The sequence below is a fragment of the Silene latifolia genome, chromosome Y (genome assembly GCF_048544455.1).
Source record: "Silene latifolia isolate original U9 population chromosome Y, ASM4854445v1, whole genome shotgun sequence".
Lineage (NCBI taxonomy): Eukaryota > Viridiplantae > Streptophyta > Magnoliopsida > Caryophyllales > Caryophyllaceae > Silene > Silene latifolia.
The window spans coordinates 296,731,301-296,803,389 of NC_133538.1; the positions used below are offsets into that span (position 1 = coordinate 296,731,301).

The window sequence follows — 72,089 nt, forward strand, 5'->3', positions numbered from 1 at the left end:
CATTATTAAATAATCGATCAAATATCCATTGATCAAAACATCTATTTCTTAAATATTTCTTTACATGTGCATTTCACATAAATAATCAATGTGAAATTTAACACAACTTCAATATTATATCCTATATGGGTGAATTACATCTCCTCCTTGAAAATTAGGTTACTTAAGGTACCATTTACGGGTCCCTTAGTTTCGCCCTATATCAATACACAATGCTATCGAACCACATATGTATACCCATATGTTACCTCTCAGTATCCACATTTTCGTATATTTCATACATTCAAGAGAGCTTATATAATATACTCATCCCACTCCACAGGACTCATTTCACACATTATACATCACCATATAACATATGAAAACAGTACAGGTATAATTATTAGCAAACAAACATAGTGAAAAACACTACAAACATCCATATGAAGATATTATCGATCATCAAATAAAAAATGTTACTCAACTAAAACATAGTCAACACACATCATAACTCATAATGAATTTTAACGCATGATTATTAAACATTATAAATAAACATTAAACACTCTAATATTCATGTGAGCATAAAGTTATTGCACATTAACCGCAACAAGAACCATGATTTTTTTTTCTTTTTCTTTTTTTTTTTTTTTAACCAAAAAGTCAAACAAACATACATGTCTACATACATATTCCACATGATATACATCGTCCTACATGAAAAAAAAAACAACTTTTTATAAAAGTTTGAAACTAATACCCATCTCAACGAACAATCTCGAAATAAATTACATGGACAACAACGATGAGATGAAAATCGACATAATATATGTCCCTTTGCATGGGTAATTCTCCAACATCTCCTTTTACCAACCTAGGGTGTCTCAAGTCACGATGAACCGGCACTTGACACAAACCAAGACCAATACACTTGCTAATGAGCCATACAATAACTGTATTATATCACTCTGTTTCGCATTACCATGTATCTTATCAAGGAGGATTCATTAGAGATATTCACACCCACTTTGTACATTCAATAGTACACCACTATTGTATAATCGATAGTACATTGTTACTATAACTTCATATGAATTGCAAAACAAACAAAGAGATTACCTCTTAATCATGTCATATATAATAAATAGACATAAAAAGACAACCACCTAATATTACACCATATTAAGATTTAAACCACTCATTAAACATGATCAATGTCTAAAATAATTATCTAATGATCAAGATATGAATTATTCAGACAAGATAATACTAGCATGTTAAAGTGAGTACATGGTCATATTATAAAATAACAATGTCATCATCAATACCATATACATGTGAAAATCTACCATGGGCAACACATGGACATGATACGGTATAATCATTCACCACATATTCTAACATGGTTAATGCAAATAATAATGTAATCAAATACTTTAATTTGTCTGGATTAGCAAAATTACCATCAAATTAATCATCATCTTTTGGTAAATCCATCACTGACCATTTAACCAAATAAACGTCATGTTGGCAATGGTATATACAACAACAAATAAGGTCAACAAAAGAAGTACACCCTCTTGTTATCCTTAGTGCTTGATAAAAATCATAGGAGTATTTAACAATGATTAGTGGTTAGCGAAAATGCACAAGAAAAAACAAAACCAATTAAAAAAAACCAAGTATGAAATTTCCCACATAATGTGTAACGGTTGGATTCATAGAATATCATTAGTATAACCCTTGCATGAGAATTCTTAACCCCATTAATCATAATGCAAATATTCTAAGCATGCTGTTCTAAGCACAACGACATGAATTGTTAATAGAAAACAATGATATTCCCAGTATCCAAAGTTTATGTGCAAATACCATGCTTCAGAACAAAAAGAACATGCCTATATCCAGGGGCGAGCCCAGACTTTTGTATTTGGTGTAGCAAAATTTCTAGTATAAGATCACAAAATATTTGAATAACAAAAAAATGGGATGACGTCATCGGTGGTTTCCGAATTTTGGTACGACTAAAATGACGTGTCGGCATAAGGACGTGCGAGATGGTGGTTTTGAAATTAAGTGTCAGTCGCTGGCAGTCTATCAATATTCAAAATAATTGCTTTAAAAATATGAAAAATTGATACGTTACATACTCCATACTTCCTCCATTCAACTATTCATAAGTGAACATTTAATTTCACTTTTCTCTCGATACATAAGTGGAAATATATTCATGTGCGATCTTGTTTGATTCGTCTTTACGAATATATTAAAAATATCTAATTTTAATAATTTTTGCAAATACATAACTAACGATATTTACCGCATAAAACACACGTTGACAGACGTGAAAAAGCAAAGTGCTAGAGTAGAGTTGAATGTAGAAAGTATTTAATAAGAGTGTCCATTAATTTTATGCACACACTCATATTTTTATGGAATAAGGAGTATATAACCAATAATGTGTACACATTTTTTTTATATGCACACATAATATTGCAACTCATAAATTTTCCAAGTTTAAAATTAGTCATCGGTTAAAGTAGTGTACAAAGATTGCACAAAGAGAAATACGGAGTACTAAGGTACAGTATCGATTATTTGGGAGATAAGAAAAGGAACAAACAGTTTAGCATTGTTTGGAAAGTTAATTAATAAGGAAAGAAATAGATTCAAGATTTTGGATAATAGAATCTGTGTTATTTGTTGTTTTTATTGGAAATAAAAGAGAGAGTAGTTAATAAAGGAAGACAATTAATTGTATTTATGGTGTAGCAAGACCAAAAAATTCTCAAACTTCTTCATTTATTTGGTGTAGCACGTGCCACACCTCCCTTGAACGTGGGTCCGCCCCTGCCTATATCAATATCAGTATCAAACATTGCACCATTTACGAATATACGTAAATTCCTAACAACTTAAAATGGCATATATCAAAATAAGGTCAGAGTGTACTTATCTCTTGTGGTATTTCCATTATTGATCTCGCAAATACATAAATGTCATCAAGCAAAACTGTCAATCGTTCCGCTCCACAAACCCATGCATTCAACAACACAAACCCATGTGTATAACAAACGAACATGTCGTCATCAAAGCGTATGAAAATCCAGATTTGGACACTGTCTCTAGTACCATTTCCGCCATTATCACATACGAAATTACTCAAATAATCCTTCATTGTCATTTCCTTAACATTCGCCAACTTGACATATTTCGAAATTATTCTATTAGATTGTTAGACAAATTGTATGTGCACGAATAAGGATTGACAATAATACCGCACCGAATCGACTCTTGCTTTCCTAATAGAATAATTCGACCCTTAACAGTGCCTGGGTATAATCGAATTTCCTATTGAGATAAGACGGCGCCCTCTGATTTTTGGCACTCAAAAAACAGAGACGTAATATAGAAGTATTTTGTTGTAGAATGTTACATGTTCCTTGATGCAGTAGAAGATTTTGTTTCACTGTAACTTTTCCTTCTCATCCCTTTGTCTATTTATAATAACAAAGGAAGGTATAAGGAGATGTATTTCTGAAGAGTCACAACTCTTCAGAAATTCCGGTTTCAATTAATTAAAACCCGAGTAATTTAATTACTACCAACCTCCGTCATAGTTATTTGAACCGAAAACTATACCGTAATTAAAGTAAATAATTATGCGAGTGTACACTCCGTACTTCCCAAACTCACATTATATTATTTAGAAATTACCCATCTACGAACCAATCTTAATTACGCTAAATGAACCGGTAATTACTCTTAAATCACCAACAACTTTAAATAAAACGAAGAGTCGAAGAAGCATCTTGATCTTAAGCTTAATCCTTATGAGCACATGCGACATGGCCACCAAGCTTACCATCCAGCATTCATGTTTAGGAGATTAGATTCATAACAATTGTAATGCTCACCCATTCTTTTAATCAAGTTCAGAAACTCTTTTATCATACAACGGTCCCAAGGAGCACGAGTGAGAAAATGAGTTTGTAATCAGTCATACACCAACGCCAAGCTTTTCATGCTCTATATAGTCGCAACCAAATTGATGTTTAACATTCTCATCATTTTTCGCATACAACATATACAAATATCATTGATCACACTTTCCCTTTAATAAAACCAAAGTTAAGTTCAGTAAAAGAAACAATAAGATGAATTGGGCAAATATTCAAAAGTAAAAAAGACCTCTAGAATTCTTGTAATTCTCTCTTATAAAAGAATCTAAATTGAGGGGAAAAAACCTATAAAATTGATTGGGAAAAACAGTCAGGTATGTCTTTGCACAAGATATGGGGACGAGAAGTTAAAATAACCACTAAATAGGCGACAATAGTTTGACCACTATCCATTACCCACTCAAATCCAGTTCCTTCACCTAAAAAACAAAACAAAATCAATAATCAATAATGTTGGCCTTAAGGGAGGAAAGGCGATGCTCAAAAGACGTCAACTAATGTTTGTTAAACTTAATTAAGAGATTTCTAAAGAAACTTTAATCCACGGAGGTATTGCCTTTTTACAAGTAACATAGATACACTACGAGTCCATTCTGGAACGAATAACATATGAAGTTATATGTATACCTTGCACTATCCATTGCTCAAACAAGTACTGAATATATAACAAGAATTCCAAGTGGTAAACATTGCTTACCGCGATTATTAGTAATTCATAATTCCTAATAGTCAAATGAGTTTGATTCTCATCAATATAATTGATTATCATAGATAATAGACCATGGTGATTATGGATGAGAGACGAAGTTATATGATGTATTTGGACTTCTCTTGTGAGTCAAATTGACATAGGTTGTTAATTAAGGAACTAAAAATGAGAAATTGAGACTAATCTATGTATCTCAAATGGACAACAAAATCTGGAACAATTTAATTAGCACACTCATGAACACTAAATAGCGATTTCTCAATTCAATCGCACAACAACGTTAATAATACCTCATCGTCAAATATCCCTAGAAATAAACATCAAATTCGAATTTCAATAAAAGACCCCCAAATTACATGAACCCTAATTCAAGATGCTTACAGTTCTACTCAATTAATCTACAAAAATTACCCAAGTGTCTAGAATAAGAGATGTATATTAATGTCAATTAACTAAAATAAATTCGTTTTAAAAATCTGAATCAACGAAGAGAAGACAGAACTATTGAAACTATAACAGATCGGGAAAGAAGTTACCTCGCATGGCGACAAAAGGAGATGAGTAGAGCGCACACAACGGTGTGGAAAATTCATCTAACGAACGTAATCGACAACGAGAGACGAGCCACAGGGCTTGGGATGAGTAAAGCACTTTGAATGAAGGATTGAAGGTCATGAAAGAGGGAGAAGGAGTCGGCTATTGTTAGTAACTGAAATGCTAAAATTACTACTCCGTAAACTTTTAATTATAATTTCTTGACTCGTAAATAAATATTACTCTCTCTGTTTCGATCAGTTGTCCTTTGATTTTTGGCAAAAAGACCAAAGAAAGAGCAGAAGGCCAATTAAAAGATGATAAGTGTGCAAAATTGAGTGTGAATGATCAAATTGTTCATCAAATTCAATCCTAAAATAGAAAGAACAACAATTGACTGAGAAACCCTAAAATAGAATAAGACAACAAATAACCGGGACAGAGAGAGTAATATTTTAATAATATGTAATCATTTATATTTTAATCAAACGTACCGTTGGGTCAGGTTTCAACTCTAAATTAACAGGTAATTTCAAATTTGGGTCAATCAAATCCTAGCTTAAACTTTACAAGTAATACTTTGTAAAAAAGATGGTCGTTAGGATCACGTCCAGTTTAAGATCGAGTATTTCAAATAAGTTCGTTAATATTTTTTCACTTTAAATGATAGGGTAACATATTATTTTCATATGTTAAACAACAGTCTAACGACAAAGGGATTTTATTTTCATTTTGAAATATTAAAAGTAGAGATCTACAAAACAATGTATGTGTCTACTAATCTAAAAAAATACAAAGAATTTTGGACAAATAATATTTCTAGGTTTGATAAAGTAACATTGTATACAAATGTTGCATATTGTATTAAACAATGCAACACTTGATAAAAAATGATGCATATTTCACTTAATGGTGCAACATTTTTTTTATGAGTGTTGCAATTGATTGTATTATGCAACATTTCTTGTAAAAGTGTTGCGAACATGGCAATTTGTGCCTAAAATGCAACAGTTTCATAAAGTGTTGCAAATGAAATGTTGCAATAAGTTCAATTTGTAGTAGTGAATCATTAAAAATAGCAAAAATAACTTCACAAGTCACCAAATTTTACGACAAATATTTTGAGATCAGTAGGTATGCATGCCCAAAAATTTTGATGCTAAAACCTCTTCTAACACAATTTTTAATTTTTCCAAATTATCTCATAATTTGTTTAATATGCTAAAAATCAACATGTAAATTACAAGCCTAGCTCTGATACCACTTGAAAGATCATAGATCCTAATTAAAATATGAGCACAATCTAGATCACAATCTAGATCATAGACTCTCTAATTAAAATAAATTATCTCATAATTTTATGTTTTGGTGATCTATGTAATATGCATGCAAATATAAAAGCATATTAATAAAAGATTAAGGAAATACAATTTGCTTACATTGATTTGATGGTAAATATGAGCACAATCTAGATCACCTATCTAGATTGTTCTTGTGCTAATTAAAGATGGACGATTGATGTGAATCGCAAGCGGAAGTCTTAACTTGTACTAGCAAATAGACGAAGGATCCGAATGCACTAGGTGCAACCCGATCAATCCGTATATTCGTAGCGAGATTTGAATGAAAAGAAGGGATATTTGTCGTAGCTAGACCTATAGCTACGCCAATGGGTGAATTGTTTGATACTCCTCAAACAATCCGACTTAAACTTAGGATCACGTCCCTCGTTCAAGAAAGGTGCGAAATCGCGTTTCGACCTCTTAAGCCAAACCACTCGTGTAACAACACAAGAAGACAAGACAAGTTTTAGAGAATACTCTCAAGTTTTTACTTCAAAATTGGATGATAAACAAATGAGGACTACAAGCCTTATATAGGCCGAAATCCTTGATGCCCAAGGCTAGTCTTTAATGTTTTGTTGTGAATTCTCGGCTATGTGGAAGAACTAGGCAAGACTAAACCAAAAACTAGGTAAGACCTTTGTAAAAACTAGGTGAGCTTATTCAATGCATTTGGTCTAGCCCATTTTCGAGGTTCATCCTTGCTCCACACGGTTCTACCCGTCCCATTGGCGGGTGATCATGCACTTTTCTCGACTCTTATTTGAACCGATCCATGCTTGGTGACTCGGGTTGTCTTGGTCGCTTGTTTCGAGAATTATTTCATCAAGGTGATTCGTATTCACATCAATCCCCCCCCCCCCTTTTGAAAGGAATTGTCCTCAATTCTGTAATCCCATTATCCTCGATGTAAGGAGAGAGGTCACCCACATTGAAAGTGGCGTGGACACCGTAGTCCCCTGGGAGTTCGACCTTGTAGGCATTGTCTCCATACTTCGAAATCACCTTGTAAGGACCTTCTGCGCGCGGCATGAGTTTGTTCTTTCGTTTGCCTGGGAATCGTTCTTTCCTTAGATGAACCCAAACCAAATCTCCTTCCCTGAAAACTCTTGGTGGGCGGGTTTTGTTGGCTCTTTGTTTGTATACCTCATTGACGGACTCAATTCTGGAGTGAACCTGCTCATGTAGTTTAATCATGGATTTTACCTTTTCTTCTGCACTTTTGTGGACTAGTTCGCCCTCGGGTAAGGGAATGAGATCGAGTGGTAGGTAGGGATTTACGCCATACACGATCTCAAAAGGAGAGTGCTTCGTCGCGTATGATGGAGACCTGTTGTAGGCAAACTCGGCATGAGCGAGTTTTAGATCCCAATCCTTCTGAGTTTTGTTCATGAGGCCACGTGGTAATACCCCAAGAATGCGGTTTGTCACTTCCGTTTTACCATCGGTTTGAGGATGGTGAGAGGTACTAAATAACAGTTTGGTACCCACCTTCTTCCACAGAGTGTTCCAAAAATAGCTTAAGAACCTTGAGTCACGATCGGAGACTATCGTCCTTGGGACTCCATGAAGGCGGAGTATTTCTCGAAAGTATAAGTCGGCTACGTTGTTAGCGTCATCTGTCTTGTGACATGCAATAAAATGGGCCATCTTGGAAAATCGATCCACTACGACCATGATTGCGTCCTTACCCCTTTGGGTTCGTGGTAGAGCAACAATAAAGTCCATGGACACGTCTTCCCATAGCCTGTTAGGGACCGGTAAGGGCGTGTACTCCCCTGGCTTGAAGGTACTCTTTGCAACGTGACAAGTGACACACTTACAAATCACATCTTGCACGCCCTTCAGCATTCGAGGCCAATAGACATGCTCTTTAAGGACCTCCATAGTCTTAGTGACACCAAAATGTCCACCAAGTCCTCCCCCATGAGCTTCTCGTACCAATAACTCCCGGACTTGATGCTTGGGTACACACAGCTGATTTCCTTTGAAAAGAATTCCATCTTGAATTATGAACTCGCCTCGGGGTCCTGTTTGGCTTATCCTAAACATTTCACCAAAGTCGGGATCAGTTTCGTAGTAATCTTTCAAGGTCTCGAATCCAAGTAGGCGAACATCAAGCACGTTCAGTAAAGAGTAGCGTCGGGAAAGAGCGTCGGCCACCACATTGCTTTTGCCATCCTTATATTTCGAAGAGAAATGAAAGGATTAAAGAAATTCAACCCATTTGGCATGTCTTAAGCTTAGCTTTTGCGGTCCATTAATGTATTTTAAGGATTCATGGTCCGAATGTAGAATGAAGTGATTTGGGCGAAGATAGTGGCTCCAATGGTTGAGTGCTCTCACTATGGCGTAGAACTCCTTGTCATATGTTCAATATTTGAGCCGAGCTCCACTTAGCTTCTCGTAAAAATAAGAAATGGGTCGCTTTCCTTGGACCAACACAGCTCCAATTCCAACACCGCTCGCATCACACTCTACCTCGAAGGGTTGAGTAAAATCGGGAAGTGCTAGTATTGGTGCTTCACAAAGCCGTTGGATAATCGCCTCGAAAGCCCTTTGAGCAGCCTCGGTCCATACAAATGTTCCCTTTTTTAAACACTCGGTGATGGGACTTGTGATGGTGCTGAAATCTTTTATGAATCTTCGGTAGAATGAAGCAAGTTCTTGGAAAGACCGAACCTCTGCGACGGACTTAGGCGTAGGCCATGACTTAATGGCCTCGATCTTTGATTGGTCCACCGAAACTTCATCTTTAGAAACCACATAGCCGAGAAATATGACACTCTCGACCAAGAATGAACATTTCTCCTTCTTTCCATATAGCTTTTGTTCCCGGAGAGTTTCGAACACTTTGCGAAGGTGTTTGAAGTGATCTTCTTTGCTTTGACTGTAAACCAATATATCATCTAAATAAACAACCACAAATTTTCCCAAGAATGGTTTGAGTACCTCGTTCATGAGCCGCATGAAAGTACTCGGAGCGTTGGTTAACCCGAATGGCATGACAATCCATTCGTACAACCCATGTTTGGTCTTGAATGCAGTTTTCCATTCGTCACCTTCCCGCATTCGTATCTGGTGATAGCCACTCCTCAGGTCGATCTTAGAAAAGATCTCGGAGCCATGCAACTCATCAAGCATGTCATCAAGTCTTGGAATCGGGAAACGGTACTTGATAGTTATGTTGTTCACGGCTCGACTATCGATGCACATCCGCCAACTCCCATCCTTTTTCGGGACAAGAAGAGTAGGAACGGCACATGGACTCATGCTTTCACGAACATAGCCTCGTTCCATTAGCTCCTCGATTTGGCACTGCAACTCCTTAGTCTCTGTTGGGTTGCATCGATAGGCTGCTTTGTTAGGTAACGCAGCTCCAGGAATGAGATCGATTTGATGTTCGATCCCGCGAATAGGCGGCAATCCCGGTCGTAAATCTTCAGGGAAAACGTCCTCGAATTCCTTTAAGAGCGCCGCTAGCTGGGCATCCTTGATCCCAACTTTTGGTGCCTCGTCGACCACCATAAGATAGACACAACAACCTTCCTTTAAGACTTCACCAACTTCTTGCTCACTTGCAAACATGGTCATGCTTGCGGTTTTCCTCTGTGGGGTGCCCAAAGAACGGACAGCACTAGGTGCCATCGGTCTTAGGACAAGCTTCTTGCCCTTGTTGACCAATTCATATTCGTTGCTTCGGCCATGGTGTATGACATTGCGATCGAATTGCCACGGATGCCCCAAGAGTATGTGGCATGCATCCATTGGCACTACGTCACACAAGATATTGTCGTCATAGGAGCCCATTGTTAATTCCACTTTGACTTGTTTGGTGACCTTCACCTTGTTCCCGTCATCAAGCCAATGTAACGCATATGGTTTGGGATGGGGTATGGTATCCAATCCCAACTTGTCCACCATCTTTGTAGAAGCAACGTTGGTACAACTCCCTCCATCGATGATTAGGCTACACCACTTGTCCTTCACTTGACATTTGGTGTGAAAAATCTGGTTCCTTTGTTCTGCCTCAATTGGTGTGGATTGAGTCTGCAAAGCACGAAGAACTAAAGAACAATCATAGTTAGGAGCATCATAAGTTTCGATATCTCTATCGTTCCCCTCCTCTTCTCTTTCTTCGAAGTTGAACACATCACCCAATCGTCTTCTTCATCATACAACTCGTCTCGAACGGCAATAGCTTCCCTTAGTGCAATGTTTCTCTTATTTGGGCATGCGTTCTGAAAATGCCCAAATCCTTGGCATTTGAAACACCGTACTCTAGATAAACTTGTCTCTTTAGGAACAGGTATCTTGGGAGCGGACTCAGGGGTGGAAATCGTCTTAGGTGTAGTCTCAACCGTACGACTACTCGGACTTCCCCTTGAGTGTCCTTCGCTCCTCCAGCTTCGACCACCCTCACCATGAGTTGGGGTGAGCTTGGCTTTCCCTTGGGCTTTGACCTTGAGACATAGATTACACAAGGAATCGAAGTCAGCGTAAGATTGTAATTCAACTGAATTGGCTATGTTACGATTTAGTCCACGAAGGAATCGAGCCATCTTCAAGTCTTCACTTTCCTCTATTCCCCCCATCAAAGTAAGATTTTCAAACTCATTTATGTAATCTGAGACACTGCTCCTCTCTTGAGTCAACTCAGCAATCTTGCGATACGTCGTGAGCCTATACGTGGCTGGGACGTATCTCTTGCGTAGCTTCCTTTTGAGAGATTCCCAAGAGGATATCTTTTCCTTTCCTGCCCGGACACGTTTTACCTTAAAGCCTTCATACCATAGGGAGGCTCCACGACTTAGTCGTAGAATGGCGTACTTGCAACACTTCTCGTCATCCAGGTCCATGAACTCAAACATCCGTTCAATTTTCCTCTCCCATTCGAGGTAATCCTCGGGATCCGTGCCTCCCACAAACTCGGGTAGTTCACTTACTTTGAATTCTTCTCGACTTTGTTCACCTCGACGTGGTGTTCCACGTGGACTAAGTTCCGAAAGATTTTGTAGTGCTTCTATAAGACTTTGAAGGAAATTAGGATTGTTGGGATCCATATTTTTTTTTTTGATGAATAGTACCGTGAACAGTAACTTTTTTTTTTTTTTTTTTTTTTTTTTTTTTTTTTTTTTTTTTTGCGAAGAAATCAAGACCCTTGGATCGTCTCGATTAATGGAAATCAAGAGCCGAAGCTCTGATACCACAATTGATGTGAATCGCAAGCGGAAGTCTTAACTTTTACTAGCAAATAGACGAAGGATCCGAATGCACTAGGTGCAACCCGATCAATCCGTATATTCGTTGCGAGATTTGAATGAAAAGAAGGGATATTTATCGTAGCTAGACCTATAGCTACGCCAATGGGTGAATTGTTTGATACTCGTCAAACAATCCGACTTAAACTTAGGATCACGTGCCTCGTTCAAGCAAGGTGCGAAATCGCGTTTCGACCTCTTAAGCCAAACCACTCGTGTAACAACACAAGAAGACAAGACAAGTTTTAGACAATACTCTCAAGTTTTTACTTCAAAATTGGATGATAAACAAATGAGGGCTACAAGCCTTATATAGGCCGAAATCCTTGATGCCCAAGGCTAGTCTTTAATGTTTTGTTGTGAATTCTAGGCTATGTGGAAGAACTAGGCAAGACTAAACCAAAAACTAGGTAAGACCTTTGTAAAAACTAGGTGAGCTTATTCAATGCATTTGGTCTAGCCCATTTTCGAGGTTCATCCTTGCTCCATACGGTTCTACCCGTCCCATTGGCGGGTGATCATGCACTTTTCTCGACTCTTATTTGAACCGATCCATGCTTGGTGACTCGGGTTGTCTTGGTCGCTTGTTTCGAGAATTATTTCATCAAGGTGATTCGTATTCACATCAATGATCCTCCTAGTACAAACCTCCAGAGAGAAGGTCTCCTTCAAGAAGCACCCAAGAACAAAACACCCAACAATCTAACAAATACTAACCTTATATTTGTTAAATATAATCCTTGATAATATGTAAATAATACAAATACTCTTAGTATTTTTAATCTTTTGTTACTAACGATCTTAGTAAAAATGATTTTATTATTTTAGAGAGATGAACCAACTTTTCATTCACATGCAAAATGCACAAGTGAGCAAGTCAGAAAAAATGAACAATTGTTGGTCTAAAAAGGAGGGAGTGGTCGGGTGGAATAGGTGGAGTGAGGGAGTGGATTTTCTCTTTTTTATGTCCAATCCTTTATCACATGGAATAGAACAAAAGATAATTTAGGGAAGAGCATAAAGCAAAGTGAAATGATTATGTATATAATCATCCATTTATACTCTACTTACACGGTCCAATGTCCCATTTACGGATCCATTTTGGTTCTTATATTTTTCGCACAAATACGTGTAATTTTACTTTAAACATCGTTTTATGTTTAAATGCTTCCCGATTAATTTTGTTCAAAACACTCCGTAAATATATGTGTACCGCAACACATATTATGTACGTGCTAATATTAATCACATTAATCAATTAGTTCAATTTTAATGAATTAACAATTAATTAACTAAAACCCGTCTCATAAAATTTATTATTCAATTATCTCATAATTAAATAATAACTGCCGCGCCTCGAGTTCGTAACTCGAAATCTCTCTAAAAAGGATCGACTGACCTTTTAATCGATAAATCAAGGGACTAAATAAATTGTATCTCATACAATTAATTAGTCGTCAATTGGGGTTTGATCCTTTAGGTGTGACTGAAAGGGGTCAGTTGATCACCGCCGTCACACAACAATAACATCAAACTCTAGTCAGCCACCCATTATCGATTTACGTTAATCAACTGATGAGGATCACAAAATAAATATCCTGGTGATATTCCTTTAATGAGATTTATGATGTAAACGCACTATTGTGGAGGACACTAACTCCAAAATAAGTCCATTTTATATAAATTTTGACCCCCTACTTTACCTCTAATATAATTATAGTTTGTATTAATCTAGTGGTTTTATGAGCTAATATTGTCTTCTAGATGTCTTTGCATATTTTGTCACATTTTGTAGGAAGTGGAGCTTTTAGGAGCTTATTTTTAACAAATTTGCAAGAGGTAGTATGCAAGGCTAAGTGTAGAGGATGAGTTGGACCAACCTTGAAGTATTACATGGATTTGCATGCATAAAGCTATGGATTAAAATGAAAATACAAAATAAAGTCTAATGCAAAGTCAAGCCCAAGAAATCAAGTCCAACTAGGTGGAAGCCTAGGATGCTAGAGTGCATTGGATGCCAAGCTTAAAGATCATTATCGGACGCTTAATAGGATGTTTATCGCTAAGTATTGGATTCCATAGGCATTAACTAGAGGAATTAAGGAGAACAAGCTGGAAAGCCACGACCCCGATCGGGGTTACCCCTCTCTTAATTGCTTACGTTTCTCCCTTCACCCCTATAAAAAGGGTTTTGATCCGGAACCTAAAGGGACCTCTTAGACACTTCTTACATACTTTTTACACCACTTTTATACTCTTATTTTAATTCTTTGTTTAGTTTAGATTAGGTTTCCCTTTATCATTTCCTTTATTTTATAAACAATTTCCTTAAGCATTTTAATTTATATTATAAATTCATTTACAATTTCCATTTCTAATATTTGTTCTTCTATATTCAAGTTCTACTTCCATTGTCAAGGTAATTTAATTTCTAGTGTTATTTTGTTATTTCTGAGTATGTTTATCTTTATCAATTCATATGTCATTAGATTAGTGTAATACTACGGTTTTATGAGTCTCTGGGTACTCTATCGAGTGGGGCTTACTCTGTCGAGTAAGCATGTTTTGATTTACGAATCAGTGTTCTGCCTGTAGGGTACTCGATCGAGTAGCCTTGGTACTCGATCGAGTAAGTGGCACTCGATCGAGTATGTTAGTTACTCGATTGAGTAAGTCGGTTAACGGGTTATATCTCAACGGGTTTTGTTAATAATGTGAATTAGTATCTATATTACACCGTCATCTTTCATAAACACTTTTTATAAACCTAATACACTCAAAAGAGATTGCAAACTACGTTGTTCTTCCTATTCGCATTATTGGCAAATCCCGGAGCTAGAGAGGTCGGATTTCATCGGTCTTTGTATCATTGTGATCCTTACGTCAAGGGTAAGTCCTACGTACCATTTTTTATAGCATTTAGTTAAGGTTGTTTAAACCCTAATTTTGGGATTGGGGGTTTTCTATGTTTATGTTGATATGGTAATGATTGTATGATTATGTGTATAGGAGGAGGGTTCGTAGAGGAAAGGTTGTGAGACAGCTGCTAGATCGTCTAATGTTTGTGTTGCATTCCAGGTAGGGTTTCCCTACTCAGTATTAGTTACATGATTGTGTTGTGATTGTTATTGTTATTAAGTAATTATCGTACTGGGATTGGTTGTTGGTAATTGTTGGTGTTATGACGGTTGTTGTTTATTGTCATTAACTGTTGTTGTCTCTATCTGTGTTCTTCGGGGTGCGTCCCTGGCTGAGTGGAGTCACTTGCGGGAGTGGCTTCACGCCCTTGATTCGCCTCCTGTGGAACCCGCCACAGGAGGGAAGTGCACATGAAGGAACATGGGTTTATCGCTCGATGAGATGAGCGGGGCTTAGGTGGGAACGGCTGCGGTCCCCCACTGGCGGTGTGGAGTACCTGTTGCGATGGGTACTCCGGCAGGGCTACACACTTTAGTGTGTAGTCAGTTATGTGGAGATTGATGATGGAGACTGGGGATTGATTTGTTGATTGAGCTGCTTGGTATTTTATTCATGTCGGTTTGTATCGTGTAATTAGTAATGACCCCGTTTAAATGTTTTAAAAACTGTGGTGATCCATTCGGGGGTGGTGAGCAGTTATTGAGCAGGTATGATATGACGCGTATAGGATAGCTGGGATGAGTCATCACGTGGCAGTTAGAAGTCTTCCGCTGTGTCAGACGATGTTTTATAGCTTTGATAGTTTTAGCAATAGACCGTCTGAGAATCTTGTATTTCAGTTTAAGAGTTTTGGTTTTGATCTTGTAATCACTTTAAACTATATTGTTATTTAAATTATGTTTCTTCATTATCATTTGATTATCATTGCCTCGGGTAACCGAGATGGTGACGTTCTTATACCTTAAGTGGTCCTGGTAAGGCACTTGAAGTATGGGGGGTCACAAAGTGGTATCAGAGCGACGATCCTGAAACTTGTAACCAATGAATCTAATGAACATAGGGAGTCAATTAAAATGAACCCGAGGTAGAAGTTGTAGGAGCTAATGCAAAGGCTTGGGAGACGTCCTAAAGTCGCGAACTCGCCTTACAATTTTGAACCGGTCACCATGGGATTTGAGTCGGGATCGCTATGTGTTTATCTTGTGAATTGTACATCTTTGTAGCAAAGTGTGGTATGAATCGGTGGATGTATGTATGTGGAGAATGGGAATGTGTAGAGAAAGATGATAATGAGGTGATGTTATACATTATTGATTGAAAGCATGATAGTTTTTTTACAATATGGCATTATAGAAATACGCAAAGAAAATTTATTTTATTTGAGTTATACATAGAGTTATGTATACATATATCTTCTTGGTAGTGTTGTACGAGTTTATATAGCTGAAAGTTTGAGTAAGAGCATGAATAATTGGTGGAAAAAGATGATAATTGTTGCATGATAATATGATTTTTGATAAAGCATGTTGTATGATGGAAGAGATTTTATAATGTTGTTATGGTAGTAACACGTGAATAGGAGACTTGATGTTATATATTTGTGATTTTGTTTACATAAAGTTATAGAATAAAATCATGTGGTTAGGGATACTGGTTTTATGAGCATCGAGTTGTTTTTGTTTACCTTGTTGTCGTTTAAGTTGTTTGGAAGTAAAATCAAGTAGTTGTGTTTTCGATTATAGATAGGTTGCCTTTAAACTGTTATAACTTCAGATGAATAAATGATTTAAATGTGATTCCAATTGGAGGTGATAGCTTGTTCTTTTACGATTCTAACGATAGGTCACACGCCCAAAACGACCAAGAAACGAGTGAGTTATGACCGTTTTATGAAAACTGGACAGTGCTGAGAAATGCGTAGGGTACGCGATGGAGTGGCCCTTACTCGATCGAGTGCACCTTGGTACTCGATCGAGTACCCCTTACTCGATCGAGTAGCCCTGGTAATTTGTTTTACATGCTTCTGACCTTCACCCACTCGATCGAGTAAGTCACTCACTCGATCGAGTCTAGTGACCCCTGTTTTGGGTCATATGCTTACTTTTGACTTCGTTGCATATTATGTTTAATCCAAAGGTGTTATTTTACTTCTTTATGCATTGTTTTACATGTATGTTGGTTTTGATGCGTAAGTTATCCAATCTTATGGTGTAGTGAGTGGCACCTGTGGTGAGTATGAATTCGGTGGGAGGACATGAGTTATGTGTGGTTGTGATGGATAGTGGAAAAAGCAAAGAAGGATTGGTAAGGCTTATTAAGGCATGGAGCATGTTTTGTGAGAAGATATGAGTGATATGATTTTGTGTTGAGTAATGTAAAAGTAAATAAATATGGGCAAGGGATGATGTGAGTCTAAGGTACGTGAGAATGAATAGATTGAAAGGAAGAATGTGGATAGTAGCAACTTGAAATGTGTAAAGAATTATGGAGGGAGATGGTTAGGAATTGTGTTGGTTAAGAATATATATAATGAAAGGTCGTTTTAGAGGGATTGAGAAGAGTGGTATATAGTGAACTTAATGGAGACATGTCGCGACGTGGATTTGCAGATAGTGACTGAGTTTGGGAATTAGTGTTATCAAGAGGTGAAACTAACGTGTGATTTCCTTGGGCAATTAACGGTATAAAATGAATTTTGATTTCTAGAGATGTAAAAAGGGAGATGCAATTGTTTGAACAAGTAAACGTTGATTCTATGGATGGATTGGTGGCAAGGGTGAGTGATAGCATAATAAGAGAATATTTATGGTAAGAAAGAGTTAGATGATATCGATATGAAATAATGAGATATGAGTTTTGGAGCAATGAGAAGGTAACCGGAGCATTAAAGAGTTAGGTAAGAGGTAATAAGGAGTTTAATGGTTAATTGGTTTTGTCGAGTGTAAATAGAAAAGAATGAGGGGAGTAAAACTAAGAAAATGTTCACCGGAGTTATGTGATATAAAAGTAAGGAATCGTCGAGATGTATGATACTATCATGAGGATTTGAGTTAATGGTTATATAGGAGTTTCAGAACAACATGATTAGTCAGGAGTTTCGAGGAATTAAGTAAAATAAAAGTTGGGTAGAGAATTTGCACGATATGAGATCTTGGTGGTGAGTCGGGTGACGATACAATTAAGGATGGAATTGGAAATAGTGTTGAGATGATTTTTGTTGATGTATTTGATGTTCGTTATTTGGGATGATAACCAAAGATAGGAAAGAAACTGTGATGTTTTGATGTACGAACGGTGGTAGTGTGGAGGTGTTGTCACTAGAGGTTAAGGGTGATGATAAATAGGAAAGATGGCAATTCTAAAGAGGTTGATTTTGTAGAGACCGAATTGAGATGTATGGTTATGAGAAAGTATAAGACGTAGTCTTAGGAGGCGGTTCCTCGTAATGAGGGTTAGCTGTATGGTTATGTATGACAGAAAGTGCTGGTTATACGAATGGGAGAATGTGTTATGAGGGGCATACGAGTTAAGCTCGGGTGAGAGGTAACCTTTGCCAGGTGGTAACTTACGTGATCAGGATTGACTAGTTGGATGTGATTACGGGTCTATGATGTGTATGAATGTTTGTGTGAGGTTTTGACCTCACAAGAAGTGGTATTGTGTGATAATTATAAAGTTGTTGTCTGAATTTTCTATATGTTGAGTACGGTAACCTGAATGAATGATGAAAAAAAATAAAAATAAAAATGGTAATAGTTTGATTGATCTGGCATGGTAAGTTATAATCGTATGTGTATTTATAATACATGTGTATTCCGTGAAATGGTAATGGTAAGGATGATGGTCATGAGGTGCTTATCCGTTTATTCATATAATATGTTGCGTTGTGATTTAGTAAAGTGGATTTAAGTAAGTTTTCTTGTCCGAGAAGTTATTTTTGAGTCAGTTTTTATGGGATTGTGTATGATACGATGTCTATATGTGTGGTTGTGGTGCCTCGGGTGGTGATCCGGGCATGGTACTTAGTGTTGTGATGCGGGTATTTTCGCACTATGGTGTGGCTGTTGGTGACGGTGTTGCGATGCCGTCACCTGTTGTGGTGGAGTAGGCGGGATGATTATGATTAGAGTTTCGAAAGTATATATCAGTTATACATAAATTGCTGTTTTGTTTGATGTTGCTTCCTGTGAGTTTCAGTTTGTACAGATAGACAGTTGTTTTGTTTATTGACGTTCCTTACTAGTTAAGTTTTGGAATGAGGGTAGAGTATGATATGAAAGAGAGTGTATTTGTTTCCGTGGTTGTCATGGCATCGGGATATTCTGTTGATGGGACACAGTTGTCAGAAGTTGGTACAGTACATTTGATCTTGTCGTAGATGAGGCATCGGTGCACATAGTCATGGCAAGTGATTCGTAAAACAAGTGTGGTAATGATCTGAAAGCTGCAGGTGGTTCATAATCTTTCGTTGATACAGTGAGTGTAGGGTGTTGGGAATTAGTGTCATGTTAAGTTATGTATGAGTTTTGCGGTAAAGGAAGAAAAGAACTTGAAGATCTAGTGTGAGTGTATGTAATAATTGTGGACCGTGAGTTATGAGTATGGAGATAGGTGCAGGTATAGAGGATTATGTCGTTTTGGTAGTAATAGGGAACAATTGAAGTTTTGGTTAAGCTAAAGATTTTGAGGTAGAGGTTAGGTGGTGTGACGAGTGAATTGAAGTATGGGAATTGTTTAAGTAAGAGAGCCTTAGATATATGCATAGCAAGTGTTTAGATTATAGGTGGTTATCTTTGACATGCGGTGGTGATGGGGATAATGAGAAGAAATAGCTAGAATTTAGTATTAGTGAGTTACGAGGACGTAACATTTATGTTAAGAGGAGTAGGATGCGATAAAAAATATTTTGATGGTTGTGCATATGGTAGTATAATTGGAAGTAGAGTGTTGGTGTAGCATAAAGGATGAATATTTGTTTTGATTGATTTTATTAAAGGTGATGACCGTGCTTGTAGTAGTTCGATGTTTAGGAATGGGAGAATATTTCAATAGTGTTGACAGTTGGATGATGATGTTATGAGTGTGAGTAAACTTCGAGGATGAAGTTCCGTTTAAGGGTGGTAGAATGTAACATTTCGTTTGATGTTTATGGGTGTCTTGGTTTTGTATTTGCTGGTGGATAATATGTTAGTGAAACGGAGCTAGCAGCGTTTGTGGATGGTAGTTGCTAGTGTATAGAGTTAGTTTCAAGAGAGGCTATAATGTGGTGGATACGATATCGTGAGTCATGTTGTGGAGGTAGACGTAGTTTTTTTTTTGGATGAAATGTAAGCATTTCCATTAAGACCATAAAAAAAGTTACAACTCAACCGTTTTGGTGACAAACAATTTTAAAACCCAACAAACTGGGTTTAAACAAACAAATTACAATTACTTAACCATAATCTATCATTATGGTCAATTCCAGGCTTCATGATTCCTTCATGATTACTTCTTTAAGGATTTCAGGCCTGAGAAGGATCCCTTCAATTCGAACTCTATTTCTCTGCATCCAAATATGATAGTAAAGAGCCATTGCAGCACACAAAAGTACACCGGTCTTCAGGTCTGAGAACTTCCTAGCAGCTATCCAAGACAAAAGATCATCTGGAGTAGTAGTGCCAGCCAAGCTATCAAACAGACTAAGAACTTTTCTGCTATATGGACAAGTCTGAAAGAGATGAGAGTGACTCTCAATCCCTGCACCACATAGCAAACAGAGATCATCAGCAGCAATCCCCAGGGCATAAAGTTTGTCTTTGAGCATCAAAGCCTCCCTAGCAATAAACCACCCCATAAACTGGTGTTTTGGGACACACCAACTATTCCAGACCAGCTTATGCCATTGTACAGTCTGAAACTTGTCCCTCAACAGATCATAACCACTTGCCATAGTATACCCTTTAGTGTCCAAAAGCCATTGCCCATTGTGAAAACCAGGTGCCAGTTTCTCTTTAACTTTACAGATAGACTTCCACCCCCAGCTCAAATCTCCACTTGGGGTGTACTCATCTCAATCTCTGCCTTTTATATACAACTGATTCACCCATTTGACCCATAGCCTGTCCGGACTACAATACACCCACCATACCAATTTCCCAATTGAAGCATGGTTCCAAATAATACTATCTTTGATACCCAAACCACCTTCACTCTTTGGAGCACAAACCTTAGCCCAGCTGACTCTAGGCACTCTAATGAAATCAGGACTGCCATCCCAAAGATAATTCCTACATATTGCATTGACTTTATTGAGGACTCCTTTTGGAATAACAAAAATGTTAATCCAATAGCTGTAGAGTGCAGTGAGAACAGAGTTCACAAGTACTAATCTGCCAGAGTATGAGAGCTTCTTAGTACCAAAACTCCTTATCCTCCTAACCAATTTTTCCACCAGAATATTACAGTCCCCCTTGGACATCCTACCACAAGTGATTGGGACCCCTAGATACCTAAAAGGTAACTGACTCTCAATGACCCCATAGATTTGGAGGATATCTTTCTTAACCCAGCCCAAGACTCTATTAAAGTAAGCACAAGTTTTTGTATTGTTCATCTGAAGTCCAGAGGCAACAGAAAAAGTTGCAAAAGATCTTAAGAGGACCATGATAGAAGAAACATCACCTTTACTGAGCAATAACAAATCATCAGCAAACATTAAGTGGGATAGTTTAAGCTGGCCATAAAGAGGATGATACTTGAAGTTCATATGCTCAGTAGTGTATGCCATGATCCTGCTTAAGTACTCCATGCCTATGGTAAACAAAAGAGGAGATAAAGGATCCCCTTGCCTAAGCCCCTTTGCCCCATTAAAGAATCCAAAAGTTTCTCCATTGAGCACAAGAGAATAAGAAGCAGTCTGAACACACTCCATAACCAAATCAATAATTTTTTGTGGAAAATTTAAGTAGATCAGCATCTGATGTAAAAAATTCCAGTTGACTGAGTCATAAGCTTTTTTCAGATCAACTTTGAGCATGAATCTAGGAGACACTGACTTCCTATTATAACACCTCACCACATCTTGACAAATTAATATATTTTCAACTATGCTCCTTCCTTTAATGAAACCTCCCTGGCTATCACTGATTATATGAGGGAGCACTTCAGAAATTCTGTTGCACAAAAGCTTGGAAATACACTTGTAGACCACATTACAACAAGATATAGGTCTAAATTGAGTTACATTCTGAGGAATGTCACACTTGGGAATCAGGGTCACTAATGTATAGTTTAATTGTTTCAAAAGCTTACCAGTGTGAAAAAAATATTTGATAGCCTCACACTGTCCCCCCCACAGTATCCCAAGTATCCCTGAAAAAAAGCACTAGAAAACCCATCTGGACCAGGTGCTTTGTGGGTAGGAATAGAAAAGATTACCTGTTTGATCTCTTCATTGGTTATTGGAGTAAGAAGTGAAGCATGATGTTCAGCTGTACAAATCTTCCCATTTGAATCACATTTTGAGAGACCTTCACAGTTGGACTGGTAGTTCCCAGCAATCCAATATAGAAGTCAGTAAATGCATTCTGAATATCCTCAACATCCTCACACATAACACCCTGGAGGTTTTCAATCTTCATAACTTTAGTCTTGTTCTGCTTACCCTTAATAACAGTATGAAAATACTTAGAGTTGGTATCCCCTTTTTCCACCCAAATAGCTTTAGATTTCTGTAAGAGGAAATCATGGCAGGCACTATGCAAAAATCTCACACTGTTGGCTGCTTCCAGTTCCTTTAAAATTAGATCAGTGTTAAGAGGATCCTTCCTAATTTCATTTTGTAGGAACTCCAAATTCATGCTAGCCCTAGAAGCATTGTTTTCAATATCATCAAAGTCATCATTATTAAGTTGTTTGAGAGGACACTTCAAAGATTTAAGTTTTTTGATCAACACATACATCTTAGTCCCTATCCAATTCCTATTCCAATGGAGTTTCACACAATCCTGGAACCCCTCAGAGGAGCTCCACATGTTAAAATATTTGAAACTTCTTCTTTTCTGACTCCCAACTATCTTTGCTTGAACAACACATGGAATATGATCAAATATTCCTTCACAGTAAAAATGAGCATAAGCTTGAGGACGTTGAGTTAACCAATCCTGATTCACCAAGACTCTATCTAACCTGCTATAAACCCTAGAACTGGGCTCATGTTTATTACACCAAGTGAATAAAGACCCAATGGCAGGACTGTCAAGAACACCACATTCATCCACACAAGCCTTAAACTCTTCAATTTCTTCCATAGTACTATTACCCCCTAACCGTTCAGCAGGGCTTAGCACAGTATTAAAGTCCCCACAAATAGCCCAAGGCTCCCTCATAAGGTGACTGAAGTGAACAAGTCTTTCCCATAATGGTCTTCTATTAGATGCCCCATTAAAGGCATAGCCCATGGTGATAGCAAAACTTCTTCCCAGTACCCATATCAGTGACCTCTAGATGAATAAATTGGGGATTATATTAGCTATATGTACCTGGAACATGGCTGGATTCCACAGTACCCAAATTCTACCTCCTTTATGGTAATTTGTATTAGTAGTGATGCACCAAGTACTACAGAGGTTATTTCTCACACTATTTAGAGACAAAGGTTTAAGGTAGACGTAGTTGGTGGAGTTGGTGTTGAGAGTTCATGTTTAATAGGTTGGGTTATCGTTTGAGTTAGTAGCTATGTTGTTGTGTCTTGGTCGAGTTTGTGTGTTTGTTTTGAGTATGGGTTGAACTTCGGGGACGAAGTTCTTTTTAAGGAGGGAAGACTGTAATACTACGGTTTTATGAGTCTCTGGGTACTCTATCGAGTGGGGCTTACTCTGTCGAGTAAGCATGTTTTGATTTACGAATCAGTGTTCTGCCTGTAGGGTAATCGATTGAGTAGCCTTGGTACTCGATCGAGTAAGTGGCACTCGATCGAGTAAGTCGGTTAACGGGTTATATCTCAACGGGTTTTGTTAATAATGTGAATTAGTATCTATATTACGCCGTCATCTTTCATAAACACTTTTTATAAACCTAATACACTTAAAAGAGATTGCAAACTACGTTGTTCTTCCTATTCGCATTATTGGCAAATCCCGGAGCTAGAGAGGTCGGATTTCATCGTTCTTTGTATCATTGTGATCCTTGCGTCAAGGGTAAGTCCTATGTACCATTTTTATAGCATTTGGTTAAGGTTGTTTAAACGCTAATTTTGGGATTGGGGCTTTTTTATGTTTATGTTGATGTGGTAGTGATTGTATGATTATGTGTATATGAGCAGGGTTCGTAGAGGAAAGGTTTTGAGACAGCTGCTAGATCGTCTGCTGTTTGTGTTGCATTCCAGGTAGGGTTTTCCTACTCAGTATTAGTTACATGATTGTGTGGTGATTGTTATTATTATTGAGTAATTATCGTACTGGAATTGGTTGTTGGTAATTGTTGGTGTTGTGACGGTTGTTGTTTATTATCGTTGACTGTTGTTGTCTCTATCTGTGTTCTTCGGGGGTACGTCCCTGGCTGAGTGGAGTCACTTCCGGGAGTGGCTTCACGCTCTTGATTCGCCTCCTGTGGAACCCGCCACAGGAGGGATGTGAACATTAGGGAACATGGGTTTATCACTCGATGAGATGAGCGGGGCTTAGGTGGGAACGGCTGTGGTCCCCCACTGGCGGTGTGGAGTACCTGTTCCGATGGGTACTCTGGTAGGGCTACACACTTTAGTGTGTAGTCAGTTGTGTGGAGATTTATGATGGAGACTGGGGATTGATGTGTTGATTGAGCTGCTTGGTATTTGCTTCATGTTGGTTTGTATCGTGTAATTAGTACTGACCCCGTTTAAATGTTTTAAAAACTGTGGTGATCCATTCAGGGGTGGTGATCAGTTTTTGAGCAGGTATGATATGACGCGTATGGGATAGGTGGGATGAGTCATCACGTGGCAGTTAGATGTCTTCCGCTGTGTCAGACGATGTTTTATAGCTTTGATAGTTTTAGCTGTAGACCGTATGAGAATCTTGTATTCCAGTTTAAGAGTTTTGGTTTTAATCATGTAATCACTTTAAACTATATTGTTATTTAAATTATGTTTCTTCATTGTCATTTGATTATCATTGCCTCGGGTAACCGAGATGGTGACGTTCTTATACCATAAGTGGTCCTGGTAAGGCACTTGGAGTATGGGGGTGTCACAATTAGTTTTCATTATGCATAAGTAATTCAATTGTCTAGGGAACAAGGGAAACCATGCATAAGTAGTTCTTGCAATTGTTGAACAAGGATGTATTATTATGGTTTCATTGTTTCTGTCATATGTTTGCATCGTCATGTTTAATCTTTTTTTGAAGGCCTTATTCATTGATTAAGTTTTTTATTTCGTTCTATAAGTCGAGAGGCACGGAATCAGATTAGACTAAGCATGTGTAGTTGGACGACCTAGTCATAAACGAGAGTTTCTCTAGGACCCGCTCTATAGTTGACACTAATATCGTGAGGTGGGTGTCTTTAAGCCTAAACAATTAACGATACATAAATTCCTATGTTAAAGTTAAGCATTTATATAATTCCCATGTGTGACCCGACCTCCCTAGACTATTCCTTTATCATTATTGTTTTCCTCCATTATCCAACCAACCAATCATACGATTTGTATGTGTGATACATGCAAATTATGTAAATGCTTAAATTAAACATAGGAGTTGATGAATCGTTAGTTGTTTAGGCTTAAAGACACCCACCTCACGATATTAGTGTCAACCATAGACCGGGTCCTAGAGAAACTCTCGTTTATGACTAGGTGTAGATACCCAGTATCTGCACCTTCCAAAAACCACTCGATGATGATCGGACTGTAACATGTTTTTGATATGCGTGCGTGGATTGGCTATATATGAGACGGTTTTATGTACTACTCGAATATGAAAAATGATTTCAAAAGTTTTCTAACTTCATTTGCATTAAAATAACACTATTTAGAGTTAAAATCGTCTTCGGACCCAAAACCGACTCAGAAACCCGCAACTCGAGTCAACCTGAGTCAACCCGAGTCAACCCAAATATCGAATGTCAAAAATAATGCCATGAATGCCTTTATCATGTCATTTCCATTAAAATGACCCTAATTAGAGTCAAAATCGTGTTCGGACCTAAAACCGACTCAGAAACCCGCAACTCGAGTCAACCTGGGTCAACCCGAGTCAAACCAAACCTCGAATGTCGAAAATAATGCCATGAATGTCTTTATCATGTCATTTCCATTAAAATGACCTTAATTAGAGTAAAAACCAACACCGAGCCAAAAACCGACTCGAAATTTAAATCCTGACTCACACGGGTCAAACCCGAGTCAAGCACACAAAACACCTTCCTCAAGTAACACCCAAAATCATCTTATTAGGAGCCCATATTGTTACCCGACATCTCATTTCAATACTACAAATCAATCCAACCAAATAATAGATAGAGTAAAGGCCACGTCCAAATTGAAAGGGACAATACACCCCTTTCAATCACAAGGTAGCTCGCGCCTCAATGAGGGGTCTGCTTAGCCTCTAAGCAAAGTCAACCGACCTACCTCCCCACATTTCTCTATAAATACCCACCTTCACACTCCATAATCCTCACGCGAGTGTCCGCCCCCTCACTTCTCTCTTAAACTTCTAGACCCGACTTCCTAAGTCACAAAATCGACAAGTGTTTACGACCTACCGATCGTAAACACAAGCCTTACACATTTTGTTTAGTACCGTCGCCGCGCATTCGACCTACCCACTTGACCAACTCAATTCATCAATCAACATGTTTTAATTAAAATATTTTCAACATATTTTCAAAACAAAATCCTTTTTTAAGGCACTCTTTTAAACTTCTTTGATCGCGATTAGTCAAAACGAGAAAACCGTCTCTAAAGTCGTCTACTTCACAAACATCAATAAACGTAGGTTTGAGGGTGTAAATATCTCATTTATTTCATTTATTTACTGTTTTTAATAGTTTTTGTGCATGAACAATGCATAACACGATTTAAATATAGGTTAGACGAGCCAAAACCAAGTTTTGGCCCGAGACATAAGCACTTTTCTATGCAAAGAGGCTCCCGCCTCTTGTGGGTTATCGGGTCAGACTCATCCGTGCTTGTTCTCGTCTTTCCTCTTTATTTCTTTCTTATTTGCAATCGGTTTTTACCATTTCAAATGCTTCAAATCATTTTTCTATGACAAACATTTTAGCCATAAATTATAATCACCCTTGGTTCCATATACCATGACGGTTTAATTCGTGACTCGGTGATATTAATTGGTTAATTACATTTTAAAGAAAATTCTTTTCTTTTATTTACCATTGTAATTCATTTTTATGATAAACATATTTTCACCATTACAAAAATCATCTTTGGTTCTTTATACCATGACGGTTTATTCCGTGACTCGATGATATTATTGGTTAATTAAAAATTTAATGGGTATTTCAACGCCCTTTTCTTTTATTTACCATTTTTCTCATTTATTTACACTTGAAAACATATTAGTCATAATTCATAATCATCCTTGGTTCTTTATACCATGTCGGTTTAATCCGAGTACATTGACAAACTTGACTAATTACAAATAATTGAACTTAACATAATTAGTTCAAATCAAACATTTTCCTTTTACACATTTTACTATGCTTTTCAAACTTGCAAATACGACAACGAATATTACTAACATAATAGTAATTATTCCGAGTCATGCAAATCATACTTTCATATCATTAATCACAAAAACCGGTTTTAAACAACCTTTTTAGCAACCAGGAGACTCCCCTTGGGTCGTCGTCTGGCTCGCGCCCCAAGAGGCCGTCTGTTTTCATATTTTAAAACCAGGAAGAGCCCCTTCCCTCGCTAATAGGCTTGCGCCCTAATGGGGCTGCCTGACACTATTCTGTTTCCTTTTAGCACTTGTCAGGACGATCCCGATTACGGTTAACCCGAATATGTGACGGATCAGATTGACAAGTTTATGTTTTTATACTTTGTCATTTGATACCCTTTTTCAAATAAATGGATCATGTTAAGCATCATAATCCGAATTTGGTAAATGGATGTTTAATAACTGTTTTCACATGCAAATCAATCTAAATCTAACTTTGACACCAATTTCTTGGTACATGGATTAAATCAACCGACATAGAAAGCTCTCACATGTTAGGTTAAGACTTTTGGATGCGCATTCATGCATTTAAACCGTTTTATCAACTTTTTCACTTAAACAACCACGATCGATCAGTAGAGGCCGCTAATGCGGGCGGTATTGGATGTCCGATTAAGGGGCTTCCCAATACGTACCCTCACCCCTTACTCAGAACCTTTGGATAGTGGATGGCCTTATCCAGGGTGCACGAGAGTCATTTTAGGCATAGAATGCTAAAAGGGGGACGAGTCCTTACCTTTAGTACCTATGTCATACACAGCTTTTTGCCTTGGTTGACCTAGGTATAAAGTGGATTCAAACGAGTTACAAGCATCCCACAAATGCTTGGTGGTGACTCCGAATATCTCTGCATCATTTCGAGACCTTTACCGAGACGAAACCGACCGATCTAAAGCGATCCGGTCGAAAGCATTTTTACGTCACCGAGCGTGGCTTTCAGACCACTGCATGCCCACAATTTGGCTTGGAGGGCAGGTGGCCCGTGACTACGGACCGGTAGGCGGCTCTCACCCATAAACCGGCTTGTGGCCCATGGCCACACTAGGTCATCCTACTACACATGCTTAGTCTAATCCGATTCCGTGCCTCTCAACTTATAGAACAAATTAATTAACTTAATCAATGAATAAGGCCTTTAAACAAATATTAAATGTGATGAGGCAAACATCTGATAGAAACAATGAAATGATATTAATACATCCTTGTTCAACAATTGCAAGAACTATTTATGCATGGTTTCCCTTGTTCCCTAGACAATTAAATTATTTATGCATAATGAAAACTAATCTAATGACATATGAATTGATAAAGATAAACATAAAAAGAAATAACAAAATAACACTAGAAATAAAATTACCTTGACAATGGAAGTAGAACTTGAATATAGAAAAACAAATACTTGAAATGGAAATTGTAAATGAACTTGTCATATAAATTGAAACGCTTAAGGAAATTGTTTATAACATAAAGGAAATGATAAAGGGAAACCTAATCTAAACTAAACTAATAACTAAAATAAGAGTATAAAGTGGTGTAGAAAGTATGTTAGAAGTGTCTAAGAGGTCCCTTTAGGTCCCGGATCAACACTCTTTATATAGGGGTGAAGGGAGAAACGTAATCAATTAAGAGAGGGGTAACCCCGATCGGGGCCATGGCTTTTCAGCTTGTTCTCCTTAATTCCTCTAGTGAATGCTTATGGAATCCAATGCTTACCGATAAATGCCCTATTAAGCGTCCGATAATGATCTTTAAGCTTGGCATCCAATGCACTCTAGCATCCTAGGCTTCCACCTAGTTGGACTTGATTTCTTGGGCTTGACTTTGCATAACACTTTATTTTGCATTTTCATCTTAATCCATAGCTTTATGCATAGAAATCCATGTAATACTTCAAGGTTGGTCCAACTCATGCTCCACACTTAGCCTCGTATACTACCTCTTCCAAATTTGTTAGAAATAAGCTCCTAAAAGCTCAACTTCCTACAAATTGTGACAAAACATTCAAATACATCTAGAATACAATATTAGCTCATAAAACCACTAGATTAGTGCAAATGACAAATATATTAGAGGTAAAGTAGGGGGTCAAAATGTATATAAAATGGACTTATCAAACTCCCCCAAGCTAAACCCTTGCTTGTCCTCAAGCAAGCACACAATACAATGTATGATAAGGTCAAGGGTACGAGCAACAATCATCTCATCCAAATGCAATTCCCGTCAAGTAATCTTTAAAGCTTAATGAATCAAATCCCGAAATAACATGGGAATAGGGAAAATGCAACAATATGGATGAGATTTATATGCTGCGTAGCATGAAAGACTTCATATGAACTTTTCGGCCCTTGCATGATCTTTTGACTTTGGACTCTCACGGTACACTCAAGCTCATTTATATGTGAAAGGATATTTATATGAGTAGCACTCTCCTATCCTCGACTCATGAGAATGTGCCCGCAATCTAATATGGTAGTCATTTCAAATCACAAGTTAAAAACGATCAAAATGCAAACATATAAAAGAAGCCAATGGGTAGAAGAAGGCAATATGTAATGGGTAAGAAAGGAGAACATATGAATTGTCGTATGTGGAGCTAAGTCAAGCTAGCAACAACCAAGTGAAAAGATGCTCAATCCCTAAACTAAACCCAATATTTCAATACAAATCATAAGAACATTCTCCAAAAGATGATAATAAAACATGAGAATTTTCTTAATTTCCACTTCTTCTTCTTCTTCTTTATCTCAATACAATTAATGTTTCTTTTTGTTCTTTTTCATTCATGTGATTTTTTCATTTTTTCTCTTTTTTTTTTTTCTTTTTCACAACTCTTTCTTTTTCACTTCTTTCTTTCATTAACCAAATCCGAAAATAGCAAATCCAGCATAACCAAGCTCACAAAGACTAAAAATTAAGCATATCCTAAATAAGCACCCTAACACCAAAGACATAGCTACTAGCTTAACAAGGTAGGCAAGTATGATGTAGCTAGATAAGATGTAAAATTTGGTGTAAGAAGGGGCTAGAAATGGGCAATAATGTCTATGTGAATGGCTTCAAATGCAAGCATGTAATGAAAGTAATGCTCAAAGAGATGAAATTAAAACCATACTTGTGCGTTATTGATATAACACACACCATAAGAAGACCTACACTCACCTAAGTGAGACCGGAAATGGATGAACCGGTCCAAGGAGGCTCTACCTTACCATCTCGTGCCTTGCCAAAAGTCAAGATCAAGCCTATTTGGTTCAAATTTCACCTTCCACCTACTATGTCAAGACATCCTCATGTATGCAAAACCCGTCAAAAGCGCGACTTATTAGCTTTAAAAAGCTACAATATGGGAAAAGCAAAGAGGAAAGACATTATGCATAAGACAAAAGGGTGGACACAACACACACTCTTTATGAAGAATTTCAATTTTTTTCAAAGTTTTAGGATTTTAGTTTTCCCATAACTAGACTCACTAAATCCCTCCCCCAAGCTAGAACAACACATTGTCCTCAATGTGTAAAACAAAGAAGCACACCCAACAAGGGGAGATGAGACGACACATGCAAAAATAAAGAAAGGAAATAAGGCATAAAACCGCGTAGAAGCTCCCCCAAGCTAGCTTGAAAACGGCGTAAAGTCCAATTGATGTAAAATCTACTCGGTTTTTAAGGATTAGAACTGTATGTTGGACTGTTCGTTTTATGTTGTAAAATACCCAGCGAAAATTAAACTGTTTATTTGATTTTTATATGTTGAACGAAAAATAATAAAGATATGACATGATCACTCTCTCCTCCCTCGCAAGGAACTTGATTGCAATGCACGACTAGTTTTTTTGACTCTCACCTCGTAAGGATCAACTCACACTCTTATCTCTGCCTCTCAAGAAAGAAATAACACTCAAAGCTCGCAAGCAATAAGCAACAAGAAAACTTGTATTAATTCTCAAACTAAATGTGTATGTATCAAAACTGAATACAAAAGACCCTTATTTATACTAGATAGAAACCGACCTCCCTTCCCGAGACTTCCCTAAATCGTCCTAAACTGATTAAGGAAACCGACCCATAATATGGCAAATTGCCTTATTACAATCAAACTAAGATTAGGAAAGAAACAATAAGGAAATAACAATACTACCTTAAATTTATTGACTAGAATTAGGAAAGCAAAAATAATGAAACTAATAATCTTAGACACCACCATCAGCACCGACCTAGGCCGCCCTTGGTTTGCGTGTTGGTTAGACCGACACCAACCCGTCTGCATTGCTTCTCCATGTTATCATATTCACGATAATTGAGCCCATTTTGAAACCTTCAGAAATGTGATTGATACTTGTCGATGTGAGTATCAAAAATAGTATTTATAATTTCCAAACTACAACTAGCAAGCGGTAGTAAGGGTCGATCCGCAGGGAGGTAGGGAGATAATAGTTGCTTTTAATTCTAGTCTAAGGGAAACAGTTTGAGGGGGGTTTTGATATGAATTAAATCTAAATCTAATAACATACACTAAATAAGCAAATAAAAGTAATAAAGGATGTAAACAATGATAAAAGAAATGCTAAGACGGTCGGTTCACTATAGTTGCGATGGCACACAATCCTAGGTAAGTCCGAAATACAGTCGTGTAGGATGGGTAAAACAAGTCCTCTCGGTCCAAGTTAACTAGTAGCTCCTTTCGGCCTATGCTACTAGTCCCTAGGTCTCACTAATTCTAGCTCTCGCCCCGATTAGTGATACCTAAATCCTAAATTACATTATTTCTCGATCTCAGCAATTTAGTCATCTTAATTCATTAACTGATGCCCCTCCCTATCTCTCGATCTATGGGTAGGTCAAAAATAAGCATCTAACAAGTCTCCTCTCGGTCTCATTGCTAAATATTGCTCTTAACGAATCAAACGGTGCTAATCAGACACGAAGTCGGTCGATCAACCAGCTACCCCTGTCGATCGACAAACCGGCTCGGTCGATCGACCGGTTAAGCCAGTCGATCGACCAAGCCCTAATTCGGGGTCACCTATGCTAATGCCATATACGCTATAGATGCCTTACATCTTAGCACGGGGTGTTTAGCTAGACATATTTACGCAAATAACAAGAACTTATTTAATAATAAGCATAATGGATTGCATAATTGAAATAATTGAATGAATAAATTCGCATAAAACTTTAACTAGGGCTTGGGATTCTAGCTAGCAAGAACTAATACTAACGAAACGAATAAAACAATACTGAAATTAGAATTACCGAAGCAAAGGAACAAGCGATGAATCCGAAAGTAAGGTACAAACTTTATGGAGAATTGTAAACCACGAATAGCTAATGTATTTTATTGTATGTAAACTAAAGATACGTATGATAGGAACTCGATCCCTCATGACCTCCTGCTCTTCTGAAACATAGGGTTACGTTATATAGAAAGTCTTACGTAACTTATTCCTAAAACCTAATTACTTTGGGCTTTCTCGCGTCTTCTAATTTCCGTCAGCTCGTGGGGTGGTCGATCGACCATGGACCTCAGTCGATCGACTGAGCCTCGCTGAACAGTAGCTTCTGATCTTATTTATGAATCGGGCTCTGGTCGATCGACCATGTAGGTCAGTCGATCGACTGCTTCTCTTTCCTGCAGACTTCTGTTCAGCACTCTGACAGTCTATAGACCACTGTAGCTGGTAATCCGCTTCTAAAACTCTCACAAATATATCTTTCCGGCCTTGAAATGCGCATCAAGTTCATCTATCGAGTCACTACTTCATGTCAAATGCAATGCTAAGTACTTAGGGATGGATTCGGCTCGATTTCCGCTGGATTCTTCACATTTTTGCAATATTACACAAAAACACAAAAGTAGACGGAAATAGGGAAAATAGTAGCATAAACTACATATTTGAGCTCTGAAATGCGTGTGAAATAGGGTGTAAAACATCATATTTAGGACACGCATCAAACTTCCCCAAACCAAACCCTTGCTTCCTAATGGAACAATTTCAATCTCAGAGCGAAATGCAACTATAAAGCCTAAACCAATTTAATGCTAAAACCAACAATCAATTAGCAATACGAATCATGCAAACGAGTTATGTAGTCGTTAAAAATAAAGCTGAACTGTCAACCTTGCAAGACCTTTAAAATTGGACTCTCACGGGTCACTCTTCTCTCAATAAGCAAAGGGTAAGCATATATATGTAAGAGAGGAAGAGAAATAGCCGCTCACCTAAACTACGACCCACATAAACATGCGTGCAACTAATATGATAGACAATTCTAACTACCGCACATACATTCCAACCAAACAAGGTCCTGTCACAACCGAGAGCTTACAAAATTATGGTAAAGTGAGGCAATGGGTGAGAAAAGGCAAAGCATTAATGGAAATGTGGAGGTATAGGCGGCCAAGCTAGTATCTAAACAAAACCATACGAGAACATCCATTTCCAACTCAATTATAGGATTAAGCACATGCGCCCTTCATTATTTGGCACAAAACTCACCAAACCGAACTGAAAATACTCCTCAATAAATGTAAATAAAGTATAGGAGTGAAACCGTCTACAAACAACATCTTTTCCTTTCGCGGTTTCTTTCTTTTATCATTTTTTCTCTTTTTTTTTCTCGTTTCTTTCTCATTTTCCAATTCTTTTCTTTTCATCCTCCTTTATTTTCTACCATCTCCAAGTAACGCAATACAGACCAAACTTGGCACAATAAATTATATACCGCAAAAGCATACATTATACTAGCTTGACAAGGCAGGCTAAATTTGGATGTAGCTAAGGGTTAACAGGCAAATTTGGCTAATGTGGAGTTCAATGGGTAAAATGAAATAAAGGGGAAATTGTACGCACCTCCCTGCATATGACACCAACCACTAACCCGAATGTATGCAGGCAAAAAGAAATTGAATTTCATAAATATGCAAATTAATGATACATGATATGCAAGGAGTAACTACTCACAATCCTACATGAAACCGGTCACAAATGACACCAGTTATATGAGCTTTAATCCTTAGAAATTATAAGTAAGTTGCCAAAATTTCAGGTCAAGTCTATAATCCAGCAAATATTTTAACAAAAACTCGTAGGTATGCATATGTGATTCTACTAATAACATGTCAATTGAGCACGACTTAGGCATAAACAGCTACATATGCAATGTCATCATTGAACTACTACCGTTCCGACTCAATCTATATGCTAAAATAAACGTGCAATTTTTTGAAAATTTTCAAATTTTATGGATTTTCTGTATATATAAGAGAAATGAACAACAATGCAAACTGAAGTGCAATAAACGTGAAACAGAAATGCAATAAAAATGTGAATGCAATGCAAAACCCTTCCCCAAACAAAATCACACAATGACCTCATTGTGCAAAATCATATAAAAGAAACAAAAAAAGAAATGGGAATTTGCGATAAATTAACTAAATAAGACATGAAAAAGAACTCGGAAACTCACAAGATTTTAAGCGCAAAAGGAAACCTCCCCAAACCAGCGTGAGCTAGGAGGTTTCAGTAGCCAGCAGTGCTACTATAGGTACCTGAAAAGAAGCAAAAGTACCGCGCGTAACTCCGAGAAAATAATTTACGAAACCCGAAATTATGTGCAAAATAAGAAAAATAGGAGAAAACAGAAATGAATCGGAGAATAGTGCAGAAAAGACTCCCTCAACTCCGCAAATCGACCAAACACAACAGGGGAATGGTCGTGAACAGGTACAACAGTGGAAGGCGGTCGATTGACCATAGTAGCCAGTCGATCGACCAGGGTGACAGGAACAAAAGCCCTTGGAGTCGCGGCCCAGTCGATCGACCACACAAGCCAGTCGATCGACTGAGATATTTGCTGTAAGTTTCTGATTTCTTCGAATTAGCTCAATAAATTGAGCTAATATGGTCTATGAACCTGCAAATACATATAATAACGCGCCCAAAATTGCGCTAAACCCAAAGTAACAGTCTAAAGCCTTCAAATCCTAAGCAACTTATTAAAGCGAAGTCTCGCGCACATCAAAACAATAAATAGTCTAAAACGGAATAAAAGTGTCCAAAACTCCTGAAATAAAAAGTTTTCATCCGCGAAAAATGCGGAAAATCTCCGACCATGGCTTCTGACTATATGAAGTGCCCTCCGTGGTGCTCAACCTCTTAGCACTCCAATCCACCACATCGTCCGACGGGTCAACATCAGAAGCATCTTCCCATACTTGGATATCCTCATCAGTTTCAAGCTCCAAGTCTGAAACCGTAACTCGAACTGGTGCCCTCTTGGGCTCCTCATCTGGCTCCTCATCCGTGCCATAGCTAAGACATCCTAGACCGCCTCTTTGAATGATTGGCTCCTTCACAGCTGGAGAAATGAGCGAATCTTCCTTCCCCAAACCATTTCCTGCAATATCCAAAACAGAAGAATTGTCCTCCAATTTGCTCCCAATCTGGGACGGAGGTGTCACAACAGGAATAGGTACAGGTACTAAAGTAGGCATATCAGAAAGCACAAAATAAGATTTCTTTTCAGAAATCACATTACAAGTAATTGGCCACATAGGGTCTTTCTTCCTAGGGGATTGGGCAAACATAATAGAGTGCTTCCCTACCTTAAAGGTCAAAGTTCTTTCCCCCACATCAATTACTACACCAGCAGTGTGCAGAAATGGTCTTCCCAAAATAATTGGGGTGTTGACATCTTCAGGAATGTCCAAAACAACGAAATCAACGGGAAAAAAAACTTCCCAATTTGCACGGGCACGTTCTCTAAAACACCTATCGGCCTCATCTCAGACCGGTCAGCCATTTGCACAGTCATGTCAGTAGTCAATCCCAATTTCTTAGCCAGACTCAAAGGCATAACACTGACACTAGCCCCTCAATCACATAATGCCTTCTCAATTGAGAAAGTACCAATATTACAGGGAACAGAGAAACTACCTGGGTCAGACAGTTTATGATCAGCTATATGAGTTAAGTATGAACTAGACTCCTCAGTTAAATGCACAGACTCGACAGCATTCAAAGACCTTTTCTTAGCTAGCAGCTGTTTCATAAACTTCATATATGCAGGTATTTGATTAACTAGCTCTAATAAAGGTATTTGCACATTAAGACTACGCACTAAATCTTTGAATTTACCGAATGTTACCTCATCTTTGGTTGGCACTAGTCTTTCTAGATAAGGGGCTGTAAGAAGCAACTTAGCCCTCTCCTCTAGGTCTCTCATACCGGCATCAGTGGACTTAGGCTGAAAATCCACTACTATGTCCTTGTTGTAGCCCGAACCTTCTTCAGACCATCTCAGGAATGAACCATTAACCGTCGTAGGGTCATACTTTGGAATCGGAACGGACCCATCAACATCTGGATCTTGCGTCGATAATTTCGGAGCCGTCGTACCCCGAAACAAGAAATCCCTCAAGTTATCTGGCATTGGAGGACGAAACGGTTCAACATCAGCAGCATCATCAGTCGATCGACCAGTGGGGTCGGTCGAACGACTGATCTCGTATTTTCCAGAATAAGCAGAAAGATCAGAAAGTGCCGCTGAGGAATAAGGAGTGGTCGATCGACTGGGTGTGGCGGTCGATCGATTGTGATCGCTGATGTTCGTCTTTTTAACGCTCTTTTTCTTCTTTCCTTTTCCAGCAGCTTTTCCACCTTTTCCAACCATAACTCCCTCGAGTTCATCCCCTACAGTAACGGGTCCAGCAAGCGTAGACCCGCTCCTTAATGTGATTGAATTCCGGATCTCTTTTTGGTCCATTGCGGACAGAATCGCCCGGAGTTCTAGTAGCAAATTTACCTGCTAACTGGGCAATCTGAGTTTCCAACATCTTTGTACTAGCCTCTCTAGCCTGAGACTCCTTCTGCATCATTCCCGTCAAGCTCTCAAACATGTTTTTGAGCCCAGAAGTCTTAGAACTTTGAGACTGTTGCTGCTGAGGTACATAGGGTGGTTTCTGGTACGGATGCTGCTGCTTATGAGGGGGCACATAATTCTGCTGCTGCGGAGGTGGAGTCGGATTTTGGACATTCTGGCTACTCCACCTCCAATTTGGATGCACATTAGACGGATCAAAGTAGGTGTTGGGCTGCCTATAATGTTGAAAAGCAGTGCAAACCTCATTGGGACTGATACAGAAATCTGCAACGTGTCCTTCTCCTCCACACCTCTTGCATGAAAAAGGACCGTCTGAAACAGCGTTCACTTGGTACATACCTCCCTTTGAGGCTCCTCCTAACTCATACTTGTCAAATCTTGCCGTAAGTGCCTCTAATGCAGCTACAGAAGGAGATTCAGCAGCTCTCCTTTGATTTCCCCTGGAATTTCCATGATCAGCTTTATGGGTGGCCATATCATCAATGATTTTCCACCCCTTAGTTTCTCCAACATTCTCCTGGAATCTACCATTAGCTGCAGCATCCAGGATAGCTCTCTGATCATCATAAAGCCCATTATAGAATTGATTGCACATGCTCCATTGCTCGAACCCATGGTGCGGAATAGTTCGCACCAGCCTCTTGAAACGGACCCAAGCTTCATCAAAATCTTCATTAGGTCCTTGCTTAAAACTCGTGATCTGAGCTCTAATCGCATTGATCTTCGATGCAGAAAAATATTGTTTATAGAATGCCAGAGCCAGCAAGTTCCAATCAGTGATCCCATTAGCAGTTCGATCAAGACCTCGGTACCACTCCCTAGCAGCATCACGGAGTGAGAATATGAACATTGTCTCTTTCACCTGGTCCTGGGTCACACCTGCTGGTGGGGGTATGGAACAACAATAGTCAATGAATGTCACCATATGTTTAGCTGCATCTTCATTTGCAGCTCCCCCAAATTGGTTTCTCTCAACCAAGTTAATATAAGACGGTTTCGGTTCGAATTTTCTTTCCGTCCCGGCTGGCAATGCGAATCCCTTATTGAGATTCTCATCTTTTGGCTCGGAGTGACTGGCTATACTCGCTTCGTCGGCCATCTCTAGAAAATCTGGAGAAGTAACGGTATCTGTGGAAGAAACTGGAGATGGTGGTGGATTTTCTTCAAATAACTCGTTCTCGTAAAAACTAGACCGAGAACTAGGCTCTCCCTCGGACTGTGCTTCTTGAAATAGCCTTATCTTAACTCGCAGGGTCCTCTCTAGCTCGTAATCAAGGGGAAAAAATTCGACTTTTTGAGACCTGCGCATAAGAATAAACTACAACAAGAAGATGAGAAAAGTTTAAGGAACAAAAAGTTCCTTAAACTAAGAAAAGACTAAAATAAATAAACAACTAAAACTAGCGCTACCTCCCCGGCAACGGCGCCAAAATTTGATACCTGTCGATGTGAGTATCAAAAATAGTATTTATAATTTCCAAAATACAACTAGCAAGCGGTAGTAAGGGTCGATCCGCAGGGAGGTAGGGAGATAATAGTTGCTTTTAATTCTAGTCTAAGGGAAACAGTTTGAGTGGGGTTTTGATATGAATTAAATCTAAATCTAATAACATAAAATAAATAAGCAAATAAAAGTAATAAAGGATGTAAACAATGAAAAAAAGAAATGCTAAGACGGTCGGTTCACTATAGCTGCGATGGCACACAATCCTAGGTAAGTCCGAAATACAGTCGTGTAGGATGGGTAAAATAAGTCCTCTCGGTCCAAGTTAACTAGTAGCTCCTTTCGGCCTATGCTACTAGTCCCTAGGTCTCACTAATGCTAGCTCTCGCCCCGATTAGTGATTCCTAAAGCCTAAATTACATTATCTCTCGATCTCAGCAATTTAGTCGTCTCAATTCATTAACTGATGCCCCTACCTATCTCTCGATTTACGGGTAGGTCAAAACTAAGCATCTAACAAGTCTCATCTCGGTCTCATTGCTAAATATTGCACTTAACGAATCAAACAGTGCTAATCAGACACGAAGTCGGTCGATCAACGAGCTAGCCAAGTCGATCGACAAACCGGCTCAGTCGATCGACCAGTTAAGCCAGTCGATCGACCAAGCCCTAATTCGGGGTCACCTATGCTAATGCCATCTACGCTATAGATCCCCTACATCTTAGCACGGGGTGTTTAGCTAGACATATTTACGCAAATAACAAGAACTAATTTAATAATAAGCATAATGGATTGCATTATTGAAATAATTGAATGAATAAATTCGCATAAAACTGTAACTAGGGCTTGGGATTCTAGCTAGCAAGAACTAATACTAACGAAACGAATAAATCAATACTGAAATTAGAATTACTGAAGCAAAGGAACAAGCGATGAATTCGAAAGTAAGGTACGAACTTTATGGAGAATTCTAAACCACGAATAGCTAATGTATTTTATTGTATGTAAACTAAAGATACGTATGATAGGAACTCGATCCCTCATGACCTCCTTCTTTTCTGAAACATAAGGTTACGTTATATAGAAAGTCTTACGTAACTTATTCCTAAAACCTAATTACTTTGGGCTTTCTCACGTCTTCTAATTCCCGTCAGCTCGTGGGGTGGTCGATCGACCATGGACCACAGTTGATCGACTGACCCTCGCTAACCAGTAGCTTCTGATCTTATTTAAGAATCGCGCTCTAGTCGATCGACTATATAGGTCAGTCGATCGACTGCTTCTCTTTCCTGCAGACTTCTGTTCAGCACTCTGACAGTCTATAGACCATATAGGTCAGTCTATAGGCCACTGTAGCTGGTAATCCGCTTCTAAAACTCTCGCAAATATATCTTTCAGGCCTTGAAATGCGCATCAAGTTCATCTCTCGAGTCACTACTTTATGTCAAATGCAATGCTAAGTACTTAGGGATGGATTCAGCTCGATTTCCGCTGGATTCTTCACATTTCTGCAATATTACACAAAAACACGAAAGTAGACGGAAATAGGGAAAATAGTAGCATAAACTACATATTTGAGCTCTGAAATGCGTGTGAAATAGGGTGTAAAACATCATATTTAGGACACACATCAGTGAGTTACATTTCTACTAATCAAGACTTCATTTTTATTTTTTCAAGTGCTCCTGCATTATTCTCCCCTTCTTTTTGAGAATTTGACCTCAAATTTTCGTCATCTAAGTATGGTGACAAATCTCCAACATTGAATGTCGCACTTAATCCTCTATACTCACTTGGCAATTCTAGCTTGTAGGCATTAGTCCCATAGCTCTCAAGTATCTTGAATGATCCATCGGCTCTTGGCATCAACTTATTCTTCCTCTTGGATGGAAAACGTTCCTTCCTCAAGTGTAACCATACTAAGTCTCCAACTTTGAAAACAGGTTGATTCCGATGTTTATTTGATTTCTCTTTGTATCTAGCATTGGCTTTCTCGATTTGTGCCTTAACTTGCTCACAAACTCGAAAAAAAGCAGCTTGTCTTTCCTTTACTTTGAAACTCCTCACATCCTTCTTTGGTATAGGAACCAAATCAATAGGAAGATACGGATTCACCCCATAAACAATCTCGAATGGTGATCTTCTAGTAGTCATTGACGGCGTGCGATTATATGAAAACTCAGCATGAGCTAACTTAACATCCCAATCTTTCATACTCTTACTAACCAAACCTCGTAACAAGCTTCCCAAAGTTTTATTAGTCACCTCAGTTTGTCCATTTGTTTGTGGATGATGAGAAGTACTAAATAACAACTTTTTACCAACCAATCTCCATAATGTCTTCCAAAAGTAGCTTAAGAATTTAACATCTCGATCCGACACAATAGTAAGTGGAATACCATGTAATCGAACAATCGCTTTGTAATAAAGTTCCGCAACATTGGTATCATCATCGGTTTTATGACATGGGATAAAATGCGCCATCTTTGAAAATCGATCCACAACAAACATAATTGAATCCTTACCTCTTTGAGTTCTAGGTAAACCAAGTATAAAGTCCATACTTACCTCATTCCACGGTTGTGTTGGTACGGGCAGGGGCGTATAAAGTCCCTTAGTGAACGTACTTTTTGCTTTTTGGCACACCACACACTTAGCCACGATCTCTTGCACATGTTTGCTCATCTTTGGCTAATAAAAATGCTCGCTCACAATATCATTAGTCTTGTTTACTCCAAAGTGTCCAGCTATTGCACCACCATGAGCTTCACGAATTAAAAGCTCTCGAATTGAACCATTAGGAATACATAGTCGATTGCCTTTTAATAGATAACCGTCTTGAACAGTATATAACCCTGTTGGCTCAATAATATCCTTAGCAAAATCTGGATCAGTTTTGTACAGTTCTTTGATATGTTCAAATCCAAGCATTCTCGCATCCAACTCGATCAATAAAGTATGTCTTCGTGATAACGCATAAGCAACAACATTAGAAGCTCCCGTCTTATACTATGATGAGAAAGTAAAAGATTGTAGAAACTCAACCCATTTGGCATATCTTGGATTTAACTTTTGTTGCCCATGAATATGCTTTAATGCTTTATGATCCGAATGCAATACAAATGGTCTAGGTCGAATATAATGACCCCAGTGATCCAACGCTCTCACAATTGCATAGAACTCCTTATCATAAGTTGAGTAATTTAATCGGGCACCACACAACTTCTCGCTAAAGTATGCTACTGGGCGTTTATCTTACACCAAAACAGCCCCAATCCCAACTCCACTCGCATCACACTCAACTTCGAACATTTTATCGAAATTAGGAAGTGTTCAAACAGGTGCGGAGCTTAGTTTAGATTTTACCTCTTCGAATGCTTTATCTGCACTAGAAGTCCATACAAATTCACCTTTCTTTGTCAACTCGGTTATAGGTGCCATGATTGTACTGAATTTTTGAGTAAATCTTTGATAAAATGACGCCAAACCATGGAAACTACGAACCTCAGTTGTTGATTTAGGAACCGGCCATGATTTTATTGCCTCCACCTTGGACGGACCCATGCTCACACCATTTTCACCCACAATATAGCCTAAGAACACCATGCTTGGCACCATGAATGTGCACTTCTCCATCTTGCCATATAGTTTCTATTTTCGTACAATTTTAAACACTTAACGGAGATGTTCAATATGTTCCTCCTTGCTGTTGCTATAAATAAGAATATCATCAAGATACACCAAAACGAACTTGTTTAAGAATGGCCTTAACACTTCAATCATCAATCTCATAAATGAACTAGGAGCATTGCAAAGACCAAATGGCATAACGAGCCACTCATACAACCCTTGCTTAGTCAAGAACGCTGGTTCCATTCGTCACCCTCACGAATTCTCATTTGATGATAACCACTTCGTAAATCAAGCTTCGAAAATACACGTGACCCACTCAACTCTTCTAACATATCATCCAACCTTGGCATAGGAAATTGAAATTTTATTGTGATATTGTTAACGGCTCTACTATCGATACACATTCTCCACGTCCCATCTTTCTTTGTCACCAACAGAGATGGTACGGCTGTAGATACCCAGTCTCTGCTAAGACTCCAATAAACACCCGATGATTATCGGACTATAAAATGCTCAGAAATCGCGGCATTTGATCGACAGTTTGTGTACAACTTTACGTCAGAAAACTTAAAACGATTTCGAAAATAAAACATTTCAAAACTTTTCAAAAGTACCTGGAGTGTTTAATGCATGACGACGGGGTCGCAATGACACTAACTAGAGTCAAAACCGACACCGGACCAAACACCGACTCAAAAATTCAAATCCCGACTCCAAGAACGAGTCAGACCTAGTCAAACACAAAAAACAAAACCATTCAAATGCTTCTATGTTAAGATTTCCCAGAATCTTACATAGTAAAGTACCAAACATGTTCATCCAAATCCTTGGATAGAACAAATCATGATTCCACTTGTGTGAAAGCGACAAGACACCTCGAAGACGTGCTACATGGCTCGCGCCTCTTTGAGCAACCAAGGTGGCCACGTCGCTCAAAACTCACACAACCACTCATTTTCCTATAAATACCCCTCAAATGCAACCATTTGAGAGTTACACTGGTGTCCGCCCCCTCTTTTCTCCCTTAAAATTCTCGACTCGACTTCCTAAGTCACAATCTAACACGTGTTTACGACCTACCGATCATAAACACAAGCCTTACACATTTTTTGGTATCGTCATCGTGCATTAAACCACTTGACCGACCATCTCGACCACTACACCATCACTAAACTTAACAAAACACTCTTTTTACTTACCAAAACAATTTTAAACCGAGTTTTCCGACCAAACAAGTTCATACACTTACGTCGATTTCTCGCCATAAGCATAGCATGTAAGTATGAGGGTGTAAAAATCTTCTTTTATCATGTTTTCATTTGTTTCATGACTATAACATGTTTCATGACTATAACATGCTAAATCATGCATAACATGGTCCAAAACATGGGAAGAATGAGCCAAAACCGGATTTTTGGTCGAGGCAGAGGCTACTTACGTAGCACATAGGCTCGCGCCTAAAGTAGCCTGCCCAGCCTTAAATCTAAACCGTGTTTGGTCTCTTTATCTCCTTTATTTTTATTTCATATTTTCAATCGGTTTTTACCATTTCAAGTATTTTCAAACCCTTTTTTTATGACAAGTTTTTAACCATAAAACATTTTTCACCCTTGGTTCTTAGTACCATGACGGTTTAATCCATATTTCGGTGATAATATTTAGTTAATTACATTATAAAAGGTATTTTAAAACCTTTTATTTCATTTATTTATATTTTGAAGGGTATTTTAAAGCCTTTCATCATTTCTTTACATTTTCAAAATAAATGTATTAGTCATCAACACAAAGTCATCCTTCGTTCCATATACTATGTCGGATTTTAACCCGAGTACGATTATGAATATTGACTAATTACAAACAAACGAACTTAAAATATTAATTCAAAAATATTTTCAAAACTATTCATGTCAAGCTTGCAAAGTAGAATCCGACATCGAATATCGCCAAAACAATGACGATTATTCAAGTCTCGTTCTTCAAATCAACACAAAGACGGCCTAAACGGCCCATTCAAACCAAAACGCGTCCAAATACTCGTTTTTCAACACGTTTTATAAACGTTTTTCAATGGTCAGAACACGTCTTTTATTGTTGACTGACACGCGCCTAAACAAGCAACTCTTTTTTTCTATTTTTCAAACCAGGGGAGACCCTATTGCATCGCCAATAGGCTCGCGCCTCTTCTGGCTGCCTGATGCAAGGTCTGTTCCCTTTCTAGCCCTATTCTAGGATGATCCCGACTTCGGTTAAACTGAATACAAGACGGATCAGATGACTAGTTTGCTCATTCAAACACCGTATTTGCAAAACGCCTTACTAAGACAAAAGGATCACGTTATGCACCATAAACCTAATTTGGTAAATGGGTGTTTAATTTCCATCTTGCATACAAATCAACATTAAATCCAACTCAACATCTTATACTTGATACTTGGATTAAATCAACCGACGTACAAAGCTCTCACATGTTAGGTTTAAACTATTGGATGCGCATTCATGCATTTAAACCATTTTATAAACTTTTGCATTCAATCAACCAAGATCGATCAATAGAGGCCGATACCGCGAGCGGGTTGGGTGTCTATTTTAATGGCTTCCCAATACGTACCGTCACCTCTTACTTAGAAACTTTGGATAATGGACGACCTTATCCAGGGCGTACGAGAGTCATTCTAGAGATAGGATGCTAAAGAGGGACGATTCCTTATCTTTAGTACCTATGTTAAACCCTGCTTTGTGCTTCGTTTGAACGAGGTATAAAGTGGATTCGAACGGTTTCAAAGCATCCCACAAATGCTTGGTGGCGACTTCGAACATCTCTAATCGTTTCGAGACCCTTGCCGAGACGAAACCGACCGATATAAAATGATCCGTTCGAAAGCATTTTTACGCCGCCGAGCGTGGCTTTCAAGAGACCGTTGTATGTCCACAGATCGAGTTGGGCGTGCAGGTGGGCCATGTCCACAGATTGGCGACTCCGCTAGGGAGAACTAGGACACTTGTGTCTTTGTGATCTCTTGATGGTGAGACTCAAACGAAGTTTTGGTTGGAATCCATTAGTTGATATTACGATCACGGTCGGGTTTCTTTTCTAGGCCCATAACCTAACCCTTTTCGACCAATTGGCTCGTCTCGTCGGCGTGAGTTTTCTCATCCCCGCGTTTCGAATCCCGATTGAGTCAAGCATACCGCTGACGATAAACATTTCTATTTTGTCAAAGAGCTTTCATTACCTTCGAGCACGAGGCTAGGGCACCCTCCTTACACATATTTTTTGGATTGGTATCCCTCTTGCAAATCGGGGTTTGATTGCTTGGTGTGTAACCCACCCTTTTAAGCCAAAACCCGTGTCAGCATTATGCATAATATCATGAAACTGTGAGTGCTTATGTGCTATGTGATCATAAGTCCTTCCGTGTCATTTTCAAACTTTCAAAAACACCCTTTTCCGCCGTTATAATAGCCATTTCAAACCTCGGTATTTTGCCGACTGTCGCATTTCAACACTCCTTTCTAGGCCGTCGTAATGGCGATTTTCAAACCCGGTTTTTATAACCATTTCAATACGCCTTTCTAGGCCGTCGTAATGACGATTTTTAAACCCGGTTTTTATAACCATTTCAACACGCCTTTCTAGGCCATCGTAATGACGATTTTCAAACCCGGTTTTTATAACCATTTCAACACGCCTTTTTAGGCCGTCGTAATGACGATTTTCAAACCCGGTTTTTATAACCATTTCAACACGCCTTTCTAGGCTGTCGTAATGACGATTTTTAAACCCGGTTTTTATAACCATTTCAACACGCCTTTCTAGGCCGTCATAATGACGATTTTCAAACTCGGTTTTTTACAACCATTTCAAAACACCTTTTTACGCCGTTATAATAGCCGCGTCTAGACACGGATTTTAACCCGTTTCGCGCCGACATGGCTCTTTCAAAACCCGAGAAAAGCACACACCCTTTTCTCGAGACACTTTTATGATCCCGAGGACAATACACCGTCCCCGAGACCTTTTCAAACATTTCAAACTCGATTTTCAAAGCATACAATTTTGAATTTTAAAAAACCGTCTTGGGAAACAGTACTTCGTTTTCCGAGCCGACTCAACCTCAAACCGTCTTTTGCAAACAAACTTAAGACAACCCTTTTAACTGGCCGGCTTGCGGGGATCCCTATCTTCGGAAGCCGTCCATAAAGCGACAAACGAATCTTTTTGGAAATTTCTATTTTCGAAAACTTCAGTCCACCATTCCAATTCCGCCTCGTGTCTATCGAGTCGAAGAAAACTTACTTATGGGTCTTTAATTATGAGTCGTCTCACCACGAGACCCATCCAACGGTGTCACGCCACCAAGTTGGACGCGAGTCGAAGCCCGGTCAACACCGTCACATTAAAAATCGAGTCAGGACCGAGTTATCACACACGGTCGCCCTCGTCTTGTTGAGTCTTATATTTGTTCCATCCTTTGCATTGTCTGCGTTCAATCTTTGAACCGTGTCGGATTGAGTTGTAATGTGAGCCGTTTTTCTGCCTCAGAACCATGGCCCCGTCTTCAGCTTCGTCCAACAACAACAACAACATAGATGTCACAACTTCTCAGCTAGTCAGCCTACTCACTGCTCTTAAGGTCACTCTGGACCGTGTCGAGACCCGTATCAACACCCTGGAAAACAAGGAAACTGGAGAACACGACACTCCGCCCTTGACTGAAACTGAGAAAAGGCTCAAGCTCCTGGAAGAACAACTCCTAGCCTGGAGTAACAATATCCACCTTGAAAACAATTGAAGATTTGAACCCGTTGGGGATCAACTACCTGACAACTTTACCCTAACTGATGTGCCCAAATTCAAGGGAGTAGAGGACCTACTCAATCACATCAGAGCCTTCAAAGACTACATGACCATAAAAGGGGTTAAACAGGAACTTTTCACCCGGATCTTTCCATCATCCTTGGAACCGATCCCTCGCCAATGGTACTACTCCCTTGACCCGAAGAACCTCACAACCTGGGATGAGGTTGCAGTTGAATTTGCTAAGTAATATGCCGACAATGTCGAAATCCAAGCCAATACCCGTACTCTTGAGGTCCTAAACTAGAATGATAAGGAGGGATTCACAGAATTCTTAACCCGTTGGAGGAGAGTAAGCACTCAGTTGGTCAGCAAACCGAGTGAGTCAACTTTAGTGGAAAATTTTGTCAACAATCTCCTCCCGGTATATGCCAACTTATTGAGGTACCAAAAGATCAAGACGTTCCAAGATCTGCAAATCCTTGGAACCCGCATTGAAGACGACCTCCGAAACGGTTTTCTAGCCAAAACCATCAGTAGAGGCTACCAGGGATACACATCAACTGGATCTCGCCCTTATAGCTAAACTAACAAGATTGACGAGGTCAACCTCCTCGAGCCAACCGCCAAGAGAGCCGAACGCCTAAATGAGTGTTAACCAACATAGGGTCAACTTATGCGAGCGCCCTAAAAAGGCTTATGGACCAAGGGAAGTTACAGCCGATCGGACCCAACCCGGATCCGTCTGATGCTAATAAATCCCACTTCTGGAACCCAAATGCCTACTGTCAGTACCATCAAGGGAAAGGTCATGACACAGAAACCTGCTTCAAGCTCAAACACGTCATTCAGGACATGATCGAGAAAGGGGAATTGCCTTTGCCTCCACCGACAAAACCAAACAATAAGACAAACTCATTTGGAATCCATGCTATCTCCGATGACGAGCCAACCTTGGACTGCTCATACCTCATCTTACCAATTGATGATGAGGTGAATGCCCTGGAGAAGAATGCCTCAGATCGGGTATTTGTGTTCAGTGCCGCAACTATGCTTGCCATGTTCTAACAAGTCGAGGAAGCTATAGCTAGTTTCTCCGAAAGGATTACCCGACTTGACGGTGCTTACCGCCGATTGATTTTCAATCCTCCAACACCACGCCCGAGGGAGAGTCCCCCAAGCACCCAAAATTACCCTCACCAGGATGGATTACTCCTGCGACCATCTGGCATGCACCTCCTATTAATCACCCCCCCAATAATCAACCTCACAAAAACTAACCTCACAAAAACTACCCTCACAAAAATTACCCTCACAAAAACTGCCCACCGAGGAATATCCATCTGAGGTACCCTCGGGATCCCGAAATCAATGGTATCTGGAGAGATGATGCTGAGGATATCTATATAGTCCCAGGGAAAGATAAACGGGCAAAAGAGATCGGCCATCTTACCCGGTCCGGACGCCCCTATCAAAACCCGAACAGTTCAACAGTCGCTCCAATTACGAACTACCAGGTTGTCCCGGACGCGGACACTCAACCGAAGGCTCCCGAGAATTCGATCCTCAAACAACTGCAGAAAGCAAAAGCCGAAATCTCAATTTTACAACTGATCGCCACATCCTTCGAGCATCGGCAAGCTCTGCTACAAGCCTTGGGAAAGCTGACTGTGCCCTCTACCTCCTCCCCCGAAGAAGTAGTAGCACACATGATAAGGGATGTCCTCGACCTGAACAACCCGGTCATCTTCTCTGATGAAGATATCCCTCCCTTTGGAGCCAACCATAACCTGGCCCTGTACATCACCGTACAGTGCCTAAAAAAGAATGTGCCCATGGTTCTTGTGGATGACGGATCCGCGGTTAATGTCATTTCTCTCAAAACAACTCATAAACTGGGTATCAAGGAAACTGATTTGGTCCCAACCAATCGAGGAGTACGCGCTTATGACGGACCTCGTGGTTAGGTCACATGGCTTATCGCTCTAGCCGTCGCAACCGGACCACTGGAAAGGCAAACCAGTTTTCAGGTAGTCAACATCGATGCCTCCTTCAACATGCTTCTGGGACGTCCCTGGATCCACGTCGTCAAAGCAGTTACCTCCACTGTCCATCAGTAGATCAGAGTCCCCTTTGACGGGAAAACGATCACGATTCCGGCTTCTCCGATCAAAGCCGTCCTGAAAAAGGGAATAGCCTCCCAAGCCATCGAGGAGGACGGCAACGAGATGTAGGGATTTCAAGCTGTGAATGCCCTAACTAACGAATCAATTCCCTCTGATTGTGACCTGTTTGCCAACTTCACAGTCAACCGCATCCTGATGTGCCAGGGTTATTTCCCGGGTCTACCCCTCAATCCCCTGAGGAGCGCCTTACCTCCCTTGAAACAGGCTAAGGTCCCCAACATCCCCTTCGAGCTGGGCTATGAACCTACCAATGAAGACATCCAGGAGATGAACCTCCTAATACGGAAGCGCAAGAAGCACAGAGTTATCCTCCTTCCCTATCATTTGACCCTCAATGGATACTTCGTCTCCGAGGGAGAGTCCGAACTCCACCACGGCTTTCTTGAGCCGATCTATGACTCTGTGACTAAGGTCAAGCACCCGGGTGTAGAAGTCTTCCAAGACTCCTACTTTATCCCCGACAACACCGAAGCTGCATTAACCAAGTCTGAGTCAACCTCATGCCTCGACGGAAAAGTTGTCACTCTCCTCTTCGGAGAAGATAACATCAAGCACCTCGACTATGAGGACATCATCAACATTGCTCTAAGGGACCACCAGTTTGACCCCACCGCCTTAATCTCTGATACTGACCCAGAGAAAGCTACACAAGGCTGGAGGAAAACTGTCAAGTGGACCGACCGCCATGGCTGCATTCTCAAGATTACAACTAGAGAAGGCCCTATGTTCAAACAGGAAAGTGAAGAAGAATCTGAGTCTGAGTCGGAGTCAGAGTCTGTCTTAGCTTCTAACACTCCTGATGTCCTGATCAAGGTCCCTTAACCACTGTTTTGTCACAAACTTGTGGCTGCTTCAGAGGTTGAGTCAGCTAGGGTTGTCCACACTCCCACGGAAGGTGACAACCTGGAGCTTGTTCCAGGGGCCACCTCCTCTGCCGTGTCACCTCTGACCGACCACGAGATGTCTGTCCTCTTCGAGCTTTTCGCTCATGTCAACCTAATGAACGCTAAGTTTGCTTATGACTCGTCTCAATTTAACTGCAATGCAATTCTGAATGACTACGAGGAATTTTACTTGAGTGACTACCCACCTCACTTAGCCAAAGAACTTGACAAACGGGAAACCAGGAGCCCCATCATTGAGGAGACCGAACTTATTAACGTAGGAACCGACAACACACCTCAAGAACTTAGGATAGGGAAAAGCCTTGACCCCTCGGAAAGACGACAATTCATTGACCTCCTACACGAATACAAGGACGTATTCGCCTGGTCCTACAGAGATATGCCTGGGATTGACAGGGAAATTGCTGAGCATCGGATACCCATTAAGCCCGGAGCTAAACCCGTGAAGCAAAAACTGCGCTTAATGCACCCAGAGTGGGCCCTGAAAATCAAAGAAGAAGTGGACAAACAGTTCAAGGCCGGTTTCATCAGTGTGTCTGAATATTCTGACTGGATGGCCAACATTGTTCCTGTACCAAAGAAAGACGGGCGAATCCGGGTTTACATCGACTTCAGGGATCTGAACAAGGAGAGTCGAAAGGACGACTTCCCTTTGCCACATGTTGACATCCTGGTGGACAATACCGCCGAGCACGCCTTTTTATCATTAATGGACGGGTATGCTGGGTACAACCAGATCAAAATTGCTGAGGAAGACATGCAGAAGACCACATTCACTACGTAGTGTGGTACATATTGCTACACGGTCATGCCTTTCGGTCTCATCAATGCCGGGGCAACCTATCAAAGAACCGCTACCACTCTCCTAAATGATATGATGCACAAGGGGGTAGAGGTATATGTCGATGATATGATCGTCATATCAAAATAACGGGATGGCCACATCAACGCCCTCCAGAAATTCTTCGCTCGTCTGCGGAAATATAACATGAGACTAAATCCTCAGAAATGTGCATTCGAAGTCACCTCCGGAAAACTCTTGGGACATGTCGTAAGTAAAAGAGGAATTAAAATTGATCGAACCAAAATCAAAGCCCTTCAGCAAATGCCTCGGCCTAGGAACGAGAAGGAGATTCGGGGATTTCTCGGTCAAGTTGAATACATCAGTCGCTTCATAGCTAAGCTCACCATGATTTCTGAACCAATCTTAAAGAAACTTCGCGCCTCCGATCACACCGATTGGGACGACGACTGTAAAAGAGCCTTCGACAGGATAACGGAAATCCTATCCAGACCTCATGTCCTCATGCCACCGCAACAAGGGATTTCCTTATCCCTGTACCTGACTGTCACCGACACAGCCATGGGAGCTATGCTAGCACAAACAGTCGACGGTGAAGAACGAGCCATCTACTACATCAGAAAGAGGTACACCCAACGGGAAAAGTCAGTCCTTGCCCTAGTATGGTCAACAAAGAAGTTGCGGCATTACATGCTCAGCTACACGGTCCACATCTATTCCAAGACGGACCCCGTAAAATACATCTTCAAAAAACCCGTACTAAACGGAAGGCTGTCTAGATGGACACTCATGCTGTCTGGATTTGATCTCAAGTTCGTACCCTCCAAGGTTATCATGAGAAGGGCAGTCGCCGATTTCCTAGCAGAAAATCCCGTCCACGAGGATCCATCAACCGACACATGGTCACTTCATGACGAAGACATCCTTTGTGCCGAATCCGACGCATGGGACCTATACTTTGATTGTGCATCTAATCTGAGAGGCTTCAAGGTAGGAATCCTTCTAATATCACCAGAGGGAGAACATGTTCCGATCTATGTCAAGCTAGACGTTGCCGTCACCAACAATGCTGCCGAATATGAAGCATGCCTCATCGGCCTACAAGCAGCCATAACACTTGGCATCAAGAGACTAAGGGTCCACGGCGATTCCTCACACATAATCAACCAGGTGTCCGGATCATGGAAAATCCGAAGTGACAGCTTAGCTCCCTACCGAGCAAAAATCAATCAAGAGGCCGAGTTCTTCGACCAAGTCGACTACTTCCACTTGCCATGAGAGGAAAATCAATTTGCTGATGCCCTAGCAAAACTTGCCACGCTCGTCAACATACCTGACAACATGACATCGATGCCCCTATGTGTCGAGAGAAGGAGCCAGCCAGCTCACATCTGTGCCATCAACAACGACGAGGAAACCATGACGAACTCTGGTACCAAGCCATCCTCAACTACAAAACCAATAACAAATTCCCTCCTAACTCTGATCCAAGAGGACAAAGAGCCATCCGTTTACTTGCATCACAATTCGTGATAAACCAAGACCAATTATACAAAAGAACACCTCAAGGGATTTTCCTCCTTTGCATTGACCATCACAAAGCCAAGAAGGTCATGCGAGAGGTCCACGACGGAGAATACAGCCCTCACATGAGCGCAATGATGTTGTTCCGAAAGATCATGCGGTTAGGCTACTACTGGACCACCATGGAAGCCGATTGCCGTAAGTACATCAAACATTGCCACAATTGACAAATCTTCGCCAATATACAACACATACCACCATCCCTCTTATACACCATGACATCACCCTGGCCTTTCTAAACCTGGGGCATCGACATCATCGACAAAGTCAACCCGATAGGCACCAAGGGACATTGCTTCGTCCTCGTCGCCATCGACTACTTCATCATATGGGTAGAAGCGCTGTCATATGCAGTCTTGACCGCCAAACAAGTGGCCAAGTTCATCCAAAACAACATCATCTGCAGATATGGGGTACCCCATGAAATCATCAGCGATCAAGGCTCTCACTTCCGGGCGGAAACACAAGCCTTGCTGGTCAAATACAAAATCAAACGACATCAATCATCCCCCTACCGTCCCCAAACCAACGGAGCGGTGGAGGCAACGAAGAAAACTCTTGTCACCATTATCAAGAAGATGCAAGATAACTACCACGATTGGCCGAGCAAACTCCCATTCGCACTTTGGGGATACCGAACCTCCATTCGAACACCGACATGCGCCAAACCCTTCTACCTAGCATACGGTATGGAGGCGGTTCAGCCGGTAGAGTTAGAGGTCCCATCTCTATGCATCCTACTAGAAAGTCAAGTTCCTGAGTCGGAATGGACCCGTCGAAGGTATGAACAACTTACACTTCTAGACGAGCACACAACGTCCTGCTATACCAACGACGTATACAACAGGCATTCAACAAGAAGGTTAAACCCAGGAACATCAAGAAAGGTGACTTGGTCCTCAAGTCGGTTCGAGCACCATTACCCGTCGATCCGAGGGGGCAATTCAAACCGAACTGGGTGAGACCGTACCTGGTCAATAAAATACTCTCGGGGAGCGCAGTGAGACTGAGTGACCTAGACGGGGAAGATTTTACAAACCCGACCAACCTAGAACAACTCAAAAAATACTACCCTTGAACCATAGTGATCAACGACCTTGCCCTGACTTTACAACTAGCGACCACCTTAACCCCATTCTAGTCAAGTTCCTCAACGTGTTCTGATTTGAAATGGATAGAAGAAACAAGCGTTCACAAAAATCGCACTTCCTAAGTACAAATGTTTAGGACGATTCAAGCCGAATTGCCTTTACAAAATGGATGGAAGAAACAAGCGTTCACAATTTTCTTTTGACACAAGCAATCCTCTTATTTAATTAATAATGATAAGGATTACAAATTCAACAACAAATAAAGCTCGGCGAGTCTACAACTTGTCAAAACTAAGGTGTCGACAAAAACACCTTACATAATAAAACTAGCACAAAACACACAATACATAGCTTGTACAATATAATAAAAACTCACAACACTAATACAACATAATAATAAAGTGGGTACTGGAGGTCTTCATTGTTCCATTCTACCCTTGCCTTTTCCTTCGGGGTACATATTCCCCTAGTTCTTCTTGTTGGCCCGACTTGCATGAGCTTCCTCTTCGGAATGGATCCTCAACGGATCTACAACGGCGACGACTTCCGGTCTCTTGCAAAACCCCATGGTCGGTCCAAAGCGAGCCTATGCACGGCCCACTATATCTTTGAAACCCGAGCTTCTCCCTTTTGGTTGCCTCATCACATCCGGGATAGTTCCGTCATTATAATCCTCAAAGAACGCACGGTTGGCCTTGCCAACCTCTCGATACATCAAGTCAACAACCTCGTCCTTACGGGATTTGGACCTCTCCTACAAGGTAGGAGTTCTTGACCACTTGACATAATCGGGAGTCACCCATGTCGTGGCAACGGGGTTTGGTACCTCCCAAAGCGGCCGAGTGGCCCACCGTCTTTCGAAGACCTCCACAAGCTCGGAGTTCCGAAAAACATTCTCTTGGACAAGGGTATCTTGAGCGGGCACCTTTTGTTGACGTCCCGTTTGCCTCATGAACCTTTCGGGATAAATGAAGGAAACAACCTTCAAAGCCACCACCATCAAAGAATGAGGACTAGCACCCGAAGCGGGCAACCCCGTGAAGGACCTCAAGCGCTACCATGGCACCACCCAACGGATATGAGGACTACCCTCCTCCGCCAATCTCGCGGCCCAATAGGCCTCGGTGGATGCGAAGCTATCCGAGTACAACTTCTTCCTCATGGTAAGGTGACGGAAAGAATAAGAAGAAGAATCAACCGGAGGCTCTACATACCTTAGCCTCTCCAATAGCCACACTTAGAAGATCCTTGCAGATCTAAACGAGGGAGCTTCTCCACAAGAACCCTTCTTGTCCAAAGCTTGGATGATCTCGCCAAGCACCAACCATGATGGATCCCTACCATGCTCCATTTGCTCGACTACGTGCACAAGGGTCATGCTACCATAGCATTTTGGCCCCTCCTTCTTCAAATCATGAACAAAGAGGTATACATGGACAAGGCAAAACACAAGAGCCCTTCTCCTAGCCACCTCCGAAACATTGGCATCCAATCGGTTTGAAAAGATGTTGATAAGAGCTAACATATCCACACCATGAGGAGCAAGGAGGAAATTGACTTGGCTTGTTGACAAGCCCAACATTGAACGTAATTTCTCCATGTAGCTTAACCGAGTCGGAGGAAGCACCGGAACACAACCCGACCACCCACCAATGGCTCCTACTTCCTCGGCAAGAGGACAAATTTCGCCTTTCGGGAAAACGAAAACACGATGTTTGGAATCCCAAAACCGAGAGCATGCTTCAAGAAATGAGGGTTGCACCTTGACTTGACGAAGCACCAACAATTGACCAACTCCCATGCAAACGAGTTGATACTTTTCGGGAGGCGACAAATCCCGGCACCATTGTCGCAACGCATTCTCAAAGGCATCCATGAATATTTTTGGAGGGAGAAGAAAGGTTTTGTAGAGATGTTTTTTGTGTTTCGGATGATGAAACAATGAAGCACAAACATCCCTATTTATACAAAACAATCAGCACCTTTTTTCCGAAAAAAGGGGAGGCTGACTTCTATCGCCAAGCTGCTCGCACCTCTTTGGGCCTGTTATGAGGATTCCCACCTTGAATTGTCCCTTTCAAGTTGTGTTTTCTTCTGACACCTCAAACCTCCCGCCGGAATGCTCGCGCCTCTTCGGGACGGTCTAGAACGTTTTGTGTTTTCTCACACTCACATTTCCTTGCTTTCGCATTTTACGAAATCCGACACGGTTTCCATGACGCAGCTTTAAACAATGGATTTTTCTTTCTTTTTTAAGGAGGAAGGGCTAGTCGCCCCGATCCGCGACAGATCATTTTCATGACAGTCAAAATTCCGTAAATTATTTCGCTTTTGCGCACTTTTCCCAGCAAAAATAAAAATCGAAAATTGATAACACGACATCAGTTTTCCTCAAAACTTTAAGCACTCAAAAATAAAATCAAATACACTCGCAAAAATCTATTTTTAAAACTTACCCCTGGTGGTTTGAGTTTGAATTTTTCGAGTTACAAATAAATTTCAACAATTTCGATGCAATTTAATTCAAGACACAAGTTAATTGCTCAAATTTTCAAATCAATTCCTTTTGAGAAGTTAAAATGTGACGACTTGTCGCGGAATTTTCAAAATATCATTTCAAATTTCAAATTTCAATTTTAACGTCGACTCATCATGGTTAATTTTGTTTTTCAATTCAAATGCTTTTTACGTATTTACGTTTATTCATACGTGCTACCTGTTGCCTGTTTTTCTATACTAACGATGCAGGAACTGGTGAGAAGCAAGAAGGGCAACTAACAGCCGACAACGCTTCTCCGAAATACAACACAAAAAAAGCCAAAAATCACAAAATGAAGCACAATCCAAAAACACATATATACAAACCGCCTCACACAAAATACATCGACGCACGTTTGATATAAACGACTGACCATACAAACAAGAGCTAGTACATACATCTATCATACAGACATTGGCCTAAGACAACAAACTGGGAGCTATCTGCCACCTACCGAGCTAAGCACTGCCTATCCTTTCGCTCGGAAAACAAAAGGATCAACACAGGAAACAGAGGTGTAACAACAGAAGTAGAGGTGGTTACCATGACGGTAATACCTCTTTCCTACTCCACGACAAAAAAGAAGACAGTGTCTGGCAGACTTTGGATGATAAGGAGGCCAAGAACCATGATGCGGCGCACCACCCCGGTGTTGACCTCCAATCATCAGCGGTCTTGTGTATGAGCAACAATGAAAAGGGCAAGCCGGCCATGTCAGCCGCCTCCTCTCCTCTAAGGAAGCAACCTCTACCACCACCTCGACTCCAACAGCCTCCCCGGTCACTTCTGCTCCTCCCGAATCATCCTCCTCCTCCAAGACCTCAACGACAGACCCTGTAGGTCCCGAATTCTCCCTACAAGCAAAGACAATCAAAGAACGTCAGCCGAAATTTCGGCATTACGAAGGCATAAAATGGACAAATCCAAAAAGAAAAAAAAAACCTGCAAAGCAGAACAAGGGTAATCCCGCCCAAACCCAACCAAACAAAACAATCTACAAAAAAATGCACAAAAAACGACTCGTCCTTCTTTTCAACCAAAAAACGAGTCAAAACAACAACAAAAACGGCACCTTAAGACCCACGCGAGGCCCGCCAACAACCAAAATATGTTCCCGATGCAATGAGGTATTTTCTACGGCTCGAAAAGGCAATTTCTGCGCCAATTTGTGAGTAAACAGGTCAAAATTTCAAAAAACGACCACAACGAGGCAACGTGATTTTACCACGTCTCAAAGCGGCCTAAACTACCAATAAGGTCAATGTCAAAGCAAACTGACTCAATTCAAGCCCAGACAGACGCTTATTTTGTCAGACATAAGACCGTTAGAAAAGGCAAAATTTCCAATTTTGCCCACAATACCCAACAAAGGTCCGAAATTGCAAACACGGTCTTCCCCGACTATAATGCAACCTAGTGGGGCACACAACTCAAGCAAATAAACTTGACATTGTGAAATGAGACGGTTTCTTCGCCTCACTCACGTTTTTCAATCATAGGGGACGGAAACGGGGACCAAAATGCAAACTAAAAGCACCCATATACTTCTAAACAGGTTTCTAACCTAATGCAATCATCAATTTCACTCGAAATTGGGTCAATCAAAAACGCCCAAATCGATTTGGAGGGGGTAATATTTCGCCCTAATTCAATCAATGAAAAAGACCAAAAAATTAAAATGGATTCAAGAGGAATTACATACCTTGAGATGACATGTTGATAATGGCATGAACTCAAGCAAGCAAGAAAACCAACAATGGCAATTTTCCGCGGGTTTTCGAGTTTATGTGAAGTAGACGAAGTGAGAATGGGGAGCTTCCCATTCTCGCGTCTTAACAGAAAAAAGGGAAGCCTCCTTCCCTCGCCAAGGTGCTCGCACCTAAATGGGACTTCCCCCTTACTTTTCCAGCGGAATTTTGGGCTTGGGCCCAATTTCCCTACATAAACTATCAAACTTCAACAAAGGCGACCAAGACCGCCATTTCACTTCAAAAATAATAGTGAAAATTCAAAATTCACTATTTCTTCAAAATTCAAACAAATGGCGACCAAAACCGCCATTTCACTTCAAAAATGACAATAGTGAAATTCAAAATTCACTATTTCTTTAGACGTCAAAGGCCGCAACATAAACCTTCACTTCAAAAACAATAATAGTGAAATTCGAAATTCGCTATTTCCACGGCGTCGTCACGAGCCCTGTCTATCAAAAACAAGTAGGTGGCGGGATCCAAACCCGCTATCCCCTCAAATGTTCAACACAAACACCGAAATTCCCCAACAGGAATGTCGGGGACTTTCTCACGAAGCCCGCTATTTCAAAACAAGCCCACCCAACGCGGCTATTTTCGCGGTCGATCAACCGGCCCTTCACAATGGATGGCGAGCCTTACAACGCGCAGCAGCTGGCGAGCCCCTTCATATATGAACTATGGCCTGCGAGCCTTACAACGCGCAACAGCTGGCGAGACTTTGTCCGCAAACAATATACAAATCGAGGACATATCCCGAAGATGACTCGGGTACGGCTCCTCCACAGCAGCTGGCGAGCCTTTGTTCGCAAACAATATGCAAATCAAGGACATATACCGAAGATGCCTCGGATGCGACTCCTCCACCACAGCTGGCGAGCCTTTTTCCGCAAATAAAATACAAACAGAGGACGTATCCCGAAGATGCCTCGGGTATGACTCTTCCACAGCAGCTGGCGAGCCTTTGTCCGCAAACAAAATACAAACCGAGGACGTATCTCGAAGATGCCTTGGGTACGACTCCTCCACACAGCTGGCGAGCCTTTGTCCGTAAAAAAGACATAACTCAAGGACATATCCCGAAGATGCCAAAGGTATTACTCCTTCTTATGGCTGGCGAGCCTTTGTACGTAGTCTAACGGACTTCAAACGACCCGTACGGACGGTCGACAGACTCTAAACTATTCCCGACGACAGGTCTTTGGCTCGTACCCTCGAGTCGACTTGGCGTCGCCCTTCCCGACGGTAGGTCCTTTGCCCGAATCCTTTCGAGCCGCCTCGAGGTCGCTTGGGTCTCCAGTTTGTAATCTCCGATTGTCCTGGGGGCTCTATTATGACTTTCGCCCTGTTCAAGCATCAGTCAAAGTGGGGGCTCTGTAGATACCCAGTATCTGCTGAGACGCCAAGAAACACCCGATGATTATCGGATTGCAACATGCTTAGGAATCGCGGCATTTGATCGACAGTTTGTGTACAATTTTACGTCGGAAAACTTAAAATGATTTCGAAAATAAAACTTTTCAAAACTTTTCATAGGTACCTGGGTGTTTAATGCATGACGACGGAGTCGCAATGACACTAGAGTCAAAATCGACACCGGACCAAAAACCGACTCAAAAATTTAAATCCCGACTCGAACAACGAGTCAAACACAAAAAACCAAACCATTCAAATGCTTCTAAGTTAAGATTTCCCAGAATCTTGCATAGTCAAGTACGAAACATGTTCATTCAAATCCTAGGATAGAACAAATCATGATTGCAATTGTGTGAAAGCGACAAGACACCTTGAAGACGACCTACATGGTTCGCGCCTCTTGGAGCAGCCCAGGTGGCCACGTCGCTCAAAACTCACACAACCACTCATTTTCCTGTAAATACCCCTCAAATGCAACCATTTGAGAGTTACGTGAGTCTCCGCCCCCTCTTTTTCTCCTTTAAATTTCTCGGCTCGACTTCCTAAGTAACAATCCGATATGTGTTTACGACCTTCCAATCGTAAATACAAGCCTTACACATTGTTTGGTACCGTCATCGTGCATTAAACCACTTGACCGACTATCTCGACGACTTCACCATCACTAAACTTAACAAAACACTCTTTTTACTTACCAAAATGGTTTTAAACCAAGTTTTCCGACCAAACGAGTTGATACACTTACGTCGATTTCTCGCCAAAAGCCTAGCATGTAAGTATGAGGGTGTAAAAATCTTCTTTTATCATGTTTTCATTTGTTTCATAACTATAACATGCTAAATAATGTATAACATGGTCCAAAACATGGGAAGAATGAGCCAAAATCGGATTTTGGGTTGAGGTAGAGGCTACTTACGTAGCACATAGGATCGCGCCTATAGCAGCCTGCCCAGCCTTAAATCCAAACCGTGTTTGGTGTCTTCATCTCCTTTATTTTTATTTTATATTTGCAATCAGTTTTTACCATTTCAAGTATTTTCAAACCCTTTTTTATGACAAGTTTTTAACCATAAAACATTTTTCACCCTTGGTTCTTAGTACCATGACAGTTTAATCCGTGTTTCGGTGATAATATTTGGTTAATTACATTATAAAAGGTATTTTATAACCTTTTATTTAATTTATTTACATTTTGAAGGGTATTTTAAAGCCTTTCATCATTTCTTTACATTTTCAAAATAAATATAGTAGTCATCAACAAAAAGTCATCCTTCGTTCCATATACCATGTCGGATTTTAACTCGAGTACGATGATGAATATTGACGAATTACAAGAAAATGAACTTAAAACAATTAGTTCAAAATTATTTTCAAAATTATTAATGTCAAGCTTGCAAAGTCGAACCCGACATCGAATATCGCCAAAACAATGACGATTATTCAAGTCTTGTTCTTCAAATCAACACAAAGACGGCCTAAATGGCCCTTTCAAATCAAAACGGGTCCAAACACCCATTTTTTAACACGTTTTATAAACGTTTTTCAATGGTCAGAACACGTCTTTCATCGTTGGCTGACCCGCGCCTAAACAGGCCACTCCTTTTTTCTATTTTTCAAACCAGGGGAGACCCTCTTGCATCGCCAATAGGCTCGCGCCTCTTCTGGCTGCCTGATGCAGGGTCTGTTCCCTTTCCAACAGTAGTCTAGGATGACCCCGATTTCGGTTAACCCGAATACAGGACGGATCAGATGACTAGTTTGCTCATTCAAACACCGTATTTGCAAAACGCCTTACTAAGACAAATGGATCACGTTATGCACCATAAAACTAATTTGGTAAATGGGTGTTTAATTTCCGTCTTGCATACAAATCAACATTAAATCCAACTCGACATCTTATACTTGATACTTGGATTAAATCAACCGACGTAGAAAGCTCTCACATGTTAGGTTTAAACTATTGGATACGCATTCATGTATTTAAACCGTTTTATCAACTTTTGCATTCAACCGACCAAGATCGATCAGTAGAAGCCGCTACCGCGGGCAGGATTGGGTGTCTGATTAAAGGGCTTCCCAATACGTACCTTCAGCTCTTACTCAGAAACTTTGGATAGTGGACGACCTTATCCAGGGCGTACGAGAGTCATTCTAGAGATAGGATGCTAAAGAGGGACAATTCCTTATCTTTAGTACCTATGTCAAACCCTAATTTGTGCTTCGTTTGACCTAGGTATAAACTGGATTCGATGGGGCTCCCAGCATCCCACAAATGCTTGGTGGCGACTCCGAACATCTCTAATCGTTTCGAGACCCTTGCCGAGACGAAACCGACCGATCTAAAACGATCCGTCGAAAGCATTTTTACACCGCCGAGCGTGGCTTTCAAGGGACCGTTGTATGTCCACAGATCAAGCTGGGCTTGCAGGTGGGCCGTGTCCACAACGGCACAAGGACTTAAACTTTATTGAACATAATTCTATCAATCAACTCTCGAACTTGCCTTTGTAATTCTTTTGCTTCTTCGAGATTACAACGATAATCTGGTTTATTTGGCAATTGAGCTCCTGGAGTTAAGTTAATTTGATGTTCAATACCTCTTAAAGGAGATAATCTAACCGGCAATTCTTTAGGAAATACATCGCAACACTCTTTTAACAGCCCTTGAACTTCACGGCTACTACTTTCACCATTAGCCTCCAAATCTTGAACCATAAGAATATAGGCTTGTTCTCCACGAGCTAGAACCTCTTCAACCTCACGAGCTTCCATGAATAATCTCCTCTTCTTTGATTTCAGCTCGATTTTATTAGGTGATAAAGGCTTCAAATTGAATGTTGTTTTGCCCTTGGTCATGCTATATATGTTAGTTCTTCCATCATGTTCAACCTTTCGATCAAACTGCCATGGTCGTCCCAATAGAATATGGAATGCACTTATAGGAATTACGTCGCACCAAATATCATCATTATAAGGTCCCAAGCTCAAAGAAACCAACACTTGCTTCCTTACTTGAATTCCATTGTCTCCATTCAACCAATGCAAATTATATGGTCTATCATGATTCTTGGTTTGTAATTTCAACTCATCAACTAATTCCCTTGAGACAACATTGGTACATGAACCACTATCAATGATTAGATTGCAAATTTTAGCATGTACCTTGCAACGGGTGTGAAATATTTTCTCCGGAGTTGTTTCCACATGAAGATTACGAATCACCAAACACTCTTCTTCACTTAACGGATAAACATCATAGGACTAGCCTTCTTCTTTGTTCTCCTTAATATCAGACAGTTCTGTGGACTGTTCCGTTTGCACAAATTCTGGAACTATGTTGCGCAATTCTTGAGCGGTGAGTGCTCGTATTTGTTGACATTCATTAGCTATGTGTGCATAGCCTTGGCATTTGAAACATCATCTAAATGAGTTACCTTTAGGCTGCACAACACTCTTACCTTTGTCTTTCACTTCTTCTTTCACAACTTCTTTTGGCTTGCTAGTTGTTGATTTAGAATAAGAATTTGAGCCAGAACTTGCTCCTCTTGAATAAGTATAAGATTTCTTTTTTTATCTTGTTTTTCAAACTTTAGAGCCAAACGACAAACATCATCAAATCCATTGTAAATCTGAACTTCAACTCTTGAAGCAAGTGACGGTATTAGACCCTTGATGAATCTTGCCACCCTAACCTCTTCCTTCTCTTCATGATCACAAACAATCATCATCCTTTCAAATTCTTTAATGTACTCGGCCACAGACAGATTTTCTTGTGGTAAAGATTGCAACTTTAGGTAATTTTCTTGCTCATCGTCTCTTGGTAAAAATCTTCTCATAAGATGCTTCTTAAGTTTCTCCCAAGTATCAATCTTGCTCTTCTTATCTCGCTTCCTCTGTTTTTTCAAGTTTTCATACCACAATGATGCATATTTAGTGAGTTTCAGAATAACTACCTTGAATTGTTTATGCTCATCATACTCCTTGTACTCAAAAACTCGTTCAGCTTGCCTAATCCAATCGAAAAACTTTTCAGGATCCAAATCTCCATTAAAATCAGGTATGTCAAGTTTTAGACCTCGATCATCATCGTTCTTGTTCTCCTTTTTGGACTTGGAAATCACATCATCGGAATCTGATCAACGGGACCTACTTCGACTTGGACTTCGTTCTCTACCTCGTCCAACTGAAAGGTTCTTCATCATATACTTTAGCTTGGCCATAACTTCCCTCATCTCATCTATTTGCGTTTGAAGTGTGCTTGTAATGTCTCCAGTACCCTTGCTGGAATCGGCATCTCCTGGCATCTTCACTTCCCAAGATTAACTTGTTAAGAAACAAATTAAAAACTTTGCTCTGATAGCAACTTGATGTAAAATCTACTCGGTTTTTAAGGATTTGAACAGTATGTTGGACTGTTCCTTTTATGTTGTAAAATACGCAGCGGAAATTAAACTGTTTATTTGATTTTTATATGTTTTGAACGAAAAATAATAAAGATATGACATGATCAGTCTCTCCTCCCTCGCAAGGAACCTAATTGTAACGCACGACTGGTTTTTGTGACTCTCACCTCGCAAGGATCAACTCACACTCTAATCTCTCCCTCGCAAGAAAGAAATAAGACACTCAAAGCTCGCAAGCAATAAGCAACAAGAAAACTTGTATTAATTCTTAAACTTAATGTGTATGTATCGAAACTGAATACAAAAGACGCTTATTTATACTACATAGAAACTGTCCTCCCTTCCCTAGACTTCCCTAAATCGTTCGAAACTGATTAAGGAAACCAATCCATAATATGGTTCATTGCCTTATTACAATCAAACTAAGAGTAGGAAAGAAACAATAAGGAAATAACAAAACTACCTTAAATTTATTGACTAGAATTAGGAATGAAAAAATAAGAAAACTAATAATCTTAGACACCACAATCAGCACCGACCTAGGCAGCACTTGGTTTGCGTGTTGGTTAGATCGACACAAACCAGTCTCCATTGCTTCTCTATGTTATCATATTCACGATAATTGAGCCCATTTTGAAACCTTCAGAAATGTGAGTTACATTTCTACTAATAATGACTTCATTTTCATTTTTTTCAAGTGCTCCTGCATCACCAATCCAAATAGCAAAGTACCTGCGAAAGACAAGCTACTACATACGAAAGCGAGGTAAATTTTTTATTGTCCTAACTATTACATCAAAACTGAATTGAAATTTCAATTCTAAATTGTCTTAAAAAGCATGTCAAAGCCCTTAGAAGTTGATCATATTCCTGCGCGTGAGCAATACACAAGCATATGTAAGCAATTGATAAGATAACAATTGATAAGATATAAGCATGAAAGATCAAAGGCAAGAAAGGATTAATCTTATCAAATTGCTCATGAGAGATTTCAAATAGAACCACTGTACTCCCCTCATCAGCAAGAGTAGGAGCATCATGCTTAAGACCATGAAAATAACAATTAGTGCATAAATTATAATCGTGAATGGTCTCAAATTGGTAATATGAAAACTCTAAGTGGTAGGACTCATTAAAAATAGGGGGGGGGGGTTCATCCCACTTAACCTTTAAGTGAAAATCGCTAAGTCCTCCATCTACCTCAATAGGGTCAACTATATCCCATGTGAAAGGATTTTCAAAGGTTTCTCATGTATCGGCTAAAACCTCATCCGTATCACTATGGTCGGGCTCAAGCTTATCCATGGCACGTGTATCAACTACCTCCTCCACGAAATGGTAAAGTAGAAAGACAATAGGGGCATTTCAATAATGAAAGTCGGTTCATCGTCATCGTCATCCAATAATTCAAAATTGTTAGGGTCAAAAGACTAACATTGGGAGGTTGGGAGAGCATAATAAGAGGTAATAAAATCACATTGCCTCGCTTCCTTTTGAGAAGGTTGTTCCAAACGATCTTGAAGCACTTTGAGCTCCTCTTGGATACGCCACACATCGAATTGGCGCGCTAACTCACGATATTCGGTAGCCATAGAATCTAAGAAATTCCAAAGTTCCGGCCCAATCATGTTGTAGAGACTCCCATTACTCAACTTTAGAGCCAATCCATGGGTCTCAGAATCCAAGCCACCAAGCACGAAATGACCCAAGTATTCCTCATCAAGGACATGTCCAAGGGAGATGAGACCATCGCAATAGTAGTAGAATCGGTCAAGATAGTCGGGAAAAGGCCCATCTTGGAGTTGTGGGACAAATTCGTAATTCATTATGAATGGCCGAGCTTTATTACCTAAAAAATAGGCACTAAAACTACAAAGAAACCGTGAGAAGATCTCAAGGAACAAGTGTTCCCCGAGATAAAATAAAACAAGATAAAATTCAACAACTAATTAGCAAACAAAACCGTGCTCCCCGACAACGGCGCCAAAATTTGATAGGATATCACACACCTATTAACAAATAAATACCCTAGAAACAAATAAATGTAGTACGTAGGGGTCAAATCCACAGAGAGACGGTAGTTGTTAATTAGTTTTTATGGGGTGAATTTTATCAAGGTCGGTTATCGTATGATTGGTTGGTTGGGTAATGGAGGAAAACAATAATGATAAAGGAATAGTCTAGGGAGGTCGGGTCACACATGCAAATTATGTAAATGCTTAAATTAAACATAGGAGTTGATGAATTGTTAATTGTTTAGGATTAAAGACACCCACCTCACGATATTTGTGTCAACCATAGGCCGGGTTCTAGAGAAACTCTCGTTTATGACTAGGTTGTCCTACTACACATGTTTAGTCTAATCCGATTCCGTGCCTCTCGACTTATAGAACGAATTAAAAAACTTAATCAATGAAAAATGCCTTTAAACAAAGATTAAACGTGACGATGCAAACATGTGATAGAAACAATGAAACGATATTAATACATCCTTATTCAACAATTGCAAGAACTACTTATGCATGGTTTCCCTTGTTCCCTAGACAATTGAATTACTTATGCATAATGAAAACTAATCTAATGACATATGAATTGATAAAGATAAACATACTAAGAAATAACAAAATAACACTAGAAATGAAATCATCTTGACAATGGAAGTAGAACTTGAATATAGAAGAATAAATACTTGAAATGGAAATTGTAAATAAACTTGTAATATAAATTGAAATGCTTAAGGAAATTGTTTATAACATAAAGGAAATGATAAAGGAAAACGTAATCTAAACTAAAGTAAGAACTAAAATAAGAGTATAAAAGTGGTGTAAAAAGTATGTAAGAAGTGTCTAAAAGGTCCCTTTAGGTCCCGGATCAACACCCTTTATATAGGGGTGAAGGGAGAAACGTATGCAATTAAGAGAGGGGTAACCCTGATCGGGGCCGTCAACCTTGATCGGGGTTGTGGCTTTCCAGCTTGTTCTCCTTAATTCCTCTAGTTAATGCCTATGGAATCCAATGCTTAGCGATAAATGCCCTATTAAGCGTCCGATAATAATCTTTAAGCTTGGAATCCAATGCAATCTAGCATCCTAGGCTTCCACCTAGTTGGACTTTATTTCTTGAGCTTGACTTTGCATAAGAATTTATTTTGCATTTTCATTTTAATCCATTGCTTTATGCATGCAAATCCATGTAATACTTCAAGGTTGGTCCAACTCATGCTCCACACTTAGCCTTGTATACTAGCTCTTGCAATTTTGTTAGAAATAAGCTCCTAAAAGCTCAACTTCCTACAAAATGTGACAAAACATGCAAAGACATCTAGAATACAATATTAGCTCATAAAACCACTAGATTAGTGCAAATTACAAATATAATAGAAGTAAAGTAAGGGGTCAAATGTATATAAAATGGAGTTATCAATCCATCCAAGATCAAGGCTCTAATTGAGATACCACAACCGCAGACAGAAAAGGAAGTTCGAGGTTTCCTGGGCAAGGTACAATATATAAGTCTTTATTTCAAAGCTCACTATGATCTACGGATGAGCGTGTCATTCTACACTCTCAAACACATCTATATCAAACTACTAGCATAGCAAGCAAGTCGGAGTCGAACCCAAAGGACGTGGGTACTCAAATTGATCAATCTAATTGTAGTTGCACTACGTTTGTCACAATTGGTTTGAGTTGATGATTCTAAACTAATGAAAGCAATAAAAAGCAATGAAAGATAAAACAAGCAATAAAAACAAGGATGTGAACAAATGATTAACAATACTTGGGAATCATGGGATCATAGGGGAATCATGGTAAAATAACATAAATGAGTCATATAGATGCAAGCAATTATTATTGTTGGGGAATCGAATTAGTTTAAAATTCCTAGGGAAACTTAGGTCTCGGAGTCGAGTTGGTCAAGACTTCACAACACCTACAAGTCGACTTGGTTTTCCATATTCATTGTGAGATAACATAAATGAGTCCTATGAAGGTTTGGGTCCCAGAGCAGAGTCGGTCACGACTTGACAACACCTACAATCGACTTAGTTCTTCCTATTCAACTATATGCATGGTCTCGCAAGCCTTGAGTTGGTTTATGTCTTACAAGTCCTGTTGAAAGGATAAGAGAATCATGCTAGTTTGTCAATCAAGCATTTCATCAAACATAACATGTGCATAAGTTGAGAATACAATAACAAGCATTCATATGAACTCATTCAGTATAGACTTATCCCATAATTACTCCCCTAATCCTCCATTAACCCTAGCTAAGATACTACTCACTACTCATCATGATTATTATGCTAGCAATGGTCTCAAACATCACAACACAAGTGAATATGATGATTAAGTAAGATAATAAACAAGAGATTAACAAGTATATATAAAGGGATTAAGAATGTTACCAACTTGAAGAGTAAAGATGAACATAAAAAAAGAAGAATCCTTGAACAAAGATGAACACTTGTCAGTTAATCTTCAAATACATACCCAGAGATCCAAATGTACACAACTTGAATTGAACAAAGGAAATGGAAGAACAATAGAAGAAACCCTTTGATTGATGGTGGAGAGTTGTCAATTCCCCAATAGAAACCCAAGAATTCTTCAAGTACAAAGCTAAATCTATCATTGTTTGAGAAATATTTGAGTAAATATTAAATTGCAATTTGTGGAATGATTAATGACTAATATATTCTAATCTACTCCTAATCAGAGCTTAATCTAATCTAAGAAGGCTTAATCTCTTGATTATTACAAATGGAGTATATATAGTGGGTACAACATTAGCTTAAGCAAGGGTAGATTACGGAAATAAGCTTATGTGTCGAATAATGCCTTGCTCTTTTCAATAGGATCCGTGGGAGGTTGTTCTAGGCATCAACTCGAGCGAGTTGAGCTCGACTCGAGCGGGTTGAAGGCCAACTTGAGCGGGTTGCCTACAAGTCGAGCGGGTTGAGGAGCAGCTCTTTTCCCTTTGCTTCTTTGTTTATGACGCTTCCATATACTCCATATTCCTATCATCCTTGGTCATCTTTCTTGCCTCCTCTTCATACTAGTGCATCCAAGATTATCAACAAACTTACGAATATGTGCGAGAGACGGGAATTCCGCCTCATTATCTTCTTTCCTACAAGTCATATGAAATGCACTAGGAAAGCAAATAGGAAGCAATTGACGGATAAAATGGCTATGGAATGCTATATTAGTATGCAAAAATAGGTTGATTAGGGGACTAAATGTGCCTAATCGTGAGCCACATCAAATATCCCCAAACCAAACTTTTACTCGTCCCGAGTAAAGAGGTGACTAGAACTAGACCATTATTTAAATTATCGTAATAATAATATAACCGATGTGAGACAATTAGTGGGTCTCACTGCGCCCCTTCAACTCACAACAAGACATCCATGAGGTCAGATGCCTTCTTGCAACGCAAGGTGGGCTGCCAATAAGGCGATACATCCAAGCATTAAGCACTCAAAACAAGTAATGGATGCATCTACAAAAGAATAGCCACTTTCCTCATCTAAGTGGCGGAAATCATCTACAAGGGAAGCAATTTAAGGGTACACACTCCATCATAGATATTAGTTCTCAAAGTTACTAAGTCCAAGAGGATACAAACAAATCACCTCCAAGTTGTGTTAAACTAGGCTACTTTCGTCCACAATCGCTAAATGCTTTTATTAAGATCCAAGTCCCTATGGTGTTAGAAAACACTGTAGGATCGCGGAATTCCCACTCTTGCCTAGACAAGAAGAAGGGTCGTCCCCTTTCAACGATGTAACAAAGATAGGATCATCAATGGATAAAAGGTATTCAAGGTGTATGAGTTTCATGATAGTTGTTTGCTTTTGGGTTTATTCCCCCCCCCCCCCCCCCATTTTTGTAGCATTGGATGATTAAGAACATTTCATGCCATTTTTGATGTTTGGCATTTTGATACTTGGCAATTTCAATTTTGTATTTTTGAAGATTTTTCAAAGTAACCCCATTTGTAGCAAGGGTACTTCTATTAAAGCATAGGAGTCTATTTTTGCTCCTCAATTCATTAATACAATTTGCAAAACTTTGATTTTGATTTGGTACTTGAACTCAATTTGATATTTTTATGCCCATTCCCTTTTTGTTGACAAAATGATGATATAAGTGCAAGGACGGTTGCATGGCATCAAGGGTCACCTTAAAGTAAACGGTAGCCAAGGAGTTATCACACCACAAGACACTCTTAACTAAGCCTTAGACCATGGGACAAAAGATACTAGTATGACACATCCTAGGGTGTCTTGAGAGTATTCTAGCAAACAAAGTCTCAAGAAGAAAAATTATTTACAAAAGTCCTATATACACTTGTCAAGCTTCCCAAATAGGCATTTTCACAAAATTTTCTATCATGCAAACTACATGCCATGATGCAACTAACATTTATACAATTCTAATGCATATGCTTCTATCAACTAAAATGCCATATAATCTAGATGCAACTCCTAACGACACATAGATACACAAACCGCAACAACAAAATACACTACATCCTCCTTGGCATGTAAGCCCATCTTCCTCATTTGAATAATGACAAGAAATGGAAGGGAAATGGGGATTAGAGTGATCATAACAAGCGGTCTTCACATTCCCTTGCTAATGCCTTAAATGAAGTGTCGTATCTATGTGAGAAGAGAACAAAAACACAACTATATACAATTCTACATTACTAAAGTAAAGAACATGTTTTTGTTTTTTGAAATTTTCAAATTTTTATGGGTTTTGTTTTTATGAAATTAAAGAACATATTTTTGAGTTTTTTCCAAATTTTTAAAATTTTTATGTTTTTTGGAATATAAATTCCCATCCCCCACTTTATTTTGGACATTGTCCTCAATGTACATGTAGGAGTAGGAATGAAAAAGAAATACATTTTTTTGGATTTTTAAGGTTTTATGAAAATTGAAGTACAAATGCAATGATATGATATGAATGAATGCATGCTCTAAGTAAATGCAATTCTATATGACATATATAACAAATGAATGCAATCTAAACTACACTAGATGATGCATGTTTTCTATTAAATTGGAAGCTAATTTAAATTAGCTTAGGTCACCTATGATCAAACCTTCCCAAACTGATTTAAGCACTATTTCTAGTGTAGAAAGGAATAGGTTTGGTCATTAGTGACTATACATGAATGTAAGTCTATATGCAACTAACTACATGAATCATGTGAGATATATTACAATGCAAACTAATCTAATCATGTCAGATATTTTACAATGCAAGCTAATCTAAAATACAATGCAACTATACATGAGAGATAGGGAAAGAAAGGGTTTTTATAATTACAATCTCAATCAAAGCCCCCTTCATCGAGGCTATCATCATCTCCACTCTCTTCTTCTTCTTCTTCTTCTTCTTCTTCTTCTTCTTCTTCTTCTTCTTCTTCTTCTTCTTCTTCTTCTTCTTCTTCTTCTTCTTCTTCTTCTTCTTCTTCTTCCTCTTCTTCTTCTCCTCTTTGATCATCTTTATTCATGCATTGGTGTGGGAACACAAGGTGCGGTTGCACCCAAGAAGGCCTAGGACCGTTTGGATCAATGAACCCTTGTTGAGCCATGTGGTAATATTGAGAGTAAAGGGCCAAATAGTGTTGGGGCTGGTGTCCTCTACAGTTAGTGCAAATAACATTTAAATCTCTAAAAGGATCAAAGGGTATACTTTTGTATTATTATCAGTTGGTCCACGTTTATCAATAACGGTTGGCTTGCTAGATAAGTTTGACATTATTGTCATACTGATGGCGGTGATCAACTGGTCCCTAAAAGTCACACCTATAGGATACGTTTGAGAGATGTGACGGTATGAAAATACAGTCATGTTGATGCCTAATATGACTAAGCAGTTAGTCGGAGTTATTGACTAATAATTAGTCAAATGCGATGTTGAGATAATTATTTAATACGGATTAAATAATAATGGCTAAGACGAATTAAGCGGTTAATTCGTAAATTGAATATAAACAATTATATTTAATTGATGTATATTGAACTAATTATACAATATTGTCTTTGTCGGACATGTATTAATATATCGACTGAGTCATGTTACTAGTTGATATTTTAATAACCGATAACCGATGACGATTTATAATAAAATCCCATCATATACATTTAGCGAAAATCGAGTCGGACCATGAGTTAATAATAAGGAGAAAGTGGAAAGCCCACTTCCTCCTTCAAGC

General features: G+C 39.6%; 2 protein-coding genes across 2 annotated transcripts; both read right to left on the reverse strand.

Annotated features, from left to right (window-relative positions):
- Window positions 1-20,177: 20,177 nt before the first annotated feature.
- Window positions 20,178-20,639, reverse strand: LOC141630981 (uncharacterized). Its single transcript, XM_074443710.1, has one exon. The coding sequence runs from the start codon at window positions 20,637-20,639 to the stop codon at window positions 20,178-20,180; it is 462 nt and encodes a 153-aa protein (XP_074299811.1).
- Window positions 20,640-20,759: 120 nt separating this feature from the next.
- Window positions 20,760-37,314, reverse strand: LOC141630982 (uncharacterized). The gene is made up of 5 exons (XM_074443711.1): window positions 37,221-37,314; window positions 37,038-37,108; window positions 22,219-23,190; window positions 22,001-22,060; window positions 20,760-21,935 (listed from the first exon to the last, which is right to left on the reverse strand). The coding sequence occupies exons 1-5, from the start codon at window positions 37,312-37,314 to the stop codon at window positions 20,760-20,762; spliced, it is 2,373 nt and encodes a 790-aa protein (XP_074299812.1).
- Window positions 37,315-72,089: the final 34,775 nt, after the last annotated feature.

Coding starts and splice junctions, on each gene's coding strand:
- LOC141630981 (XM_074443710.1), bottom strand. CDS start 20,639: ATGGCAAGTGGTTATGATCTGTTGAGGGACAAGTTTCAGACTGTACAA.
- LOC141630982 (XM_074443711.1), bottom strand. CDS start 37,314: ATGTTTGAGAGCTTGACGGGAATGATGCAGAAGGAGTCTCAGGCTAGA. Junction 22,061..22,218: donor CTACCAGTCCAACTGTGAAG/GTCTCTCAAAAT, acceptor GCTTTTTTTCAG/GGATACTTGGGATACTGTGG. Junction 21,936..22,000: donor CAAATATTTTTTTCACACTG/GTAAGCTTTTGA, acceptor GACATTCCTCAG/AATGTAACTCAATTTAGACC.